Source organism: Diadema setosum, chromosome 6, assembly GCF_964275005.1.
Source record: "Diadema setosum chromosome 6, eeDiaSeto1, whole genome shotgun sequence".
NCBI lineage: Eukaryota > Metazoa > Echinodermata > Echinoidea > Diadematoida > Diadematidae > Diadema > Diadema setosum.
In genome coordinates this window covers 26,390,869-26,462,957 of record NC_092690.1, presented here as the reverse complement: position 1 = coordinate 26,462,957, position 72,089 = coordinate 26,390,869, and the positions used below count along the sequence as shown (strand labels likewise).

The 72,089-nt window shown below is 36.5% G+C and overlaps 1 protein-coding gene across 1 annotated transcript; it reads left to right on the top strand.

The window, feature by feature from the left end:
• The first annotated feature begins 39,759 nt into the window (after nucleotides 1-39,759).
• LOC140230048 (calpain-5-like) lies at nucleotides 39,760-68,407 on the top strand. The gene is made up of 12 exons (XM_072310255.1): nucleotides 39,760-39,933; nucleotides 41,963-42,094; nucleotides 46,117-46,328; nucleotides 47,775-47,967; nucleotides 50,521-50,717; nucleotides 51,225-51,302; nucleotides 60,561-60,756; nucleotides 62,631-62,744; nucleotides 63,956-64,155; nucleotides 64,665-64,789; nucleotides 67,404-67,540; nucleotides 68,225-68,407. Exons 1-12 carry the CDS (start codon nucleotides 39,760-39,762, stop codon nucleotides 68,405-68,407), a joined length of 1,941 nt encoding a protein of 646 aa, XP_072166356.1.
• Nucleotides 68,408-72,089: the final 3,682 nt, after the last annotated feature.

The window sequence follows — 72,089 nt, the reverse complement described above, 5'->3', positions numbered from 1 at the left end:
TTCCCCTTTAAAGTTGAAAGTGAAGAGGGTGCAAAGGATTTTCAAGAAATGAAAGGGGCCTCTAAGGAAAACTTGATCACAATACTCTACCGAAAAAGGGGTTGTAGAAAACTGCTGATAACCCATTTTCCCATTCAATTTATGATCCCAAGCTCAAGAACAATGTAGAAGAAGAATAGCTCTTTCAGAAAATATGGAAAACTCAAAATTGGACAAAAAAGGACTTTGAGCTTTAAAATGTTGTATAATTCAACTTAAATATACTTTCCTTACCTTCTAAATGTGAAAAGAAAACACAATATTCTGGAAAATTGTTCCCTGAGTATTGACACTCTAAAGTATAGGGTCTATTCAAGCGCTTAATCTTTAATACCAAACCGTGCTAGCTGTGCAGTAATAAGATCGTAAGATCAAAGTTGACTTAACTTTATTTTGTGAGGTTGTAGTCCTGTCAGGCAAGACTTAAAGAAAATTTATACATAAAATCTATTGCATATGAACTACCAGTGTGATGATTTTTTTTTCCTATTTTTTCATATCCCGAATAAGGTTGCATTTTGGCACTTCACGATGAACCCGAGTATGCTGGACTTTCATACGAGTCGACGCTAGAAATCCTGCACAGCTTTGGTAAGTCACCTGCAACCATACGGCAGCAATTTAAAGTTAATACTCGTGTGAAGTCGTAAAGAATCGTATGGTGATTATATCGCCTGCTTTATTTTCTGTCGTTTCGTTGCAGGTCACCCAGTGCCCCGTCTTCCGAACAATGTGAATTATGATCAGAACATTATGCAAACGTTGGACATATACCGTAAGTATCATATAAGGCAAAAAAGTGAAGTACACATAGGCCTAGACCATGGACTCGACACTTACTTTTTTTGAATGCTGTCCCGTTCGGAATACTTTGATTTTCGTTTGTGTTTTTTTTTTTTCTGGTTTTTTTTTTTTTTTTTTTTTTTTTTTTTTTTTTTTTTTTTTTTTTTTTTTTTTTTAAGGCCCGACAAAAAGGAAAATAACAATCCAGTATAATTCTTGGTTGCTCGTTTGGGTCACCAGAAGGGTGGTCCAGCACATGATTTTTAATGGCGTGTTGAAAATATTTTCTAAAAAAAAAAAAAAAAACACACACAGCAAAAAAAAAAAAGAAAAATAAATAAATAAATAAATAAAAACTTGGGTACCTTAATATGGATGCTATTCCTAGGAAAATCATCTTTACTCAAAAAATAATAAATTTATTCTGAAACATCCATGTCAAGAACTTTGTGAAATTTATGATTAACCCGTTCCTTACGGGAACTGCTATACGAGGTTCCCGTGGCGTCAACTGATATACGGAAACAGGTATACCAGGTAAATCGTTTGTACGGCGTACGTAGCACTTCTCAATGGTATTTGTGGCCGAGCCATTGCGCATGAGTGAACACACACGTTTCCTCTTCTAAAGCTTGAAAGCAAAAATTGCAAAAAATGACACGCTGTTATTCATGCCTAGATGCTTTTCCATAATTATCAATGAAAAAAAAATCAATTTAACATGATAAAAAACAATATTTGCAAAAATGAAGTGTTCGGTTTCAAAAGGTACTACATTCGTAATCTGAAGTACAGGATTTTCCAAACAGGGTGCAGGGACAGTTGAACATACGGTACCCACTATGTTTCCCGAGCTCTCTCTCTTTCCCAAATGGTTCATTTCTCCTTTTCCTTCTACACCAGCAGATTTTTTCTTGTTTTCTTCTATGTTTTATGTTCCTTTCATTCTCATCATGTGATTTTCTTTTCCCTTTTCCTTCTTTTTTCTCACGGGCTTTTCCTCGTGATTTTTGGGTGTGTTTCTTCTTTATGTTGTTGTTTTGTTTTTGTTTTGTTTTGTTTTTTTGCTTTTGTTGTTGTTTTTTTTTGTTTTTATTTTTGGTTTGGTTGTTGTTGTTGGTTGTTTTGTTTTTTTTGTTGTTTTTTTTTTTGGTTTGGTTGTTGTTGTTGTTGTTGTTGGTTGTTTTGTTTTTGTTTTTTGTTTTTGTTTTGTTTTTGTTTTTTTTTTGGGGGGGGCTATTTTGCTTCTGTGAATTCTCCCTTCCCGTGTCTCTAGAATGATCTGCCATTCATTATATGTTTCCTTTTCTTCATTTTCTTGACTGGGCGTTCGAAAGGAAAAGAGGTAATGTGCTGTATTTTTTTTTTCGATGTAATTATTTGTGACCCGCTGCAACAAAATGATCCGAAAGTAGGGGGAGGACAATTTTCTGAAAATGACATGACATTATTTCCTTACTCGTCCACTTTAATGTCATATATAACATGACTCATAAAAGTTCTCGGTTGCGGAGATATCGATGATTTTTATTAGCGCATGTCAAGTGGTTTAAGAAATCAGTGTTTCGAGAAATCCGCCTTCAAAGTTTTCCTTCCGATGCTATCATGATCAAGGGGAAGCAAGACAGTTTTCACTGTTTGACAATAGAAGGTACGCTCCTAGCAACCTCCGCGATGTTCATTCAAGCTTAGCACCAGCTAGCCCGACCAGACGCCGTGCGCTAGCGCTAGCACAGCGTCTGACGGTGTGTGATACACATATCTACTAAACCCCTCGAACACGGCCACACAACAAAACTGTTGAAAATTTCTACATTGTTATCACAAATTTTACGAATCACTCACGTGAATCAGAGATGCTTGGACTATGAGCATGGTATTTCAGTCCATGGTGAGCCCTCACGCAATATACACTCAGCAAAAAGTCCAGTCTTAACCCGGAATGCTGTGATCATCGCTGGGCCATTCAAAATAAACCTTTCCCAGCTTTGAACGATGCACTGCTAGAGTTTGTACGCCCGCGAAGTCGACAGCGCCCTCTTTGCCCAGTGCTGCGCCGACATTTCGAATCATTTACGCGAGTTCTACGATTTCTGCGGCGTACAGGATTTAAAAAGGTGCAATTTTGGGTAAGTTTTAAAATGAGTATATCAATATCAATAGCGGGAAACCGTAGCTAAATAGATAAAGTTTTCACCGTATGTAGTCCTAATAACAAATATGGTGTAGTAAATTCAAAATCGAGTCGGCGCCCCGGAATCCTGAGATTACGTAGTGTCCACACCGTACAGCCCTGCCGCGACTTACACTTGTGTACAGCGACAGGGCTGTCTATAGTTAAGCACCAGCGGTCTACGCACGACCAATCAGTAACCAGGATGCCACGCACAGAACAATGACATCACTCCCTCATTGCTAGGGGCGGAGTCTAGTTGCGGCGCTAACTCCAAATCTTCAGACACGTTTCTGTTCCGTTGAAAGTCGGAAAATCATGGCCCAGAAAAATGCTATTTTCTTGCCGTTCCTTTCATCATTTAGCTTCAAAATTTCGGCAGATGATAAAAGATACATGAGACTACAAAATTATGTCAAAAACAGAAATCCGAACGTTTTGACGGATTTTGATGATCTTCAAACTCGATTTTCTCAGCTCAACCGTCAGCGACTTTAGGATCCTTTTGTTGAAGCGGGTCACATTCTTAGGTGATACGCTAACGGCGTATCACCTATTTTGTTTACTCGAAATTCCGATTTCTTTCTGACGAATTTTGTGAACAAAATATTTCAATAATGACTTGACAAATTCACATGAAATTTTCAGTCATCATATCTCGTGACAATATCTCAGCACAGCAACATTTTCATGACGATTACTTATCTGTGACGTCATCTAGGCGCCATTTTGTGATTTTCAATGATCGATCATAACTTCATAACTAAATGTCATTTCTTTACCATTTTCGGTAGACATAAAGTTCAAGTCACGTCTGATCATCCTGTACTATGCTGATTACCCAGGTCACCATGACGTGCGCGCACGCGCAAAAAAAAAAAAATGAAATGCTCAAAACGACTTCCCAACCGGTTTTCTCCACTTTATAAACAATTTTAAGCGTTTCGAAAAATTCCGCGTGTGCGCGTCCTTCCGCACGTTTTCGCGCGTACAGCGCGTAAGCAGCATGAAAATGCACTTTTTTTTGACTGATTTGGATTTCTGATACATTAAGTAACAATATCCATTGATTTTCGATCGATTTTGACCAATAACAAAGGAATGCACTGGCGTCAAAGTTAAAAATCCGCGCGCGCGTCTATGTGCAAACATAGTGAAAAACATGTCTTTATTTATTTCGCCATAGCTCTTTAAAACGTCCGGTAACCCCATGTTTTTATTGCATATTACAAAAGCATATGAATTGCAAATAGCATTTCAAGTATCAATATTTCCATTCATAGTCTATGACGTCATCATATCGTCATCTGAAATCAAAAAAGTGGAATTGATTTTTTTTTTTTTTTTAGGTGGGTGGTATCTCTATTGTTTTAACTTAATATCCCAAATTCGGATATGTTGTACTTTGAACATTTCCCATTCAAGACCATGTCATTGTTTTGCAATTTGATACGTCATCATACTGGAAATTGTGATTAAAGGCAAAGGCTCAAAATCAGCCAAGGTCACGTGTTATGTTTATGGAAGATGATTTTTTTTTAAACCATGCATTGACTTGATAATGTCAAATCTCCTCGTCAGGCTGATAATTTTGCAGCTTAAAACTGAAAATGAGAATGGAATGTGGACGAAACGATTCCTGATTCATTTTTCACATATAAGCTTACGTTTCTCATATTTCCTCGTCGTGACGTATAGCTGAGTGGTTAAAGGCGACGTCTCTGGCGCCAGAGACGTGAGATTGCACACGTGCGGGTTCGAACCCAACAAGAAAACGAAACAAAATACTTCTATCTTTTACTTTTTTTTCTTCAATGGAGTAATTACACCTTCGTCCATGTAGAAATCACGTTTCCATGTAAACGCACCCATACGCACCCACCCACCCACACACACACACACACACACAATATCCCTTTGTTTTGTGTTGGAGACAACATTGCTTCGACTGCTGCAAAATTTTGCAGGCTTATAGGGTTTGTCAAACTTATCATATTATATAATGACGACGAGATGAGACATAGCCCTCTTGGTTATGTAAATAATGGTCAAAGTTCATATTTGAAAATACAAATGTTAAAGTGAAGGTGACCCTCAAAAGACTTTATCGCCATGTTTGATTTCTGTTTTCTTTTTCTACATTTTGAAGACCTATTGGTAAATATTCAGTTACATAGCCTGTCTAATCGACTTACTTGCACACGCCCACACTTGCATGAAATTTCCACTTGGTTGCATGACAGAAACAATTTTATCTAAATTATGTAGGACTGTATAAAAAAAAAATGGACTTTGCGAATGTTTCTCAATATGACTTCAAGTCGCTATTTAATATCATTTTCGTTGTCGATCACCCGTGACCGATATCTGATGAGCGTATCACCTAACTCGTCTTCAGTGTGACGAGTTTCATATCTCGTTTTTTGGTTATTCTGGAAGTCAGCCTTGCCAGGCTGATAAAATCAAGACACTAGTAGTATGAGTAATATGACCAACTATACTAAACATGCTAAAAACCTGTTCCTCTCGGAAGATCCTGGTATAATTGGGTTCAAATTATAGCTTGAATTATACTCTTTCTGGTAAGATGAAGGATTTTGAGAAATTCCTCCTTTTTAAATTTGGTGCTGTTTTGGCTCAATTGTAAATCGTTCAAACTTCTGACCAATTATGATGTATGTGTGTGTGTGTGTGTGTGTGTACATGCGCATGCGTGTATGTCTATATCTTAAAAGGATAGGCTGAGATAGTCTGTCTTCATTTAAGTGTTTGTACAGATTATCATCGCCTACCCCCCTCCCCCCTTGAAAAAAAAAAACACAGGTGAAATTAAGTATTTGGTTTTTATCGTCATGCACTGCCCTACATTATATGAATTATCTGGCATGGAAGCAATTAGTAACCGTTGGGGAAAAGCACGCAGCATTATTCATTTTTAGATTATTACATCAGTTATTGCCACCATTAAATGTCAAAAATATAGTTATCAAAACAGATATTATTTACGTAATTCACGCAATATTATTACATTTCCAAAACCTAAAACAAATTTCATGAAATTTCGATGCATTTATGCCAATGTTGAAATATCCAATAACCTTCCTGAAAGTATCAGAATAATAAGAATTTTGAAAGCTTTTGAAAGAATGTTAAGGTATGTGTGTTAGTGTGGATATTATAGCAATGTTTGAGCTAATTTGTCTCAATTTACATGCACCGGTTTGTGTCACCTTTTGTGTAGAGTTTGTGTTTAATGGTTATGTCTATATTCCTTTTCTTTCTTTCCTTGGTAATGTATTTTATCATGTTATGCTTGTTTTTATTAATTTGCTTTGATTGATTTTTTATTGCTGTGTTGTTTTTGTTGTTGTTGTAACACTGTATTCATGTCACCTCTGAAAAACAGCCTTACCTGGCTGATCAAGGGCATTAATTATCCCGTGATGAAATCAAATAAAACAAACAAACAAACAAACAAACAAACATATTTTATCTGTTTACCTGCACCCAGAGAAACATTACATTCACATGGATGAATTTCAACAAGTCGTCAAATATCTAAAGCATGAGGACAAACTTCAGCTCTTGAGTAAACTAGGCGTCCAACCCCCTCAGAAAATGACCGACGAGAAAGTAGTTGCGACGTTGTGTCAATGGAGAGACGACACATTGTCTTCGTCCGACGTAACTTCCTTGAAGCTATTCCACGACATTGGTAAAGAGCTCCAATATCAAGGCAAGTATATTTTTGCATGTTCCTAGAAATAAGGTTCCATTGACGTCACGGGGTGTTGTGGCATTAAAGTTGATAAGACTCCCAACTCCCAATCGGAAAACCCGAATTCGAGCCCCGTCCAGTGATTTCACGTTAGACAAGAGTCTTTTTACCCACCCTCGACCTTGGTGTATAAATGGGTACCTGGCAATGATAGGATGATAAAAATGACGGTGCCCTCTGGTAGTGGCAACACTGAAGAGGCTACCCTGGAACAAAGAAGACATTGTTATTATTATTATCATCATCATCACCATCATCATCAAGCCATGCTAAGGGCAAAGACTGCGTATGGGAGCATCCATACGCGTGGGAAAGCGCTTAAACGTTACATCCCCCGTCCATCATAATGAGGACTTTAGTTGCCCCTCATGCAACCCGTTATTTTTCGCTGCGGAACCTCGTCTATAGATATGCAATTAAACCTATGGCACTGGCAGTGAAAATTATGATTCGGAACCTCGGAATTCTTTCTGCTTTTTACACTCAGTAGAGTATATGTTCTATGGTATACAGTCCTATTAAGGGAAATATTAATTGTGAAAACAAAATCAGAGATCGAAAAGAGGAATAACAGATATGAATGCTACCTTCCTAATAGATTCCCAATATAGGACAATTATATGGAAATAGAAACCCACCTGTTTCACCAATATCCAATGAAACAAGACTTGTACTCAGTCGTGTCCCATGATGTAATATAGTAGAATTCAAATAAGTATAAGGTCGGCAGTTCAATTTCTATGTATGTATGTATGTGTGTATGTTTATTTGTATGTATTTATATACTATCTATATAAATATGTTTGTGTGTGTTTGAGTTTGTATATGAATCTTCAAATATGTAGACAATACAAATTTTGTGTGTACACATTAAGTGATGGTCTCGTAATTACGAATATTGCAAATTGTACGGAAGACAATTACACACAAACAAAAATGTTTTTAGTTTCGTTTCCTTGCATTTGAAGAGATATAATATTGGAAGATTTAGTTTTGCGACATTGTTCTCTGAAGCAGGCAGGAAAAAAAAAACAACAACGAGAAAGGTAAAGTGTCATGACAGTTACAGTAGTACAGCGTCCATTACGATCTGGTACCAAGCAGTCTTGTAATTGATTATATATTTTTTTATATTTATCCCTACAGTTACGGACATAACTAAGGATGATTTGTGGGTTGTGGTTGGCCATGTTAAGAGAGAGGAGCGGGCACATCTTATGTCAACGTTGGATCCCTCTGTAGACATTTCATCGGCAGAATCGCTATCCGATGACTATGTGCATTCATTTCTGCAAAATTGGAAGTCATCGGTGTGCGAACTGACCTATGAGAAGCGCAAGACTCTATACGGACAGTTAGGAGGCTGTGCTTCATGTTTAGGTATAAGATATGAATATGCCTTTGTTAACAACCGATAGTCATGTAGGCTTACATCTTATCAGAGACGTAGACTGAAGGGGAGAGACGAATATCAGTACCCCCCCCCCCCGGCTTTATATGGAGGTAACAGCTTGCAGTTTTCAGGGAATAAAAAAAAAATAAAGATATAATCTCTTTATTAGGCGTGTCCATTCAAGTTGATCCAACTGTAGAGGTTTAGTGTTTCAGTGACGGATCAAGATTGGGGTGGGGGGCGCACCGGGCATGCTACCAACTTTATTTTTTTTTAACAAATAGAAATAAAAAGAAAAGATGGGCACGCGTGTCCAAACCCCCTCCCTTTAATTTTGCAAAATCGCCTCCCCTTTACGGAATTCCTGGATCCGTCCCTTTCATAATAATTGAGTATCTGAATATAGGAACGACCTAAGTCCATGGAAGACCATTTCGAGTAAACTTAAAAAAAAAAAATCGTATCTTTTTAATTTGTCCAACAATATTCTATTTAACTGTGATGGGAAGGCAACATTGTATATACAAACTAGAACATATATTATATATTATATATTATATTATATACATATATTATGACAATTAACATATACATTAATTGTGGCGAGGCCATTTTGTGTGATGGACTTGGGTCGTTCTTTGAATCATATGGACTTGGGTCGTTTTTTTAATCATGCACATGATATTCTGCTATAAAGATGAGAGAAGGATGAGAGAGGGCGCTATAATATGAATGTAAGAATGACCCAAGTCCTTCATTCTTACATTCATATAAGATTTAACTCATTTATTTTAGGCACTTCCGGGGGTAATTAGGATTTATCATTTATACACAAGATGAGTCCATGCATAAGCTACAATTTCCCATGTCAAACTGAATTTGGCCAAAAATTGGACTTGGGTCGTTCTGATATTCAGGTCTTCAATTCAACTACTGAGAGTGATATTTTAGTTGTGAGGAAAGGAGAATACAGCAACGATCAAGCGTGGATGAGCACGTGGCACTTTTTCCAAGCAATACCAAGTCTGAGTGATGGAGAGTGCGTGGGTTGTCCTTTGTTAGTGAGGTGACCATGTTGAAGGTTATGCATCATAAAAAGAAAGCCAACACCCGAATCACAAACCTGCAGTTGTGCCGGCTTCCTTGTTTACTTGACCACTTTCATCGACATATTTCATGCATTTTAGTGAGACATTCAATGCTCCTTGGTGATACTACTTAAACTTGAAAAAAAAAAGATCAACTTATCGTTGTCCTCGTTAGATCTAAGGTGTTCAGTAATGCATGATATTTGTCAGTACAATTAGACATCACTGGAAAAAAGAAACAATCCCCAATCCTCACAACCAACATTCCGTTTTCTATAGTGGACAGTAATGAACAGTAGCCCGCTAAAGTTTAATTTTCTCTTCCTTTTCTTTTTTTTTTTATTTTACGCACTGTATAATGATAAAACCACTGATATAAAAATGGTTTTATTCTGGACGTGTCAACTGAAGTAGTAAAACATTCAGATCGAACGAAGAACGGCCTACTAGTCCTTTTAAAAAAGAACAACAAAACAAAGACAAAATACTCAAGCTTTCATTCATTTTTCCCTTTCAACTACAAAGGTACAAAGAAGAAATTTAGTTGTTGTCGGAAATGATGAGTGTAGGATAGAATAATGGTTAATGATACATAAATCATTTGGGCCACACGTTTAACTGCCATGTACGTATGTCCGTACGTACGTCCGTATATGCGTCCACATTTCTTTATGACTTGATTAATATTGAGTGAATTTTACCAAACTTGGTCCAAATATGAAGTATGATAGTTAAATTACCTGATTAGATTTTGCTTGAAATCGGCCAGGTCAAGGTCAGGGTTAAATCATCAAATTGTATCGGTTAACGATATTACTCAAGACTGGATTATTCAAAATTCACCAAACTTTGTCCAAGGATGACGTAAAATGCAACATTTTCTTGAGTACTCATATAGTAGGGTTTTTTTTTTTTAGTGAAGGTCAAGGTCAAATCCTAAAATTGTATCCGTTTACGCAATAACTCAAGACTGGATAAAGAAAAATGCACCAAACTTGGTCTAAGAATGACGTATGATAGGACGATTAATCAAGTAGTTTTTGAGTGAAATTGGAAAGAGGTCAAAGGTCAAAAGGTCAAGGTCAAATGTTCAGAATTTCACTATTTCCCCTATGTCTTTGCAACGCCTGTTGGTATCCTCTTGAAACTTAGTGTATAGCTACCAAATAAAAATTCCCTAGAAAGAGATTCGGGTCATGAGGTCAAAGGTAAAAAGTCAGGTGAAAATGTTTAAATTTCACTTTTTTCTTCATATCTCGCAAATGGTTCAATATATCTTCATGGGACTTGATATAATGCCTGTAATGACTGATAGGGATTTTCTTCGGAATCTGAGGATCATGGGTCAAAGGTCAGTAGGTCAAAGGTCAAGGTCGCTTCCTCAAAATTGCACCAATTCATTCATAATTTTCCAATGCTTGCGTAGTAGTCCGTTGTGTTTCATCGTTGTGTTTCATCGTCAGAGATCAAAAAGTCTTTTTCCTCACACTTTGAAAATTATTCAACTCATGAAAGGGTCAAAAGTCATGTCAAAATCCTCAAATCTTCAAATACAAGTAAATGTATTCCTAGACAATATATCAAACCGAGTTCAAGGAAAGTGAACATTCAACACATTTTTGACAAACGTGTAATTTCAATATTCATTCAACAGTTATGTGAAACTGTCATCAAACATTGTCAAGACATTGTACTATAGACCTATTAGGAGATAACCATGTATTATGGCGAAGACATAGAAATGTCGTCAAAGCGACATTTCTATTTTCTTTTTAAAATAAAAATTGTGTAAATTCTTATGCCTCTCAGTGATCAGATTATTCAAATTGTCGATGAAAAAATGTGAGTTGAAAGGACACATAATTTTCTTTGTTTTTCTTTGTTTTTAATCGTAACACTTGTACTATTCTACCTTTTTATTTTTCTGTTTTTATCCTATATACCAAAGTCAGTGTGAATTATAAAAAAATTTACATACTACAGCGGACCGGTCACTACGAAGAGAACGGAATGGCTTTAACTCTGACATATTGCGTGTAATTCGTACCCATAGGATGCATCCCTGAGCTTAAAGGAGAACATGTCTCGGACGCCGAACTTGCCAGTATTGAGTTTGCAATGCTGTTGGAAGACATTCTACCGTTTTCAGAGGCTCTTGGTCTAGATACAGGTGGTCTCAACAAGTACAGGAAAACACCAACTGTGCTACCAGACGTTCGCAAACTTCTTGAACAACCTAAGAAAGGGACAATGAAATCTCGATCCACCCTTTGCGGAGGTCTAGTGAAGGCGGGATTCCTGGATATCGCTCGCATGACATTTTTAAGTAAGGTTTGACAAGGACTAGATAGCTTTGTGTCTATTTCAGCATAGAACAAACACATTTGTCAATGTACTAAATCTTGAAAGAAAAAAGTGCTTATGTATACTTACCAATTAGAATGGTTCTCGACGTTGTCTCGTCATTAAGCAACTGCTTACTATGTCGACCAGTGGAACGTACCATGCTATGAATCCAATTGCAGCGAGTGATTTTTCAAGTAGCAATAGTATCTTTGTCATTTGAGAAAAACGAGCTGAATTTTCCTGACTGGCATAGGCATAAGTGACAGTGTGCATTGTGTAATTTTTCCTACATACAGAAATCCATTTTTTTCTTCTACGTTTCAGATCATGAACAAAGCCTCAGCGAGATGTATGGGATCACTTCGAATCTCGATGATAAACAAATGGTATCTATTATGGAAAAGGTAGGGCTGACAATGGAAGACATTGGCTCGTGCAAAAACTCCCCTGGAAATATGAAACTATCGGAGGTGATTGAAAAATGGAGGAGAAAGAAGCATCCATCCAGTTACTACTTCTGGGAAGAACTTGCAAAGGCTATTGAATCTGTTAACAGGCTACAGAACTTTGCCAAGAAAATATTTGCAGGTGTGGTATTGATTTTATAGTGCCAGATATCATTATGCGCTTTAATAGGCTACAAATAACTATTTTCTTCACATGAATGTCGTTCTATGTGCAACGTTTGGCCTTGATAAACAGCTGTTAATTCAACAACGTCATATATTTGGACTCCACAGAGGATAGAATGCTGCGTATCGGAGCATCGACCGTAAGTAGGAGTAAACACCATATCTCTATTAATGCTCTCTATCCACAATAAAAGGTAAAGATCCACGAAGACACAAACAATGACCAAATTGTTGCTGTTGTTGGTTTTTGTTTATTCAATTTGGAAAACCCATTCAGTAACAAAACCACCTGTAAATAAGTATGTTTAATGAACAGTGATGATACTGCTAAACCTTAATTCAATGTATATATGTTCTTATATGAACGCTCATTTTTTCCTTTCATCTTTTTTTTTCATAGTTATTTCTACCATTTCTCGATCAGTACAGGCCTGTATGTCCATTTTGATGAGTATGCGCCAACTTGTGAGCTTGTTGTGAAAATGTTGCTTGTTAAAATCTCTGATAAAATAATGTGCTGTATATTACAAAGCATGGAAAACATGTATTTTAGTGTTTGCTCTGTTTTATTTTATTTTTTGAACAGATATTGAGAATGATGTTACAGCAATGCTCACACTAGTGGGCAATCTCAATGACAAGCAAGTGAGGAAACTCGCATTAAAACTTGGTCTAAGCGAGACAGAACATGACGCTTTCAGGAACAGATTGACAGCCAATGACAAAAGTGGCCTCCTCAAACTTTGGCGAAACAAACTTCATCCTGCGTCGTACAACTACAAGAAAATGTTTGGTGATGCTCTGGTCTCTGTGATGGGCCCCAAGACTGTGTCCGTTGGAAATAATATGTCAGGTAAGGAAAAATTGACAAGCATCCACTATCAGGGGCAAAGAATAGACTGAAATGTTATGCAGGAAACTTGCATGTATAATTGATGCGTTTCGTTCAAAACGGTGACTTTAGCGTAATATATTACTGACATGTTTATTCAATCTTACATCTAAACCTAACATTCCCTTTCCTTTCTTACCAGATGGTAGGATGGAAAGATGGATATATGCTGAAAGAAAATAATAGGAGGACAAACAAAAAAGGACCACTTGAATGGTAACAATACAATGTATCTTCAAATAACACAAATGTTCGAAAAGAAATTGATTGGGAATCAGCATGAAGATTTCAATCGGAAGCCATAAATTTCTACATACATGGATTTAATTTTTTGAATGATCATAAGGGTTAATTCGAAAGCTCAGATAACACTAAAAACGCGACGAAAGCTTGGGACCGAAAATAATATTTGGTCAAAATGATACGTTGTCTCCATCTTCTTGAAGGTTCTTTCAAATGTCAACGTGTTCTGACTAAAAGTATTGAGTAAAAGCCAAAGCGGTTACGTATCGAACGGTGATGGTCAAAATTATTGTAATGACTGCAGTATTAGCGATGCAAATACAATGAATATTTTTTGCGCAAAGGTAGATTGCAGAAGCAGCAAAAGTAAATACAATTAATGCTTTGCAAATAAAATTGCTAAACAAATGTAATTCAGTAGCGTTATTTTTTTTTTAATCCGTTGACTGGAGTATCAATCAGACAAATATAAACGAAACAATGAGGAGCAGAAAAACTAACATTTGTTTTCAATGGATGTTTCGACTGGATTGCTTCGGTTACTTGAGGGGAAGGGAATGCGAAATGAGACGCAAATAACACTACTGTGCCACTGTACAGCCATGGAATGGATGTCGGGTTTTAAGCGGTGAGTTGGCTCAGTCAGTAGCGCGTCTACCTCAAGATCCTAAGGACGTCGGTTCGAACCCGAGTCTGGACTGAGCAATGTTGTGTGTAATCATACCGTCCCCTCTAGCAAGAGGCAAACACTCTGTCCCTCGGATAGGACATAAAATGGCGGTCCCGTATATGAGAGAGTCACAACTCATGCACGTAAAAGATCCCGCTTCATTCATTCATGACAAAGAGCAGGTTGTTTAACCCGGTGAAGTGGTCCTGCGTCACATCCAACTGGACCCCATGGAAGACCAGTGTAGTTTAGCTGAATATGGGATACCCAGCCATTTTCTCAGATGGAAATGAACAAACAATTGATTGACACGCTCTTCAGCAACTGCTCACCCCTACAGAGTCAAACACATATCCCCACCAGTCTTCCTACAAACCAAGGACGACTCGGCTGTGAAACTGACTTCCCATCAACATTATTATTTCCTCTAGCTTCAAACATGGACAGATTTGAGAATTGTGAATTTACGGCGCGGGTTCACACGCATACCTAAACTTTAAGTTACAACTTACAAGCAAATCCCACCCGATGATTACACCAGTGATGATTGCACCAGAATAATGGAGTAATGATTACACCACTCGATGATTACACTAGAGCCTTATTGCTAGAGGACCTTATACCCGTACAAAATAGCGCCGCTGCAGATTGACCTGGATGCGAACGAGAAGCGAGGTTCACGCTAACTTACGAGCTCGTTGATTATTTTGTCCATACAGAGCGAAACCAACAATGAAAATTACATATAAGAATTCGCATTCCAGTGAACAAAATTCAAAATGAAACTAAACAGAACTTGTGGTTCGTCTCATTTGTATTGTTCATTTCTATGGTACGGAATATGGACAGCTGCACTGCTTTCTCGTTTGGAGAAAATATAAAGTTACATGATACACTGCATTGAGATCTTGATTCGGAGCAATAATGTACGTGTGCACCAAGAAGAAATGGAAATAAAGTTTCCTCCAAAATACTTTATCTTTCTTAAAATTCTAGGGTCTGGATGGTTACACATCATGAGGTTAAAACCACTGAACGTGGTTGAAATCCTGTAACCATTCGTTCATATATGCTGCAGAGATGAATGGATCTCTGTAAAATTTCATCTTGATCGGATAAAACCTAACAACCACACTTTCATAACCATCGCGGAGGAATTGCTACCTAGTTAATCGCATCCTGATTGGTTACAACCGTACAGGTGTTCCCTAATAATGCATATAAATGTGACTCTGTACCACAAAACACACAAAAAGTCGCCAGACATAGATTTTTAATTAAGGGCAGATTCTGAAAGAGTAGACATTAAGCTTTAGAATTATGTTTAACTCAATTCAAATGAGTTCTCCTATCCTTTATAAATATTGGAAAGAAGGCGCACACTGTGGAAAAGTTTGAACTGAGAAAAGAGGCTGTGAAGTACAGGGCCTATTCAAGTGACTAATCTTTACTATAAGTCGTGCAGCCCGTGCCATGAATGGGACAAAAAAAAAATAATGTAAACCACTGTAGCAACAACAATGAAAGGATTATCAGATTAAGCTTAAATTGAGCATGTTCTGTTAACACATTCTGTTCATAATAAAAACCATCCAAAGTTATTGAGTTAAAGGGTAGAAAGTGAAGAATGTGCAAAGGACTTTTAAGAAATGAAAAGGCCTCTAAGAAAAACCTGATCACACTACTTTACTAAAAAAGGGGGTTGTTGAACTGTTGAAAACCTACTTTCCTATTCATTCTATGATCCCAATTTTGGGGGTAATTTAGAAGAAAAATGGCTCTTTCAGAAAATATGAAAAACTCAATATGGACTTAGTTGACCCGTTTCACCTTTTTGAGTCCTCACGTAAAATCAAGGGGTGCGACTTTTGGTTTGTTTTGTGATGCACCGTCACATATGGATGTTTGTCTAGTTGATCACATTCTGATTGGTTAAAACACGACAGGCGTTCCATTATACATGCATATATTTACATTTATATTTCTAGTTAATCGTATCATGATTGGCTAAAACGTGACAGCCTTCCGTAATACATACATAGGGATAAGACTGTCTAGTTAATCACATTCTGACGGTTAAAACCAGACAGCCGTTCCGTAATGTATTCATGGATGTATAGTTTTGGCCCTTACAAGTCACAACCATGCAGACATTCTAGAGCTATACAGTTGCAAAGTTGCACAGTTGCATAATTGCGCACACAGTTGCATTATCGTACGGGGGGTTTTTCGATTTTTTTATTTTTTTTTATTTTATTTTTTTTTTTTTTTGCTTTTTGATTGCTTAAAGGGTGTGTACAGTTCTGGTTGAGGTGATGATTTTGCTTTTAACATTTTGCGAGATATTCAGAAACCACTCTATGAGATGTCAACGAGCATGCAACTCTAAGGGGTATCAACATTTTATTTGATTGAAATTGGTTTTGAAATGGCTGAGATATCCAAAAACAAGGTGAAACAAAGAGATCCTAATAAAAGGCATGGCCTGTAGTCTTTCATTATTATCACTTTTTTGGATATCTCAGCCATTTGAAAACCAATTTTCATTAAATGAACGTTGAATCCTTCTTAGAATTACGTGCTCAATCATATTTCATAAGAGGTTTCTCATTATCTCACTTAGGAATGTAAAAAAAAAAAAAACATGAATCCCCACCTCAACCAGTACTGTACAGTTCCTTTAAACCCTGGCATCCATTCAGTGGCTGTATGCATGGTTGTATTCATTTTCGTCTCTTCTCGCCCGCCATAGAGGGGTTACGAGTTACATGAATCAGATCAATTCCCTAGTGCACCAGAGGCCCACATTAAAATACACAAAAGGTCTTTGAGTTGTTCAGAACTGGCGTTCACAAGACCCCGACAAAATAAGGAGAGGGTGCGGAGGCAACCAATGTCACTTCGGTATTCTTTCGTTGTCAGACGCGGAAAAGGAGTTCGAATCATCATCATTTCCTAGGATATCAATATACTCCGCGTACTGACTGGAAACATTATTATCTTGGGGTGACGTAGTAATCGATTGGGGAGAGGGCAATTTTGATCGTACTAGGACAGCACGGACACGTCTAGAACCACAACAGGAGTAGAATCCTGGCCAAGCAATACTTTCCGACAACTGTGTAATACGCGGACAGTATGAGGAAACAAATTCAAATTCAAATTCAAACTTTATTTTCACTTTCTTTTTTCAACAGAATGTACAAGAAACAATATTATGAATTTGTGAAACAAATTTGTGAAACAAATTTGTGAAACAATGTTATGAATGGAACGCCAACTTAAGGTACTCTCTTCTTTCTCTTTCTCTCTCTCTCTCTCTCTCTCCCTTCAGGCGTCCTGTTTGACTCCTCCCTAGTCCTATACTCCTCTTTATTGTTAAGGAATAATAATGCCAATGAACGAATCTTTCAAAAATATGCAGAAAGGTAGCCAAATCAATGCAGATTTCCTCTTTTTTTTTTTTTTTTTTTTAGTCTTGAGCGTTTTGAGTCTTGTCCGCGTCCTATAGTGGATGCAAAATTTAACCTATTAATGTTTATTGTTAAGGAGATGGAGTCACATAATATTATGAAGCATAATGTTTGGTGAAGATGCACCTTTCATATTCAAGATGCGATATCACTTACAATGCATATTCTATTACATGAACCATGTGAAAATAACGAGCATTGATAGAGTACAAATCCAACCACGATATAGCGTCCCTGTATCGTGTCTTAATTGGTAATCGGTTATCCATCTTTTCTTGTATTCCATATACTTTCGGGGCCTTACAAACATTCACAATATATCGATTTAGTAATCGATTTAGTAATCGCATTAGTAATTGAACAGCCCGAAACCACCCCTCTTATTACTCTCTATTAAACGCCCGAAACAGCCTGTCCGTTTTTGATAGCTTTATTCTTTACATTTTCATTGTTTTCATGTAGAATATATAATTACCCACTTTGAAAGAGGTCAAGGGTCAGTAGAAGTATGTCAGAATTTTCTGTGACACACAAGTCTATGGGTATAGTCTTTACGTTACAGCTTTCAAATAAATGCAAATAACAATAGACAAAAATGATATTTTGAGAGCTGTTTTGCATAATTAAGAAGGTTACAGTTTACATTGCAGTCATTAGTGGCACTGCTCGTAGAACACAATTAATGAGACATTCTCTAAATCTCTTCGCGATGACTCTGATTCCTAAATTCGATAATCGTTTGCTTTTGAAATAGGGTGTCAATCATCACCAGTACTATTTTGTTAGTTCACATATAAGATTGCAATGGGGTTCCACAAATACTCCCTTCGTCCAAAGACATAATAAATGCCTTATTTTGCAGGTGTTGTTTTTACAATTTATCAATCGCAGATGCTGAGGAAAGCTCAAAAGAATTGCTGGCACGATTACCGGAACTGAATCAAGTGGAAATTACAATTATTGGATTAAAACTTGGGTTGACGCAAGACGAAATGGACATTGTTCATTTCGGACAGGACGCCAAACTTGAGATGCTTAAACTGTGGAAGAGCAAGCTCCATCCTCCGCTCTACCATTACCGTTTGGAGCTGGCCGATGCGTTGGAGCTCATGAACATGCCAGAACTTGCACGCGACGCTCTGTCAGGTATAAAGTGATCATCTCTTGGAAGTAGTAATAAATATTATCAAGTATTTATGGGACGCTCCCAAACAGTTGTGCATTCTTTTGATTCAGTTGTCGCACCTTGCAATGTAAAGTGAAATCATCAACAAATCTCTGAACATACTGAATGTTTACCGAGCTTTTCATGTATCCCCTGCTACATGAGAAAAAAAAAATCTGGTGCACGGCCTCATGGGCTTGAGCGATACGTGACATAGTATTCCACACCAGATCAGTTACAGCAGATTATTATCTGAGAAAGGCCTAATAATTGTTTGTTTTTAAAGGAGTTGATATGTTGCCTCCACAACAATAATCGCATGTCTCCCTCTATTTCGCGGGGTCATGACAAATTGTTCGATAATGTATCCCCCTTATATATATATGATATATATATATATATATATATATATATATATATATATATATATTATGATGTTTGTAGTCCGCGTGTTGGCACCTACAAAAAAAAGATGACGTATAGGGTAGAAATGCCTTTCAGTCCAACAGTGCTTTTTATTTAAAACAAATTTTTGACGCATACACACGTCTTTTTCACGGTCGAATATTTGATTTGAATATATAACACTGTTGGACTGAAATACATTACTACACTACTTCGTTATATATAAATATATAAATATATATATATATATATATATATATATATATATTCATTGATATGTATATTTATATAACAAATGTGTGGTTTATATGTGATTTACCCCAAACAGGGAAGTTCAACCCGGAAAAGCCTGATGTAATCGTTATTGCCGATATTTGCAGCCGCATGACAGAGAGTAACAGAGAGAGAATAAGCGATGTAATGAAAATAAACCCCAAGGGGCTAAGTGAATTAGAATTAGCCATGAAAATAGCAGAATTCAGCTTAAAGAAGGGATTGCTGTTCGGAATCAAACATATCATGGATAAAGCTGAGGAAAAGGACGAAGAAATGGTTCAGAGGAGGAGGAAGATGGAGGATAAACTATTTCAAGAAGGATTCTCGGAACTGGCGAAAGAGCTCAGCCTTCTGACGACGTGAATCACTTCCGGGGTTTTTGGCTCGGATGAGACGAGTCAACGTTATCTGTTTTATGTATCTAAAGTATCTATTTCCGAAATTACTTGACTTTGCACTTTACAAATATCAGAACAAAACTAACGAAAAATGCATTTGAGGTTGATCGGCTGATTGCGTGTTGGCTCAACTTGAGTACTTTGAAGGTACTGTTGTTTGGTATGATTGTATCACAACGTCTACAGCGTGTTTAGAGTTGCGTTACAACCATAACGTTTGACTGATCACTGGTGTTGTAATACAAACGCTATTACACTTGAAAAAAACTTAGAAAGATTTACTCGTCTTATCATGCTCTAATTTTCTAAAAACACTGAAAAAGATAATCGCACAAGCACCATAGATAGCACAAAGAAAGTTGGTCCAATACGGACACGCAGCGGTAGGTGAGTGAAGCAACCCTTTTTTTTTTTTTATTAAAATTGTAATATTCTTCTATTTACATGTAGATTGTCTGTGTATCTTTTCATTTTACCTATGTTTGTATTCCTATATACACTATATCATCTTCTGTATCTTTTGTGTCGTTATGTGTTATCTACAAGAATTGTATTCACTGGTTTGTCATATCGTTATTTATATTCTTTGTTTGTGCTCTCATACCCCGAGAGGGGGTCGAAAGAGTCAATGAAATTCATTAAATTCACTTAAAATAACTAAAATTCACACTTTCCACAGATAATCATTCGGGCTGTGTATACAGCCTGGATCTCTAAATGAATGTAACACCTACTTTACATAATATTCCGGCCATTGATGGTTAGACGGCAGGATGTCTTGCTTCCCTAATTGAGCGGCGCCGAGCGGCGTCATCTTCGCCGTGGCACCCGTTCATCTCGGTGCTCATTTAACAACTCAGTTTTTGGATATGGAGACCGGGCATATTTTTCTATTGCTCCTAACATAAGGAACTCCAATCATTTTACCGTAAAATTGATAGGTTGATAAATTGATAGGTCACCCTCATTTTTCACCAGACATTAAATTCAGAGTCTTGGAGGAGTCAGCGCCATTGAAAGTTCTTTTAAACAAATGTCTGGTGCCATATAAATGCTTTGAACCATCATCATTTCATTGTACTAGAATAAGTCTTTTAGGATTGACGTTTCACGTACTGTTGGAATTGAAACATATGAAGAGTTCGCAAAAACCGATAAGTCCATTTTTGAAGATTTTGAACTACGGTCTCTGTCATAAAGTACTAAATAATACCTTTTATATTGGTCACTACATGATAAAGGCACATTTTTTTAAGTTATGGTCAAAAGAAGCAAAAAAAAAATTATTGTCTTTATTTTTCTTGGCCTTTAATCGCAAATATCTCCATTTGGCAAATATGGACTTATTGTTTTTTGCGAACAAGCTCTTCATATACATATATATATTAGTGTTGTTGTTGTTGTTGTTTCCAAACCAATGTATCACCTCAACCCAGGAAATATCGTCTGTTCAAGGGGAAAACATTTGAAAAAAATAGTGTAGAGGTATTACTTGTATCGGTAATAACATCTGAAAGTATGTAGTATATTCGTATGGTATTGTGTTCAGTTATTTTCATAGAGCAATAGCACATATATCCTTGCTGGAAGTTCCATAGGAGGATCAGTATGTAAAATATTTCATGATATTACCATTTAAATGTATTTCAAATGAATTCTGAACAGATGGGCAAGTAAGCCATGTAATCATTTGAAGTACACAATATACATAATACAATATATATGTATATATATATATATATATATATATATATATATATATATATACACATTAAAAAAAAATGTGGTCCCTATGAGGGCTTGGGGTCCGACACTGATGATGGAGGCTATAAACTGAAATCATCATTTCCTAAATAACACAAAACACGTGTGACGAGTAGGGCCTGAGTAGTATATTGTATGGATAGTAGACACATAAAAATGGTTGGCTCTTTTTGGTACTGAGCATCGAAAAGAGGTAGCCATAATTCTGGTAACCCAGTTTTGATCCAAACATAAGCCATATTTGCTATGTCGCATATCGATGCTGCACACTTTCATCGGCTTTTTGCAGGCTCTAGCGCTGCAGACTCGTATTATTTTGAAATCACAAGTCAGCTTTTATTACTTCTACGGCGTCACTGTTACGGGTCACATTATCTTAACTCTCAAATATGAATGTCATCTATACTGCTACAAAAGTATGCGTTTAACACTCACTGGGCTGTGGTATGTTCCCATACAATGTGTTTATACAGTTTATTTGATCTAAATTTGATTTTGATTGAATCACACGCACAAAAAAACTGCAACTTTTTGAGCCTCTACTTTATAATCTTAAGCTGCGAAATGCAACAATGTGTAAGCTTTGATGAGTATAGACGAGTTTTCTGTTGTTGTCTCTGTTGTTATAATGCTGGTCAAACTATCCGGAGGAGCGTCTCACATTTAATTGATAATGGATCCCGAAAGTATGTAACAATAAACCAACCAAACTTGACTTATTGTCACACAGTAAGTTAAAAGTAATACTGGTATACAGACTGCGAAATATTCGTATTAATGGAGCTACGAGCTTGTGGCACTTTTAGAAAATGAAATAAAACAAAAATAGAAATTAAGCAATCCCGCATAATGTACTTAAGTGACTAATATATAATCAACATCACTGAGTACAATGGTCTGATCTTGGCCCAGTATTGTTCACAATCTATATAAACTCTATGATTTGACTTATCTACCTTAATACAGCGTTCAACGATACATTGCATGCTCGGCCGTGATAAGGCAAAGGAACGTAACTCAAAATTTGGGCATTTTGAGTTATGAGCATATGGCTCCTAAATAAAATGCGCTCTTTTTAATGGTGAAAGTCTCAATTCTCAAATGTTTACCATTTCAGAGATAAAAAGCGTATCTTACACACCTTTTTCACAACTTTGCCGTTTCCAGCTAGGCAAAACAACGTAACCTGAGATACGTATAGAAATGACAAAGAAAGCATTTTCGCTGTTACGGCAAATGAACGTATCTTTACATACACTGTTTTTTCATGGTGGTTTCTCAAGAAAAAAGAAGGAGATTGCGACGCCAACAGAACGTATGTCATCATACAGCGCTTTGCTGTGTAAAATCAGGGCCATGCGCGCTACAGTCAGCACGGCAAAACAACGTATCAACATCGTGGCCATCACAACACACGCTGCACCGCATAACTCTATGTGTAAGACCTACGGCTACGTGCTGCAGATCCATTTCAGCCGCGGCAGTGAGTGTATTGTAGTGCCGCCGCTGCTGCCGCACCTCTTTCTCGCTTGCGACAACAGCTTAAGCAGAGTTACACCGACTGGTTGGCTGGCAGGCAAGCTTTGCTGCAGTGTGAACCATGAAGTCATGCCCATTGTTCTGTTTTGCAGTCATGGAATGGATATTCTCCTGAACAGCTAATGCTACCACAAAGAAAATCAGCGGATCACCGGTAAGTTTTATGGGTTTTTTGTCAGGTCTATGTTTGATCTAGCCCGACCAGACGCCGTGCGAAGTACGGCGATTGGGCTGTACAGACTGGACGACAGTACGCTTTGCTAGTAGGGTCCACTACCTTCGATAATAGTTTTCACTAAGATTTAAGAACTCGATGAGTAAAAAAAAAATAAACAAAAAACACAGCAAGCTATGAAAATAAAGAGCAACCTTAGAGCTATGAGTATGACAGCCTTTCCTTTCGGTGGGCTTGCCAAAACGTGGCTCATTGGTGTGGTTGTGGTTGTGGTTCTACTAATGTAATAATGACTATGTAAATGTAGGATACTTGTAGTAGTACTACTACTAGTGGTCTAGTAGAAGTAGTGACTCTCAAAAGAAATTTACCTATGCGCAAATACATAGAGTGGACCCTAATATACTGTTATGATCATCGACTTGACGTCTTCTACCTCAAATTCAGTTTTCGTCTAAAAGTCTAAAAAAGTAACAGCTTTATAGTAAACAGTAGTTTCGACTTCAAGCTAATGACAATAAAGCTTGATACTGATGAATTCCATTTAGTCTTCAGTGGCAACATGAACTGATGGAAGACGATATGTTCTAATAATGACATGAACATCATTACTTCAGCAAGAAAAGTAAGGACAACAAAATTTTTGTCAGTACTTGTGTTTAACCAAAGATGTAGCCAAACATTATTTAATAATGTTTGGGCTACATCTTTGGTTAAACACAAGGCCTGAAGTAGTCTTACATCTTGTTTGTTATTTCTTGAAAGAATGAAGAATGTGATTGTGGTGTTTTCATACATACAGGAATTTATCCACTTAAAATAAGCCTTAAAAAATAAAGTCATATTAAATGGTACTCTGTACCTGCTAACTATGGAAGCCTGATTTATCTTTTTTCTTTTTTCTTTTGTATTCTTGGTGCAATTTTAGTCAGCTGTACATATTTTTTAAAACATTTATTTTTTTTTTTTCATTTCGATAAAAAAAAAATGCATTGTAGCCATGGTAGATCCTATACATGTTATACGTTCCACCCCTCCCCATAACAATGTTGAGGGCAAAAGCTCATGGAATTCAAATATCTATTCTTAAGTTACGTGGTTTTAAATACTATGGAAAGTTCAAATATTCAGACCCAATCGTCTACTTCAGATGATATTAACATTCGTGTTGAAATACATATTTGCATGTCTCTCTTTTCAGTGTCCACACCAACCGCCAGCCTAGACCAGCACAGAAAAGGAATGCAGTGTATCAAGTACAATAAAAGGTACAAGTTGAATAATCACCTATTAATTCATACAACAAAAGTAGAAGAAGGGGGAAGAAATGAATCCCACCTTTGTCATTATCACTGGCGACACAAGCCGGCATTTGGAAAAATCATAAAAGAAAAAAAATAAAAGACGTCAAAATCCTTGATGATGACTCTCTGATAATTTGAGAATACCACATTTCACAGTTCATTCCTTAGCAATGAAAAAAAAAAGTAATATGAAATGAAAACTGACGAAATAGTCACCATTCTCTCTCAAAAATAAACACACAGCCTTGTATATCCTCAAGGGGTATTTGTATGATGTTGAATAATATTGTGAGTGTATTTCGATATTAAATACTCATTCTCATTCCCTTTGCTTTTTTTTTTTGAGGGGAAGGGGGTCTGTGAGAGAGGATTTGTTACACACAATCATGTCTAATGAAGAATTTAATCACATGATATAACTAAAGCAGAGTTGAAATTCACTGTCCTTTACGGAAAGAGTGCCTTATTTTGTGTTGATTATTCTCTTCCATTTCTTTTACATTTTCCTGCAGTGGTCTACCGAGCAGTTCGAAAGCAGAGAAAAGAGCAACTATACAGATTTCAGAACAGCTGTGCACGCCCGTCAGAATCTCATGAAAGATGGAGTGGATTGTGCACTAGATCAGTCAACTCTAGAAGAAAAATAATAACACTCGGATTGTTTATATAGGATCAGGTAAATCTTTCACAGTTAGATTAAGAACTCGCAAAACTCAACTGTGAAGTGTTATTGACTATTCTCACGTTATGAAGGCACAAGAAAGAGTTTTTTTCTTTATATTGATATGAAACTAAAGGTTCTATTTCGAAAAAAAAATATGATGAGGGCTTATTGCCCTTTGAAATGATGACTATCAACTTTAGGTAAAACTATCACTTGTTCATATCAAATATTGTTGTAAATGCTTGGCCTCAAAATCAATATCATGTCGATTGAAACATGTCAACTTATTTCAGAAAACCAGGGAAATAGTAACCTTATTTCCTGCAAAATGTTCATATCTTATTTTGAGCCTAATCCCTCCGGGAGCTTTCAGACAACGCAGATGTAAATTGCAGCACAGCAAATCGCTGTTGTGATGAGACGTTTATTGAAATGTGTTTAAAGTGAATACTGTTGCAAATTTTCCCTTCGTTTAAGCTGCCTAATAATTGTTCTTTACCCAAGTATTTACTTCTTACTACACTTGATCTTCAACAACAGTAAGGATTAAAAATGTTATGTGTGCTATTCACAATTTGTAATTTGTAGATGTTCTTATCTTCAAAGGTAAAAATTGATGCGAAGGTCTGATATGGTAATAGTATAACTAATCTCCAGAAAAAAAAAAAACAACAACAATTATGTTCTGTTGAAAATTTTGTTCCCAGGGTTTTGTTCAACTGTGGTACGTATGTAAGCTAATAACTTTACTCGGGAAGTAAATGACATTTTTTTTCTATTTCTAATTAACCATCATGATAATGTTTAGTTACTGCTGATTTGCTTTCAATGTGATAAAAGCATAATGGCATACCAAACTCTCTCTTAAATCTTAAGAAGAAAGCGAAGATATCTATGTCATATTTTTAGAACTTGCAAATAATCGAATGATTTTTGTAATGCTGTTATCTTTGAGAAACAGATGTACACACATTTTTCCCTATAAACCTTTCAGAAGATGTAAATCAGTCTCTGCATCTACATTTCTGTCATGTCTTTCTCAAAGTTATTCTACTGAGAGAATGTTTGCAACTCTGACAAGTCTGAGGTGTGTGTGTGTGTGTGTGTGTGTGTGTGTTTTGTGTGTTTTTGTACTTGCTTGGTTGTGTGTGTGCGTGTGTGTGTGTGTGTGTGTGGTCAAGTTACACCTAAAAACATTAAAACCTGGATTCATGCATTGTTATTATTGTTGTTGTTCAAAGAATTGAGGCATATTATCATTAGAAGTTTGAACCTTACGGATACAATTCATGCTATCAACCAAACATTAACAACTTATAACGATAAACAAAATACACAATATCATTCTTTCTGTTCAAATCCTTTCATCTCAATGGAACGTGTATGAATAAATAAATCAAAGAAAAGATAGAAATTAAAATAGGAGTCTCAATATTAACACATTAAATGCGTGTATGTCTCTTTGAAACGAAGTGTATGTACAGATGTCTATACAATTTTTTTTTTAATACCCATTTTATTTTATTTTTTTGCCAGTTCTCAAACAGTCCATTTTACAGACTTTACCCAAACTCGTACTTTAGTTGTCGATATTAATCCAAATCCATGTTTTTGTTAAAGCAACATGAATGATAAACCAAATATAATTATGTTCCCAATGAAAAATCTTACATCAAGGGATAAAAAAACATACACTTAAAGATAATAAAAAAGAATGGACATCTCAATAAACTATAAACTGTATATGCAAATGAAGTAAAACAAAAATGAAAGGTAATTGGTAGATAACAACTAATTACATTTTAGCACATACTCGGTAAGTTTTCAGAAAAAAAAAACATGAATGTTCTCTTGCATCGATAATTTTGCAAGCTACTGTGTTTTACTATTCTTAATATATATTTAAACACATATAACGGGACTTTTATTATCCAGTTAACAAAATTGTCAAATAAACAAATGATAGAGATTGTTGCCATTGAGTCGGGATACGTCATTCTGCCTAATTACATTGATGAAAGGGTTAAGGCGCAGATATTTGTAAGTCGAGATACGTTCTTTTGGCATACTAAAGTGGCTTCGCGGGAGAATGCTTACGCGCCGTAAGTCAGGATACGTTCTTTTGCCTAATTGATATGTTGCCGCGTGAGGATTCTCGCACAACGTAAGTAAAGATACGCTCTTTTGGCAAACTAGAATTACTCATAAGCACAGTGCTGTGATTCGCTAAAATGCTGTATCTATTCTAAACATGGCAATTACTCTAAAACGGGAAGTCCTATTTTACTGAAATTTTATCGAGATATTCTTTATTAATGCCTAAGAAACTTCGCTGCTTCAAAAGTGTTTTACTCTTATGACGGAAAAATGGGAACCAATTGAATTTTCAAACTCGTTTTTCTCAGAACGTGATATTCTGAGTTACGTTGTTTTGCCTTATTACGGCCGTGCTGACAACAGATGCAGTTGGAGTTTGAAACATTTTTTTTTAATCTAAACCATGATCTTGCCCGATTTCCAGACTGGTTATCGTATAATTGATTAGCCATAAATTTAGAGAAATGTAAGACTATGATGATACCATCTAAAAATGTTAAACGCAAAATGTGAATTTGAATATGACTGTATGTAAAACAATGTCAAATTAATAATGCTTACTATCTCTATAGTTTCAAATTAAAAGAGGTGTAGATTGATTGGACACTCGACTGGAGGTATCATTAATTTTGGAACATGATGTGTAAGTGACTTCGTTAAAACAAAGACGGCACTTTATATCATTTGGAATGACACTTTTCCAATTTTTTGTATCTAAAGGCAATCATTGAAAGTAGCCTTAATTATTGTGATGTCACAATGGTCAACAATATAGATTGTTCTTATTCAGCATCTTCAAAATCTCCATAAGACCTCTAAGAACCCTATCAAAATCAGAATGTGATTTAGAGATATTCAATATTATATATTTTGATTTTTTTTATACCTACAATTCGGTACGGAAACATTTGGGATGAGAAAAAATGAACATAATTATTTGAAACCTGCATCACAAAACCAACCAAAATGTTGCCAGATATGGAGTTTTAGTGAAAATGAGATTTCGAAAGAGTAGATTATAAGGTTTAAAACGATGTTTAACTCCGTATGACTTTCTTAAAATATCAAAATGATGGAAAGAATGTACACACTCTGGAGAAGAGTTAACGGAGGCCGTGAAGTTTAGCGTCTACTAAGTATTCAATTTTGTGATATCGCATCACGTTGTGCTCTGTGCAGTAACTAGGACAAAATGAAAATTAAGTTAAGCTCTATAGCAACCACAATGAAAGGACTATCAAATGAAGCTGAACTTGTGCTCTCTATTATCACATTCTATTCATGACTATCACACGCTCTCAATGCAGGCAAATCCTCATCCATTTATTACCTTAGAGTTTCCAACAAAGGGGTTTTACAACCAAGGTCCGAAATTAAGAAATACAAAGCGTACATACCATGCGAACAAAATAAGACCGGAGAAATTGTCGCAGATACAAAGATCGTGTTGCCATTTTTAGAAGCTTTATGAAGGTAATTTAAATTTGTACTTTACACCACAGTGATTTTCGGCCCTTTCCCCTTTTGAGTAATTTCATTCTAAAATTGTGTCTCTCTTTTCTGTTTTGTTTTAGATTTTGCTTTATATTGTTCCACTTAATTCTATGTTATATTATGTGTTCTTTATACTTCCATGTGGGTTCATATGCATATTTTTGTACTACATGTGCGTCTTAGAAATTTTACCTTGTGATGCACAGATATGAGGAAGAACAGCAGTGTCATTCAAATTTCAATTGAACTACTACAAAGCATGTTCAAAGACAATTTGGTCATCTTCACATAGTTAAAGAGCATAGATAAAAAGAGATAAGAGAAGCGATTGTGTATTGCCCATTCTGCCATTTAGACATAACATTTTGTATTTCTTTTTTTTTTTTTGATTGGCGGACGGAGAAAATTGTCAGCACTTTTTATGTAAAATCGATGTCACGTAGAACACCGTCTCTGTGTCGTCATATAATAGCCTCTTTATTGGAAATCACGCATTTTCATGTATATAAACAGTCACAACGACCTTCTTAACTGGCAGTGGTGTTGTTAGTGCATTCAACAAGAGGGGCACATGATTCAAAATCCCTTCATATTATAGCAAAATAGAAGTAGTAATTATAGTAGGAGATGAACATTAACTGCCACATAATAAAATAAGCTAAGAATTATGACTTCACATTACTCAGGAGGCGGTCATTCCCATAACCTTGAGCAACTGTGATTTCGATTGCATTGGAACGGGTAACTGTAAGTCACTTTTAAGTCACTTTTGTTACATTTGATATGAAATAGTTTAATGAGAAATATGTATAATTTTCGAAATATCTTGTTACCCTGACAACGAGAGAAGAGGACAAAGAATGACTAGGACTGAAAGTGCATTGGAATGAGTTATTAAAACTCTAAACATTATGATAGTATTATTAGTTTGATATGCTTGGAATTGAATTATTTTTAAATAATTTGTTACCATCGCAATGGAACAAATTTCAGAATTCTGAAGAGCTCAATGAATGGAATTTTATGTTATTTTTCACAAATGATTAGTTACCATAGCAATTGGATAAGAAAAGAAAAAAAATGAATAGTAATGTTTCTTCCAATATAGTACGGTATATGGTATTAAACATATGTTAGCTTTTAAAAAAATAAATCATTCGTTACCTTGGAAAATGGAGAGAATATCAGAATTCTGAAAACGTCAATATCGTTTATCTGTTTAGAATGTAGAATGTATTTTAGTTTTCATGTGTGCCGACTCTGATGCCTTTAGACAACTTAAATAAGATATTTCACTTTAAGACTTGACTAACTAGCTTAATAGTTACGGGTTTTTTTTTTTTTTCTTTCTTTCTTTTGGGATGACAGAGAGTGCGCTTTTCCCTGTGAAAGTTTACCGCAGATACTGCTTTTGAAGTTGTCAAAAAAAAAAAACACCTACATCTTTAAAAATTATCTATCACATTAAAAGGTCTGATCGTTGACTCTCTTGTGTAAAAAAAAAAAAAAAAAAAAAAAAAAAGGTTGTTAAAAATGAATAAAACATCAGAAGCTGCGTTTTCCCCCAGGGAAAATTGCATGGATTTTTGCTTTTGTCATTACTGGTCAATTGCGATGATTGTAATTTCAAATGGAAAAGAGACTAGCAACAAGAAAGAAAACTTAGATTATATTTCATGTCCTGAATCATTGATCAAACGTCTTTCTAAAAATAAAGTTTTTGTTCGCAATTGGGCATGGAAGAGACATAAAAAGAAGTGCTAGTACGGATTTTCGTAAATTTCATATAAGAGTTATAAAAAAGAAACACTATTCCAAAAACGCTGACTAGACTTTTTACTCACATTTGCCTTTCACGTGTCTAATGGAATATTTGTCCTACAAGACACTTCTACTTCAAGTTTTATCTACTCCTGTATGCGTGTCTCTGTCAGAAATTCTGCGGTGTCAATGGGGTGTTGATGGTGTACCTTTTTTGGCGTGTTAGTTTGTGTATTTGCGTGTGTGTGTGTGTGTGTGCGCGCGCGCGTGTGTCTTTGTGTTACCTCTGAGTTGATACGGCATATTACATATTGAAATTTTCATTGTGATGAGAATCAGTAATACAGATTAGGAAATCTATACTGGAGGAAGATCAGCATGACGCACTACAAAATGATGCAATATTATGGCCGCCTTTAATTTGCTAATGGGAAAGAATTGTTTACGTGTAAGTGCCAAATTCTGAAAAAGTACCTTTTCTACTGGTAGTTGACCATCGATTCAGCGCATCTTTGCATTTTGCATGGTTGGAGTACTATAGGAAGACAGAAAAACATGGGCTAACAGGTCTGTCAAGGTGTATTATGATATAGACCAGTCTTACGTTGGACAAAAGTGGAAAAGAATGATTTGGCTTCGCGCAAAATATCCATTTCCACATGAAGGCATGCAGGAAAGCAGATATTCAACTGCATGTGACTCAACGGCGACGAAGAGATGTAAAAACATAGTAAATGTTTTTTTCTTAGACATCCAGACCTCATCAAATTCTGCATAAACATAAATCTAATCATGCGGCTGCCGTCAACACCAAATGCTGGTGTTTGGGTGTGTGTGTGTGTGTGTGTGTGTCTGTGTCTGTGTGTGCTTTCATTCCATTTGATTTCAAGAGAGAAGAGCAGCACAAAGCAAAAACCAATACAGGAGCAATGATGAATAAGCAGAAGCTTGTATAATAATATAGGCACCAAATAGTAATCATACTAATTTTAATGTATTATTGAGTAAAATCGACGATATAATCTACCCAGCGCACAAAGCATCGATATAATGTAATGAAATTACGTGATACTCCCAAAATATAAGGATACAATAGATAGTGTTCTCAAATTCTCAAAAGAGGAAAGTATGATAAGTGTATAATTCATTACAACAGTTGCATTTAGAAGACGTTTAGTAGAATCGAAATGAATCTGAACTTCTGCTAATTATCCATTTGCATTGAATATAATCAAGAATACCCAACTGAATTTCATACATTTTACAGCTAGCTGTGTATGTCTCTCTCATTCCTGAAATCCACACGCTTTTTCTACAGTCAATTCGATGCAGGCTATCGCATGATTATATTACTGCAAGCAACTTAGTTTGTCATGATCTGCTTACGTATACAGTTTTGACTTAGACGTGATATAAAATTATATTTGGCATTGATTTCACGATCGCGTTTCATGCATTTGTGTCCCATACCACTTTATTACTTTTCACCGTTGCATATCATTGCAAAGACGTTTCCTATTTCTGAAAGCATTTCCACTCACTCTTAAAGAGTAAGATATACTCTACGAAAATTCATATCCGATACGATGTGTCAGATACACATAAATAATCACTTATATACATCATAAAGTCGACACAATTAAAGTAGACAGTACAAACTATGACTATCTCGCTAAAAGTACTTTGATAAAAATAATCTTCAAATAATACTGCATGAAGTCAATTCACTTTAGGTTCGAGATATATCATTCCAGTCCAAGTGCAAACTTGATATGCAGTATTACACGTATCTGTTGCCTCGTGTTGTATTGATTTGAAGCCACAAGGTAAACATTTACATGTACTTTATTGTCCAGCTGCTGGAAAACATGTCATATCCTTTATGATATTGAGATCTGCTGTCTATACCAGCAGAATGCCTAAAATGTAGTTTTGCTTCCTTTTTCCTTTAATATCCTTGCAAACCCATGCTTCATTTGGCCTTTGGGGAAAACACTATGATAACACACGTACTCTGAGAACATTAAAAGCGACAAGCATGACCAAAGTATGCTTGCGTATCATTAATGCATAACTGTACCGACAGCGTTACCTTTGAAAAAGAAAGCATGCAGGTTAGAAGGCACAAACTCCATGACTGCCTTCTTACGTTGCTTGCATGCATTCAATGATACATTGACTCTCACACCACCACTCCTTGTTAACTTGATTCATGATGGCTGACCTGCATTTCATCTTCATGACACTCATTGTTTCATTAGTCACACCTCTACCATGTCTATGCTGTAAGTATAATTTGCTACATAGAAATTTTACGAATTTTACCATTCCGTGAACTAATGAATGTTAATAGCTGGTTTTACAGGTATGAATAAAACTAAACATCATATCGTACATTGCATTGTCATCGTTTCACATTTATACATTATTTACTAAGGCCAGGTGGACAAGAGACACCAAACTACTTGTTACGCCGACACAATGATGCAAAAAGATGCAGTAATCTTGCTGCTGCATAACTCTAGATTTTATCCCTGGTGCAATTAAAACTCCTCGGGGCTTTACTCTATTAAATTAAGTGAGTGCTATGTAAGACTGTATTCTAAAGCCTCTGTGATTTTTTTTTTCCAACGCACAGGTGAAGCGCAGCAGGTCATCAACATGCCGAGCATTACTCTTCTTGTCGGAACATCCACGTCTATTCCGTGTGGATATGATGGCAGAGTGTCTTCCGTGGAATGGCAGAAAGGGGAACTAGGGACATGGGAAGCGGAAGGGTACGTGGTGATGTTGGATGCACGATCTAACCCTGGCAAGCGAACCTATTTCATGGATCGTCTCAATGTCACAGATAATTTCGCGCTGACTATAGAAGGGGTTAGCTTACAGGACAAGGGAAGATACTTCTGTACAGCATCCGACGAGTCCACGTTTGTTGAAAACTGTCATAGGGCCTTCATGATAAGGCTGATAATGTAAAATTTACACCCCATCCCACCCCCACCCCCTCCTTCCCCGGCTACGTGCAGGGCTCCCCCAAATCCGTCAGATGAACAAGAATACGTTTGCGTAGCAGAAACTTCGCCCTATCTGTTCCGGTTCTCTCTTTTTCTTTTTTCTTTTTTTTTTTCTAATCCTTCTTTCTCCTCCGCTCCTCCCTTCTCCGTATTTCTTGTCGTGATGTAATGTCATTGTGTTCTTTGTTGTTGCCATAATATTGCGCCTTTTCTTTACGAATATTATACATTTTTTGTTTCCCGTGCTGTATGAATGTATTGTTTCTTACAACATGGCTCAAGGGATATTGTCTGCCCAGCAGTATGACATATCTTATTTTACACTTGTACATTTGCTGAAGTAGGCCTACTGTTAACAATTGCTATGCTTTTTCATAACAACAAAGAACTGCTTTTATTCAACAATGAACATTTGGGGAAAGTACGTCACTTGCAAAACAACTTTTACAAGTTCTGTTTTGTGTGTGTGTGTGTGTGTGTGTGTGTGTGTGTGTGTTACGCTTTTCCATCATTGATTCGAGGAAAAAATACAAGGCATTCTAGAGCACTGAAGTACATTGTAGAATTTTTGAGTTGGCTTGAAAGAAACGCTAACCAGAAGATTTTAATGCTCCTGCCAAATTTAATGAAAATCTGTCGAGGAGTTTTCATAAAAAAACGACAATGGTAAATGATTCACGGTCAGCTTTGACACAAACTTTATTTATTATCTATACGTAATATTGTTGCCCCCACCAGTATTTTTTTTTTTTTTTTTGCATAATACATAGGAATATATAGGGTCTAACAACTTGGGCACCACCCCCCCCCTTTTTTTTTATACCCCCGCCAAACGAAGTTTGAAGGGGGTATATAGGAATCAGCGGGCGGGCGGTCGGGCGGTCGGTCGGGCGGTCGGTCGGGCGGTCGGTCCGTTGCAAATCTTGCGTCGCGAACTGCTTCCTCAGTTTTCAACCGATTCCCATAAAACTTGGCACAGATGTGTGCCTTGGGTTGTAGATGTGCAAGACGTATTTTTTGACAGTACCCAAAAGTACGTTGCCATGGTAACGGCATATTATGGGCAAAAATGGGTACAAATCTTGCGTCGCGAACTCCTCCCACAGTTTTTGATCAATTTTTATGAAATTAGGTACAGATGTTCATCTGAATATGTTAATGTGCAAGACACATATTTCCGCAGTGGCAAAAAGTGCGTTGCCATGGTAACGGTATGTTATTGGTAAAATATAGGGCAAAATACTTCATGGCAAAACTGCTTCATTAGTGTTCTTCCAATTCTCATGGAATTCATATTGAATGTTTGTCTTAGGATATAGGTCAGCATGACACATTTCTTGACAGTGACAAAAAGTATGTTGCCATGGTAACAGCTCACATATTATGAGCCAAAATGATGGAAAATTTTGTGTTGCAAACTACTTCCTCAGTTTTTGCCCAATTTCCATGAAACTTGGTACAGATGTGTGCCTTTGGTTGTAGATGTGCAAGACGCATTTTTCGACAGTACCCGAAAGTACGTTGCCATGGTAACGGCATATTAATGGCAGAAGATCAAGGAAAGATCTTGCGGATTTAACTACTTCCTCAGTTTTTTGACCAAAGCTTATGAAATGTTGTTTTGACCAAAGCTTATGAAATGTTGTTTGGCGGGGGTATAACCAGTCGCTGTAGCGACATTTCTAGTTTTCCCGGAAGTGGCATCGAGGAAAAAAAAGAAGATGTAGTTAACCTTTCTTGTTTTCTTCAACAGTTATGAAGTGAACGATTTGAAGATACGTTAGCACATTTCCCATCGACACCGAACGCTTTAACACAATCCAATACATTTTACCGTTGATGCAATTTTTGTTGTGTTGCACATTTCCTGGAAAGACGTTTGCACATTTTCCGGTTTTTGCACACTTCCAAGCTCTACGCTGGTCTTACTGAAAGTGTTTTGGTGATTCACTTTTTTTTTTCTTTTCTTTTTTTACGTACAGCTGTAGCTGAGCAGATCACCATCATGCCTGAAACCACTCTTCCTGCTGGAACATCATTGTCTAATTCATGTGGATATAATGGTACCGTATCTGCCGTTGACTGGCAGAAGGGGGAACTAGGAACTTGGGAAGCAGACGGGTACCTGGAGTTGTAGTAGTTGGATGAACGATCTGCTCCTGGCAAGATTACTTATTTCCTGGACTGTTTCAACGTCACAGATGATTACGCGCTGACTATAGACTAGATGATGTTAGCTTGAAGGACGAGGGACGATACTTCTACAGTTTCCAGTGATGCCAGCGGAAAGTCTAGTACCAGTATTAAAACAGATGTCCTTACAGGAAGTAAGTGTTTTGGCTGTTTAATTACCAGGTAAACAGTGTTTAAGGCTTATTATCATCGAAGGTAACCTAAAATCAGGAGAAATTCGCTGTGCACGTTTCTTGAAAAATAATGCATCAAAATATATGAAACGATCAATTTTATCTTTCTTGTATTAAACTTTCAAAATGTTATAGGAGTCATCCCACAGGCCCGAGACCTACGAGTCATACGGCCCACGACTTCGACATTGTGTCGGACTGATGAGATTTTTTTTTTTTATTATTATTATTATTGTCGAGCTCATGGGCCATATGGCTCATGGGCTGTATGACTCGTGGATGGCGAAATCGTGGCGTGCACCGAGTAATCAATTTGCTGTAGATGTAAAATAATGTGAATCCGGCGTGTGCATGGATTGACTTGGACTTGCCCTCTAGTATTTCATGGTATAAGGCCTCCTGTAGCATTGGTACTCAACACACACACACACACACACACACACACACACACACACACAAATTGTAAGAACAAAGCACTGAGACACAAAATGTTGGGCATGTTGATTGGTGCCCAAAAACCCTGGGTCCCAACTTTTTGAACAGACCCATAAACAAAAAATAATGTCAAATTTTGTCTCAATAATGTGCCAGTGCTATGCTGCATCCACACGTAAAGCAGTACATACTGTATGTACTGTAGGCCTGCAGCCATATTTGATGTCTTCTTTGTGATACAACATGTTTTTATTGAATCTGCAAAATCAAGCAGTGATGGTCTGTGTGCCAGTTTATTCTAGATTCCGGTACTGTATTCCGGTACTGGGAAGCTACATTGTACACAACTCAAATGTACGGCTGCTGAACAAACTATTAAAATCAATATGTCTGGAGAATGAAGACTATAGATTTTAATAGGTATGCTGTGTCCTGTACACACATATACAATGTATACAAACACCCACATGTCGCACACACACATGAAGAACTCCAGATAATTAATTTTTCAATCTTTGCGATGGAACATTATTATTTGGTCATACTGGGTACTGGGTTACAGAATTAGTGACTGTGATAGGGCATAAAAACACAGTGGTCACTGCTTCGGGAAGGGTCAGGAGACAATTCTTCTCCCACTTTTAAGTGGTGGCTGGTATAGGCTTCTGCAAACCACACAACATGAAACCTAGTCTATAGGGTATTACGTGTACACTACTAGTGTATACACGTAATGCCCACATACTAGGTTTTAAGCACAGTTATTGAAACCCAATGGGGAAGGGGGTGTTAAATTTGGAGTACCAGTCAAGGGCACCGGAAGCGGGGAGGCAGAGGGGGCACTTGCCCCCCCCCCATAAAATGTTGGGGGGGGGGCAAAACGAGGTTTTACCCCCCCCCCCCATAAAAAAAAAATGCCCCCTGTAACAAATAATTAATCAATTATTCAAAGACCAAATGTGTAAAAGTTGTCAATTTCATAACTGAATATGCAAAATTTTCATTAATCAAAAATTAAACAACTAAAATTCACTAACAATATACAATATCATATCTATACACTAATATTTACTTATGAGTAAATTTAGTGTATACATGGCAGCCTCACGTCCTCGAGTGTGCCCGCTGAAACATAAATTTAGGAAACCTTACATTTTTCCTTTTCTTCTCTGCTTTCTAGCAGTATGAGAATATTTTTTTTATTGCTCGAACAACGCGATCACGTTTAAGCTTTTAATGAATACATTTCAAACGAATGGCAGAGTGAAAGTTGCTCGCTCGCTGCCTGTACTTATCGTAAAATGAATAGTTTTGATGTAAATGAATAGTTATGATCATAGTCCTTCGCAGTGATTTCTTTTACTATGTTTAATTCCCTAGAAAATTAATTCAAATTGCTCTATAAACGCGATTTTTATACTCTGTTTTTACAAAAAGTCCCTACGAAACCCCCTCCCACACCCTCGCCGAGAATCTCACACCGTCACATAAATATACCCCTGTATGTTATAATCATAGTCCTTCGCACTGAATTTTCCCCCTACACGTGTATGTTAATTCCCTAGAAATTTGCTTTTAAATGCTCTATAAACGCGACTTTTGTACTCTGTTTTTACAAAAAGTCCCTCCCGTGGGAGGGGGTATCCCCCTCCCACACCCTCACCCCGCTCGGTCGCTTCGCTCCCTCGCCGAGGACCTCACACCGTCCCAAAATGTACCCCCGTACGTAATAATCACAGTCCTTCGCACTGACTTTTTTCACACTTTAATTCCTTACAAATTTGCTTTTAGATGCTCTACAAACGCGACTTCTGTACTCTGTTTTACAAAACGCCCCCACCGTGGGAGGAAGTCCCTACCGTGAGGCAAATCGGATGGGGTATCCTGCAAGATTGGGGTATTAATTTATAGTTTCAGACCCTGAAATTGCATTTGGAGTGATTCACTATTTCAAAACTTATTATCGCAGAGGCTCCCTCTCCGAGGATCTAACATCGTCACATGTGCCCCCGTCGAGATTTTGCCCCCCAAAACCAGAAGTGTTCCGGCGTGCTTGGTCCCAGTACATGTAGTGTTTCCAAAATTCCGATAAGATACTGTTACAACATACAGTTGTACATAATTATAAGCTGAGGACATGCTACGTTACACTTTATTACTGATGATGTACAGTTGTGTCATTGCAGTTGGTACACATTAATGGAGATCTATTCTTATCCTCTGCCAGTCTAAAAATGTTTTAAAAGGACTAGAAATTGCAATGAAAACATCTCGACGGAAGAATTTCATAAATTTGAAGGACTAGAAGTTGTTTAGATTAAACTCTACTTTTGTTAAAGTGGACATTTCTGTAGTGTTGATATTCATAATGCATTTCTGCAACTACGTACGTAGAAACTGGCGAGAAAATACAAAAGCTTTCAAATGTTTTTACTTTTAATATTTCACCATCTAAAATTGTGATTGTAATGTACGTATCCACATGAAGAGTTTGTTTGCAAAAACCGATAAGTCCATATTTGTCAAATGGAGATATTTGCGATTAAGGGTCAAGAAAAACAAAGAGAATAATAAGAAAATTTTTGCTTCTTTTGACCATAACTTCAAAATTATACCTTTATATGTTGTGATCAATATATCATTTAAAAGGTATTATTTTGTACTTTATGACAGAGACCCTATTTCAAAATCTTCAAAAATGGACTTATCGGTTTTTGCAAACAAACTCTTCACATGTTCTCAAACATTTTTGTTTATAACAAACATCACCGGAAAGATCTGTGATATCGCGTGTGGCATTCCAACAAAAATAATTATCAGAAGTGTGTGTATACAGGTGTCTATACAGGTACAATGTCATAATCGTACTTAGGAAATCATAGGAATTTTGATGCACAATACCTGATGGGACATCTTATGAAATTCGATATAAAACGATCTTTAGATTTGTTCACTCTGTTCAAATTTTCAAATTAGGTTTACAACGTGGAAGTATTTCATGTACTTTATGAGAAGTAATTTCCATTTTGTGTCAACTGCATTAAACCCTGATTACAGTGTACCTATGTCACCCATTTAGAAATCCTGACTTGTCTACATGTACATGGACTTCCGTCCAAATTTGTCATACACCCTTACCTTTGTAGTTGGGAGGAAAGGAGCATGCTCATATAGATTATGTGCGATGATAACAATTTATACAGGATATGCTTTGTCCTTGCTCTGCTTCTGAATGGTGCATACAATGTGCTTTTCTATCGCCTTCTTTTACCGTTACTTTTTTTTCAAAATTAGCCAAATAATTTTTGTTTTCATTGAATAGTTTTCTCTCATTTTTCCTTGAAATGTCTATTTTTATCATTGTCCACTATACAGTTTATCACTGAATCATGGATCTCTTCGGCAACAATGATGTGGCTTTCAAGGGCCAGAACTATGATCAGCTGCGAAAGACTGCCCAGTCTAGCGGGACCTTGTTTGAGGACCCAGAATTCCTTGCTGCTGACTCGTCCCTCTCCCACAAGCAAATGTCACATCGCCGCATCAAGTGGAAGCGACCTGGGGTAGGAAATCCTGTTTTGCAGTGCAAGACTTAAAATGACAAATAGGCACATCCTTGCTCATTTATGCAAAGTTGACAATCAGGTCTGTATGAAATACAATCTGTACCTCTCGTTGAGCCATGAAGAATGAATAAAAAAACAGATAGGAAAGTATGGTAGTTTATCTTTCACATTCTTGTGGATGAATATTGAAAATGAAGACACTGTTATCATGGAAGGATAGTACCTGCCCCATTCGTATGTACCGTATGCCCCCCCCCCCTCAAAAAAAAAAAATGGGACCCTCTGCAATGATAACTTTGAAAATAGTGAATCAATCCAAATACAATTTCAGGGTATGAAACTATAAATTATTACCCACTTCCTACAGAAAACCGCATCCGATTTGCCTCAGTGGTCAAAGAGAAATGAGAAGTTTTGTAGAGCATGTCAGGAATCCCTTCCGTCCAAGTTCTGTCCATTGTGTTCACACATTATGCAGTTCCAAGAGCATCCAAGTACTAAACTTGGAAGAATCAGACTCATGACATGCTTTACATTTCTCTGTGACCACAACCAAATTGAATCCCAGGGTTTCTGCAAAATAGAGCTCAGATGTTTATATTCTACGCCCCTGAAGTAGCATTCAGACAGTTTAATCACAATGGAAGATATCAATATGATACATAATATATGATTTACATGTATCATATATTGCTATTTTGCTCATAAATTGGTTTGTTCAGGGCAAATGTCTCTCTAGTCTGGCTTCCAGACCCTCTGCTCGTACTATTTCCTTATTCAGGATATTGACGCCCTCAACGTCGAAAACTGGTATAGTTTAAGGTGGTTTTCCCGCCTTTGCCGAAGGCAAAGGGTCTAGAAACCAGACTAATGTCTCTCTTCCTGAATTGTGGATGTCACATCTCATCTCTTGGCTGTGAGAGATTTGTTCGTTGGTTTGTTCTTTCACTTTTTCTTGTAACAATATGCTCACGTTCACATTACCAAATTCTTTCATCTGCAATATCAGAATATTTGCGCAAGGTTTCATTACTTGGAGCATTTTGATATTATGCAGCTGTAATATTTCAGATCTTCTTCAAGAAATTACAACACTATTCATCAACAGAAAAAAAAAAAGACAGACAGAAAGAAGAAGATCGGTAATCATGTATACATGGTACATTCCTAGCATGTACCATGAGTTACAGTGATATCAGTCTAGATTTGCTCATTGAAGCTTGCATCAGTGTATGTGTATGTGTTTGTTTTAAAAGGATCAGACACATACATGTACAAGTGTAGTACATTTTTGTATAAAACAGTAGGGTACGATGTACTTTTAATTGTGAGACCTCTATACATGTACAGTGTACGTGTATGACTGCATTTGTTTCGCTTTGCATGAGTTAAATAAAACACTTTATGAAGAATTTTACCAGTACTTAAAAAAAAAAAAAAAAAATTGGCTAAGTGTTGCTTCAAGCATTTTTTTTTTAAGTACAGTGTATAGGCCCTACAGCTAAAGTCCCCCACTTTTTTTTTTACCCCTCAAGTGCGTAAGTTGCCCCAGAAAGAAATAGAAACCTTGAAGTGTGAGCACGGTATTAAAGGTTATAGTTACGTTATGAAGACTTTTTTTTTTTTTTTGCTTGTCAGCTGAAGAAACCCGGAAGTTGAACGGAAGTGGCACCAGAAGTTGCGCTGAAGACCGTATATATATATATATATATTTTGCTTGTTAGCTCATGAAACCCGGAAGTTCCCCCGGCCACTACTTTCGAAAACGTTCCGCCGGCGGTGAGGTGTACTGTACATTGTATGTGTGGCAGATTTTAACATTATTTTGTTTTAACAATGTTTTTTTTTTAACAATGTTTGTTTTAATACCAGATTGACATTTGTAGATCATGTACACTACATTGCAGGTGTTGATTCCACACTTTGTTATTTGTTGTATTTAGTAATGTGTACACCCTTCTTTTGCATACTCTCATTTCATCTTGCTTGCATCTTATTGTGGCAAACTGAACTTTCATCCCTGCAGGAATTGTGTGCCAACCCCCATCTCGTGGTGGATGGTACAAAGAGAGGAGATGTAACCCAGGGTCAACTGGGAAACTGCTGGTTTGTTGCCGCAACTGCCGATCTTGCTCAGGAGAAAGAGCTGTGGGAGAAGGTATATGTATGGCTTTAATGTTGCAAAGATCTACTTGTAGGTTTTCTTGTGACTACGCTATATATATCCATGGGCCATTTATAAACCTCTTAGGCAGACCACGGTGAAGAAGATGAATTCAAATATACAGTATGTGTACGCCTACTTGTACAATAATTTTGTGTGCACATGATATTGAAAAAGTATGTAATAATCTAATAAATATTTGTGTTTTCCATAGGGGTTATAGCCTTGATACTGCAACCAAAGACTGATCATCATTCTTGCTTTCTTCCTAATAAGATGACACATATGATTTGTTAATGCAAATTGCATTGCTTTAAAAATTGGAAATTCTAATTTTACATCGAAGAAGAACAAAAAAAAAATCTCGTGGATTTGAACTGACAAAGAACAGTAGGGCCCAGAGTCCTTCGGTAACAATTACAGCTACACGGAGTGGTTTTTAATTTCTCTATGGCTGAAGAATGAGTTTTAATGTGAATGTGCAACTTTTAATAGCCTTGATATAAAAGCTGCACCCTCACTCATAAGGGTGAACATCCCCTTCCGGCAGGGTCGAAGGAAGTGACTCAGACGTGTGCCGAGCGTTTCAGTCTGCTCTAAAAACTGTTGGTCAGTCGGACCACTATCATCCGCTAACAAATTACTGTTCAAAATCATATTTAGAGTAGACACATTTAACCTATTTATTTACCAAGGACTCTGACCCTCCTTTGCCAAACACTTAGTACTCATAAAAAATAAATAAAAACAAGAAAGACACATACAACACACACTTTTTTTTTTGTTTTTCAGTAATCTTTACTTAGTTTCTATAATTTCACAAAACAACAACATTCATCTCGATGTAAACACAATATGCAATCGGTTTAAATATTTGGTTGAAGAGAATTTAAAAAATCAAATAAAATACACACACACACACACACACACACACACGATATTGATCAATGAAATATATTGATTATGTAGGTCGTAGAAAAAGTGACATACAGCTGTACACACTTTTTTTAGCATATTTCCTTGTAGTGCTTTCTTTCAGTAATGTTGTTAGGTTTATAGACAGCATTATCAGTATCAAAAAAAAAAAAACAGAATTCTTTCCTGACATCCCCTCCTCTTCTTAAAGGCTGAATTACAAACGTGGATCTATGAATCGTGTGGCAAGTATTTCTTTTCCTTTTTCACCCTTTGCATTTTTTAAGCAGATCAGATTATGTATTTAGGTGACTGTATCAAATGCCTTGAATATTGCAACGTCTCTGCAGTTGGTGTAATAAAATGATATAGTATTTTACATACAGTGGTATTTACACACAAGTTTTAGTTTTATAGCCTCATAGAGCGTTATTGTCAGAGCTCTGTTAGTGTAAAAAATGTCAAGCCTTTAAAGTGATATAAGGATTCAAAACGACCTGCACATCAGGAAAAAGAAAAGAGTCCCCATTCCACAATATTTGACAGTCGACAGTTGCTACAAACTTTGCCCCAGCAATCAGTTTGCTGCACTTTGTATTTTCTTTGAGAGTCCAGCTGAACCGAAATGTTCATCTCTCTGCGATGCACTGCCATCATGAATTGGAATGATAATAATAAGTCTTTGGATCCTTTCACATACAGTACAACTATACAGTGGATGATTTTTGTTGACTTAACCCAAATTTTACATGACAATATTGTTCCATGTTATGAAGACCAGTGGGCCTAAAAAGAAGGTATGAAATGTGACCCTGCATCTCAAAATCAACAAAAAGTTGCGAGATATGGATTTTTAGGTAAGGGCAGATTCTGAAAGAGCAGACTCTAAACTTTAAAGTGATGTATAGCTCAATTGAAATAGACTCTCCTAACCTATCTAAATATTGGAAAGAAAAACACACACTCTGGTAAAGTGTGAATCAAGAAAAGAGGCTCTGAAGTTCAGGGTCTATTCAAGCACTTAATTCTTTACCAAACCGTGTTAGCCTCGCGATGAATGGGACAAAAAAAAAGCAGGATATAAACCATTGGAGCAAAAACAATGAGGAGATTATCGGATTAGGCTGAAATTGAATATTCTCCATTTACACATTCTGTCCATGATTAATGCTAACTTTCAAAGCAGTAGCGTTATCCCTTGAAAAGTTATTAGACTTGAAAGTAAAGCTTGTTGAATTAGGGTTATCAAGAAATGAAATGGGGCCTCTAAGACATACCTGATCTCACTACTCTACAAATATATATATATATATATATATATATATATATATATAATATATATATATATATATACATATGATGCCAAACTTGAAAATAATATAGAAGAAGGGTGCATTTAGCTCTTTCTGAAAATATGAAAAAGTCAGTATTGACTTGATTGACTCGTTTTATCTTTTTTGAGTCCTCACGTAAAATCAAGTGGTGCGACTTTTTGTTTGTTTTGTGGTGTACGGTCAGAAATGAACAAAATATCTTTCTTAAGTTTCTCATGAAAGCTGTCTGTGTACATGCAAATAGCATTACGAAGTTGGGGGTAGGTGGGAAGACCAGCAAGGAATAATACAAAGGATCAGTGCTCAAAGTCAAGTTGCCATACCATTAGTGCTCAGTTTGAGAACATTTTCATAAGACCAGTCATTACCACACTCTGGCAATGAGTTGCATTTTAACAGTGTATTGATGACTCAGTGAAAGAACTATACATTGTGAGTGGTTCAGTTGAAATATTCTTCTTTCTTGTTTTTTTATAGTGGCTAGCATTGCTTCATTGATTCTTTTTGCAAACAGAGTCTTCTGTATACATTCATGTATTCCAGCCTTCACTTTCTTACTTCCTACTTTTGTTGCATTTGTTGTCATTGTATTATCTTACCTCTTTATGCCTCCGCCCGAAGGGTGTCGGAAACATTGTTTTCGGGTTGTCCGTCCTCATTCGTTTAAGCGATAACTTGAGTAATGTTGAGTGGAATTTTACTAAACTTGGTCCAAATATAAAGTATGAGGGAACAATTAGGCCTACTTGAGTAGATTTTTGGTGAAATTGGCCAGAGGTCAAAGGTCAAGGTCAAATCATGAAATTGTATCCCTTTACGCGATAACTCAAGATGGATCAAGCAAATTTCACCAAACTTTGTCCGAGGATGACGTATGATGGGGCAATTAAGTAAGTAGTTTTTAGGTGAAATTGGCAAAAGGTCAAAGGTCAAAATCAAATGCTAAAAAAATGTTGCTATTTCCCCCCCCCCCCATATCCACATATGCAATGCCTGAAGGTATTTTCTTGAAACTTATTGTACATATGTACTACTGAATAAAGATTCTCCAGAGAGAGTTTCATGTCACGAGGTCAAAGGTCAACAGGTCAAAGGTCATGTGACAATGTTAAAATTTCCTATTTTTCCATGTCAAATGGTTCAAGGTATCTTCATGGAACTCGGTACATCAGTATGTACTGACTGGCAGGAATTATCTAGGGAATTTGCTGGTCATGGGTCAAAAGTCAAGGGCAACCCCTCAAAATTTCACTATTTGCCCAATATACATGTAATGCTTGCGGGATTTTTCTTGAAACTTAAAAATACATGTATTACCTAATAGAGATTCTCTGGGAAATTTCCTGCCGGAAGGTCAAAGGTCAAAAGGTCAAGGGTTAAGGGTCAAAAGCCACGCTAAAATGCAAATATATATACATATATATATGTTATACTGAAATTACACTTTTTCTTCATATCTTGAAAATTACTCAATGCATAAACTTGTAAAAGGGTCAAAAGTCAAGTAAAATCCTCAAATCCCCAAATACATGTACCTGCACTCTTAGACAATATATAGCAAACCTAGTTCAAGTGAACATTCAACACATTCGTGACAAACCTGTCTTTTCAATATTTTGCCAATTATGTGAAACTGTCATCACAAACTGTGAAGACATTGTACTATACACCTATTAGGAGAACCATGCATTATGGCGGAGGCATACCAGTCGCCATAGCGACATTTTTAGTTTATTCAAACTTCATGCTCTCATGGCTTACATGTAGGTTGTCCCCAATGCCAAGGATCAGGACTGGGATGAGGAGAACAAGGAGAAATATGCCGGCATCTTTCACTTCCGGTTTTGGCGCTTTGGGAAGTGGCAGGATGTGGTCATTGATGACCGCTTACCCTGCAACAACAACAACAAACTCATCTACACACATTCCGAGAAGGGCAACGAGTTCTGGAGTGCGCTGCTGGAAAAAGCGTATGCAAAGTAAGCCATGAAACGGGAAATTGCTCGTCATATAAATTTATAGGTTTTGTTTTTGTTTTGTTTTGTTTTGTTTTTTGTTAAAGAAGTTTAGAGAAGGATTTTTTAGATTTCTGATGGCGGTGACATCATAACCTATATCTGATAGATTATGATGCAGTTATGATAAAAATTCTTAAAATATGTCATGAAAAGCTGCCAAATTCTGATATTCCTTAAGTTTCTTAAAAGTCTATGTGAATAAAACTTTTACTGTTCTTTTTGCTTGAGTCAGCGCTGTGAGTGTTGTCTTCTCATAAAGTCAACTACGGTATGAAGTGGTTTTCTATCGAAGGGGTTAAGATGTATCACATGACTTGTGCAGTGCTTGCCTTCCAGAGATTATGGTGATCAGACATCAAGACTCTCTACCAGCATGTGCTCGAATAGCTATAGTTGAGACTTGAAATCCCTTTGTGGGATGTTCTATTTCCAAGATATTAAAGCATCTCTGAGTCACATGAACACATGGATGCCTTTGTCAGTTGATTACACTTTTGACATATTGATGAGATACTTTGAACACTCATGAAATGAATCACTGCTTCAAGGTGCACTGGGCCCATGTTGAAGTGGCCATTACGATCCGCATATAATGTGACCGTGCATCTCAAAACCAATAAAAAGTCTCACCCCTTGATTTTACGTGAGGACTCAAAGAAGGTAAACTGCGTCAACCAAGTCAGTTTTTAGTTTTCCATATTTTCTGACAGAGCTACTCTTCTCCTACATTGTTCTTCAGTTTGGGATCATAAAAATAGAAAATGAACGGAAAAGTGGGTTTTCAGTAGTTTTTCTACAACCCCTTTTTGGTAGTGTATATAGTGTGATCAAGTTTGTCTTGAAGAGGCTCCTTTCCATTTTTTGAAAATCCTTTGCACTCTCTTCACTTTCAACTCTCATAACTTTTGAAAGGTCAATGCTACTGCTTCGAAAGCTGACGCTAATCATGGACAGAATGTATTGATGGAGTGTCTTAAATTTTAGCATAATATGACCATTCCTTCATTGTTGTTGCAATGGTGGTTTACATCCTATTTTTGTTCCATTCATCGCACAGCTAGCACAGCTTAGTATAGATTAAGCGCTTGAATAGACACTGTACTTCAGAGCCTCTTTTTTCAGTTCACACCTTTCCAGAGTGTCTGTTTTCTTTCCAATATGTAGGTAGGTTAGGAGAGTCCATTTGAACTGAATTATAGGTACACCATTTTAAAGCTCATAGTCTGTTCTTTCAGGATCTGCCCTTAATTAAACATTCATGTCCGGCGACTTTTTGTTGGTTTTGTGGTGCAGGGTCACATATGAAGCCTACGTCCTCATCGTTGTATTTCTATTGATTGTCATGGTTTGGACGTAATCACCATACATGTATTTGGTGAATGTTCTCCTCTCATATGCATGTTGCAGGATCTCTGGTTGCTATGAGAACCTCGAAAGCGGCAACACGGCCGATGCCCTGGTGGACTTCACAGGGGGCGTGGCCGAGCAGATCAGTCTCCAGGAGGAGAGCTTTGTGGATAATTTGGAGAAACATAAAGAGCTTCACGCACAAATGAAGAAGTACAGAGATAGAGGGTTTCTCATGAGTGCCTCTATCAAGGTATGTCTTCGTGCCCGTTTGTTTTGACTGCCATTTTTCAGGCCTGGTGAGACAATGTGAATTTCTCTCCAATACATATATTATCTGCCAATAAGAATTTTGAATTTGATGCTAAAAGAATATAATAATCTCCCATTGCAGATACATGTTGAAAGAAAATCATATTTCCTTTGCATTTTGAGGTGAAACAAAAGAACATCTCAAAATAATGTCAGAATTGTACCATTTTATGCAGCCACTAATTTAGGGGGTCTCGTTTGAGACCATACAGTTGAATAAAGCTCATGATGAACTAGACATAAATATGTTGCAAGCCTCTCAAAGTCCCATAAAATATCTAATGGTGGGGGGGGGGAGGGGGAGGAGAAGGAAATTATTGTAAAATATAATGATTTGAGATTCCACATGACATATTTTTATGTATTATTTAGCCCACCATATTGGATTATTTGTTATTGTCTGTATGTATTACATAATATATTTATATATTTTGTATTATTTTCTATGTTGGATGTATATTTATTACTCATAGGCCTCATTAGGCCGTCCGTGTGACGGGTGTGATTTTTTGATAAAGAATAATCTAAACTAAACTACTTTCCAAATATAAAGTGAAACTGAAAACTTACCAGCAACTTTGCTGATTTATCATTGTGACAGAATTGTTTGCTCTGAGCTGCTTCAAACGTCGAGCAAGCATGTACATAATGTATAAGCTGGGGGGGGGGGGGTTTCGCGAGAGTTTAATTTTCGCAAATTTCGCGAATCGCAGTTGGACCGCGAATTCAACAACACGCGCTAGGGTAATAGTGCATTTACAATAGCCTCGACGTCAATTTGCGAAAATAACATCTCGCGAAATGTCTGCCACAATGTTCGCGAAAATAACAGCTCAAACAGTAATCATGAATGACCTCTCCTGGCATAGGGCAGACTTTCAAACTCTTTCTTAAATACTCACAGAAGGCATCTCAAATATCCAACTACATTGTACCTTCTTGCACTGGGCAACCAAAAAGCTGTTATCATGCCGGTAACATGTATAGACATAATTGTATTGTATCCAGCCATAGACTGATTGGCATATACTGATTGATTGATTGATTGATTGATTGATTGATTGATTGATTGATTGATTGATTGATTGATTGAAATGGTTATGATAATAATGTCATTGCAGCCATATGCCAAATTGGGATAGTTTACATCAAATTAATTGAAACAAAATTAAGAAAAAACAAAAAATACACAAAAACAACAAAATATCAATATGTACATGTACAAGAACATTATTAATGAAATAAAGTAGATGATATGAATTCCTTTGTTAGATATGAAATGTCGGCTAGGAAATTATGTTTGTTTTTTGTTGTTTTTTGTGTGTACCACTCTCCAAACATATGCAAGAAATAATAGCAATGAACTGCAGACAAGACAACGCATACACTACATCTGTTCATGACTTACTCTTCCTGCAGACCAAATCTGGGCATGGGCTGCCCAGTTTCTCTGTCTTGATACCTTTAAACCGTCTGAAAATGATATTTCTTATCGCAGATTGGGCCAAATATTTGCCCATCACTCCAAGTTATCCTAGCAATACAGGATAGTCAACATAATTGTAAACATTGGGAACACTAAGTAGTGCAAGTTGTCATGCATCACACGAAGCATGGAGCAAAATTGACAAATTTTCACATAAGGTATAATATGCAAGCAGCATGTGAGGAGTAAAACTCTATGCCCAAGCAAAATTGATAGTGAGTAGCAGTTTCATTTCCATGTCTGCGTGGCCATTAAATTGTGAAAGAGAAAGTGAATAATGAGCAAATTGTAAAAATGCAAGTAGTAATAATGTATCAATGTTTTCAAAACAAATAGGAAACAAAGTAAAAGTTTTCAAATATCAAGTACAGTCCAAACCTAAATCTAAACCTTTTCAAGGGAAGCAGAAAAAAAAAAAGTGGCCTTTGTGGCTGCTGTAGAAAGTTTGGCAGCAATTGAGTGTGGTGGATGCATGTACACAGTAGTGAATGTGAACAAATACATTGTAACTATGTATATGTCAGGATGTATGTATTAGTTTGCAGATGAACCCTTATAGTAACTATAAAAAGACAGATACAAACACGGTTTTCAGTCAACCAAAAGAGTTGATTATGAAACCAAGCAGTTTCTGTTGGTGACATGATTTTTCTCACCTGACTGGCCCTGAATTAATACTATTGGCCTCTTTTAATGCTGTTTCAAATTAACCATGGGTTGCAAATTGTGTGGCTACTGTCCGCTTTAGACCAATGACTGCCATATGCAGGACCTTTTTATACCATATACAAATGTACTTCTTGGGGGGGGGGAGATTTTTGGTGACTGCATAAATTAGATGGCAAGTAAGGACCGGTGGCAGCTATAAAGACAGGTTTGACGGTAGATAGCATGTGAGTTCTTTCAAACTTTTACGTGCAACTTGATTTCATCTATGTGTATTTTGCCTAAATGCATTCTTTTTGCAGTATGCTATCAAATCCTCCGTCATGTCTGTCATTTCAACAGCAGACCAGTGCAGAGGATATGGAGGCCAGAACTGATGTAGGCCTGGTCAAGGGCCATGCCTACAGTGTGACAGCGGTCAAGACTGTCAAGCTGGGTGAGTCCGGCTTGCTGAACCTTTTCAACAAAGAGAAGGTGTATCTGGTGAGGCTGAGGAATCCATGGGGCAAAAAGGAGTGGACCGGCCCCTGGAGTGATGGGTAAGTTTAGACAATGCTGGTCCTAGAATGAAAATACAGTACGTGCTACACATTGTACATTCTTGTCAGACTTTAGTCCAGAAACCTGCTTTTGCCATCATTTTGTGCCTTCACATGTAGTAGGCGTCCACACTTTTCTGTAAAGTTGCATACACTTATTGTCGGATGCATAGTGTGGCAAGAGTACAGTAGAATTGCACATTTATTGATAGGCATTGCAGTGAAGCTGTGAGAAAGGGATTTTTTGATTGCTCAAGATATTGTTTAGTCTGTGTAGGACATCTAGCAGGCATCAGATGAAAACTTTCTAGAGATCTGCATTGGCATCAGTTGATTTGTAACATACATGTACATATGTGCATACATACACGTAGTTGTGAATGAAGCAGCAGAGTGAAAAGCTACTTGTATCATCTCGTAATAATTACTTATTTTTCTTTTTTCTTCTGTATTTGCGATGTTTTGTTTTTTGTTTTGTTTTGTTTTGTTTTGTTTTGTTTTGTTTAGGTCTCTTGAGTGGCAAAAGGTCAGTGAATGTGAGCGCAAGAGCCTTGGCATCGTTAATGAAGACGATGGAGAATTCTGGTAAGCCACTTGCCGGTATTTCCAACCTGGCCTTCATTGCCTTGTGCCATCTCAGAGAAGAAAATACTTCTCTCCCAATATATAATCGTAGTGTACTTCAATATTTTCATCATGCTGGCATGACCTAATGGAGAATTAGGATCTATATTAAAGTCAATATCATACCATAATTCAGTAGAAAGGTATTTGTAACATACAAAACCTGTCTTCAATTTCAATTATAATGATTACTCCTTGTCTTTTGCTGAAGATCATTATTCTTATTAATACGCAGTGTTCTCACTAGTCCCCACATCATGGGGAAAGTCCCAGGCCACAGAACCTTCCCGTCCAACACCATAATGTGGATGCTTACGGGGACCTGAAAATTGGAGGGAGAGTGACCTTGGCCTGTGATTGATAGCACCCAGTTGTATTCATCAAATGTGCGCATGCGCAAAGTCCAGTCTCAAGTGGCAGGGCTCGCCCCAAGCAGTGAGGTAAAGCTATGTTCAGACGCATGATTTTCTAGTCGGAGTAAAATTTATGGCACAGCAATCGAAATTCCAATGATACTTTTCTTACCACGACCCTGTGTCCACACGACTGTCGTGGGAAGAAATTCCCACCAATTTACCACGGCCTTCATGGGGATCACCGTAGAGGGCCGGTGTAACTTCCGGAAGTGGTAGCGCCGCGCACGTTGCGACCATACGATTTTTTTTTTAAACCAGTGGCATTTGTCTTCTCTATTCTTGTTCATGAGAATTTCTGAGCGCTAGCTCCTTCGTCACAATCGGTTATGTTAGAATGTACTGCCCGCGCACGTGCACTCGCAAAATGTCAACATTGCGATTTGACCCCGGAAGTTTTACCTTTTAAAGTCGTAAGGTATGAACGGTCGTGCTTGTCCGCACGGGCAATTTACTCCGATCGCCTAGTCGTGGTAGCGAGATACTCCTGAAAAAACTCAAGAGTATCTTGGTCGGAGGAGGAGGTCGTGGTAAGTTCCCCCGACCGGAGGAAGTTACTACGACCTTGTTCAGACGGGCACTACTCCGACCTTTCCTCCGACCTTCCTCCAACCAAGCTTCAGTCCAGTCCCTTCCTCCTAAGTTACTCCGACCAAAACTGCCTTCGTCTGAACGCAGCTAGTGGTATTTCCTATTCAATTCAATTCAATTCAATTCAATTTATTTCCATTTCCATTGAATAAACAGAAAAAATATATACATTTACAGAACAAATTTATAACAATTTCAAAGAAAACGTACAAGTGGTGACGAGTAACAACAGAATTTCGTTTCTAAGGTATATACCTAATACAAAGATTAGAATGGAAATGGAGGGTCCCACTTAAAAAGCAAAGCTTGTAGGGTATGGGACCCTCTAAAAATACGTACACAAAGTCAAAGAAACCAATGTCAACTGACATGAAATTAACTTGGGAAGGGGAAAAAAGAAGAAGAAGAAAAAAAAAGAACAAAAAAAAGGGGGGAAATGAGACTATGGTACAACACGCGCCATCGTGGACACAAGCATACTGTACTATATTATGAAAATGCAATAACAAAACAATACAACGCTCCCTGGTTTGAAATTGCGATTGATTGGGTGCATATGCCGGTATGAATGCATAGGAACGGATATAAAAAAAGAGAAAGAGAATAGACTCACTGTTACTGGTACACTAAAAGAAATATCTGAGGTAAACTTATGTTAGACAGATTGTTTTCCTTAAAAGATGATTTCTGTGTGATAACTTAATACTTGTAAAAACAAACAAACAAACAAACAAACGACTTGATTGAGAGAATGAAACCGAACCTAATTTGGTTGTATATCATAAGATTTCAACAGAAAAAATTTTAATTTGTTTTTAAAAGAATTCAAAGTTTGTGCTGTTATTATGTCGTTGAGAAGTGAGTTCCAATACTTAGGTCCCTCGTAGATGAAGGTTTGCTGAGCCAGCAAGGTCCTAAAAAATGGTAAATGAAATTCGTTCGATTGCCTTGTAGGATAATTATGAACAGATTGATTTTTTGAAAACATTGATTCAAATATATATGGAAGATTATTTTTATTGTAATTATACATAAATTGTCCTAAATTAAACAAATACAAATCTTTAATTTTAAATATTTTATTTTCAAAAAATAACGGATCAGTATGAGACAAATATGCAGTGTGACATATAATGCGCAGTGACTTCTTTTGTAGCAGAAGTAATTTATCCAAAAGAGTTTGATATGTATTTCCCCATACAAGAATACCGTAATTTAAATAAGGCAATATGAGGGATGAATATAATGTAAGCAGGGACGACAAAGGAAGACAAAATTTAATCTTGTTGATTATACCGATGTTTCGAGAAATAATCTTACATATACTATCAATATGAAATTTCCATGAAAGCTTATTATCAACTGTTATTCCCAGAAATTTGATATAAGAAACATTTTCCAGCGGTGTGCCATCAAAAATAATATCAGCAGGTAGTGCCTCAATGGAGTTGCTGAAAAGCATATATTTTGTTTTTTGAAGATTGAGAGATAATTTATTAGCTTTTATCCATTGAGCAACTTTTTCTAATTCAAAATTTAATGTCTTTATTAGGGTAAAAGGATTATTATGCGAAAAAAACAAATTTGAATCATCCGCAAAGAGAATGAAAGAAAGAATATCTGATGATTTACAGAAATCATTTATATAAATAAGAAACAGAAGCGGACCTAATAAACTTCCCTGTGGGACCCCACATTTAACATTTAACATTTGTGAATTGCAACCATTTAAAGAGACATATTGCTTCCTGTTCAAGAGGTAGCTCCTGAACCACTCCAAGGCCTTCCCACGGACTCCGTAATGTTGCAATTTATTAAGTAAAATATCATGATTAATGGTGTCGAAGGCCTTGGAGAAGTCCAGGAACAAACCTATGAGATGTGAGGATTTGTCCATAGCATGTGCTACTTTTTCTACAAAACTCAATAATGCATGTGAGGTGCTATGTTTTTCTCTAAAACCAAACTGAGTATTTGAGAGTATATTATTGAATTTCAAAAAAGTAAGAGTTCTTTTGTAAACAATTTTTTCAAGAATTTTGGACAGTGTACATAACAAAGAAATTGGTCTATAATTATTAACATCTAATTTGTCACCTTTTTTAAACAAAGGAATAACTTTTGCTATTTTCATACTTTCAGGAACAATACCATAAAAAAGAGATAAATTGAATATATGAGATAAAGGATCCGCAATTGAAGATATTACTCCCTTCAGCAGAAAATTACTGATGTCATCGTGTCCAGCACTTTTTTTGGAACGAAAATCAGAAACAATATTGATTATCTCCTGACTATATGTTGGGCTAAAAAACATTGAGTTTAAATTTGGTGGACCTAAAAATTCAGAAAAATGTTTATTTGAAGATGGAATTTTGCTTGCAAGATTTTCCCCAATGGAAGAAAAATGATTATTTAGAATATTACATATATAATGAGGATCTTCATGAATCTTATCATCAGATCTAATTTTGGTAATATTCGACTTGTTATTTGATATATTCATTACTTGCTTTAAAACTTTCCATGTGTTTGCATATCATGCTTATAAAATTGTAACTGCTTAGTATAATATTTTTTCCTTTCAATACGTATAATTTTCGTCAAAGTATTTTTATAACTAGTATATTTCAGTTTTGATTGCTCAGTAGGTTTCATTTTAAATTTATAATATAAATTGTTCTTTCTATTTATTGAACGCAAAAGTGACTTAGAAATCCAAGGTAACCTGGGTACCTTTTTATAGTTGGATGACTTTTCTCTTCGTTTTGGAATATGAATGTCCAAGAGTTGAGTAAAAATATGCATAAAATATTCAAATGACAAATTCACATCATTTGAGTCAAAAATAGACGACCAGTCTGTCCTATCTAAACTAGCACCCAGACTGGCTACGTTTTCATGTGTAATTCTTCGTCTAGATAAAGAACTAGATTTATTATCAATAATATCATTTAAAAAGAAACTAGTCAAAATGGGGAAGTGATCTGTAATATCTGAAAGTAATATAAGAGAATCAGGAGAAGGCAGAATATTAGAAAAAATATTATCAATAAGGGAGGCGGATTCATTAACTATACGCGTGGGCTTAGATATCAAAGGTAAGAAAGAAGCAGATAGAAATATTTCCATAAAATCTTGTGAGATTGTATTTTGTTTCAATAAATCTATATTAAAATCTCCCATTATGAAACATTTTTTATGAATAAAAACTGGATCCTTCATTAAATTCGCAAAATATTCCAAAAATGATTTCATATTCGCACTGGGTGGTCTATACATTACACCTATGATTATATTTCTACTGCCAGGGACTGTAATTTCAATAAAAAGAGATTCAATAACTTCAGTCATACAGTTGAGCTCATCACGAACTATATAATCATACTTTTGTGAAACATATAAAGCAACGCCCCCACCCGCCCTAATTTGCCTGTTATTAACTACAAAATCATATCCGTCGAGGGCAAAAGGAAGACTTAAATCATTGGAAAGCCAGGTTTCGGTTAAACCTATTATCGAAAATTTTTTCCTGATGGGATCATCTAAAAGTAACCTCAGTTCTTCAAAATGTTTATTAATACTCCTAATATTAAAATGTATGAGTGAAAAAATGGTGTCATCATATTCCTTGACAACATTATTAAACTGGTTGAGAGTAAGATATTCCGAAGATGGGCTTTGCAATTGGTTTTCTATATCAAAGTCATAATGAAATTCTTTCGACGATGTATTAAAACTATCTGAAACACAATTATCGAAAAACATATTATTTTGATCAATATCTACTTCTCTTTCTGCCAAAGAAGGTCCTACCGTATCGAAAAAATCATCATCAGTAATTGAATTGAATGCAGTGTCTATTGGATTGTGTAGTACGGGGTGAGCGTAATTGCCATTGCTTGTATCCACGAGGGCACCTGTCGAGTGCAGCACAGGGGATTTTGACATCTTGAATGTCTGTGATGTACGAGACTAAAAAGAAAGAAAATGCTACATCTTAGTTGGAAACAGAGTCAATGTAACATTAATCCCATACACGAGGTACCATATATATTACATATATATTACAGAATAACGTATTATCCTACATACATTCCCAACCGCCGTAAAAGAAATTGTGAATTAGGTGCTCGAAACAGATGTAAAAAGAAACACTAACAACAGCCATAATAGTATTAAATGTACATAATGCCACATCAACTAATCACATCATAGAAAATCTGTGTATACTGTTGTAGATGTTGAGAGCCAAAAGTTGCCTACATTTCAGTCTGTGACTAACATGGTTTGACGCTACCCGAGTCTACAATGTAAGTGAAGCATGTACTATGTAAGATGTATACTACATTGTATACAACTGAACATGAACACAAGATGAGCTGTTTGTTTTGGCAACCTGGGAAGACGTATTGTCATGTGTGTGATTTGTATAGCTTATGTTGTGGTTTATGAGGCCAATCCTTATAAGCACCCAGCCATGTGGCAGGAGATTCCAATGATTTCCTGTACCGGTACGCAAAGTGTGCAATGCCCTGAAGGGAGAAAGACCCCGTTTACAGTGCGAGGCGAGGCCGCGGCCGAGCCGCGGCCGAGCCCGCCTTCATTTCAGTGTTAAAGGGACATTCCACATGATTTTCATAATTTCACATCATGTAGTACATAAATTAACAACTCCATGTATAGGTTTGTGGAATTTATTGTGGTTCTTGAGCAGAGAAACAATACTTCGAAAAATCTTAAACAAATTACACTGAACAAGGATGATGACATAGGAGGTTCACATATTTCATAAATGTAGCAGTGTAATTTCATTACAATACCGCTTGCCTTTGAGTTCACCTGTGTATAATCTATGCATGCCTTCTTCTTTTGTTCTGCTTCCTTGAGCCCCAACTCATTTATTCTTATGGTGACTCTGCCATGTAATCATCCTTGTTCATTGCAATTTGCTCTAAATTTTGAAAATATTCTTATTCTTCATCCCAATCATCACAAATTCTGAAACACTGTCATCAGTATAAGTAATTTATAGTTGTTCAAATATAAAAATCTAAAAAATTACCCGGAGGTCTCCTTTAACGCGCAAAAGGCCAAATGCGGGGCCAAAATTGGCCGCGCATTTGACCACGCTCTGGAGGTGGTCTCGGCCGCGGCCGAGCCACGGCCGAGCGTGGCCTTTTCTCAGTGTAAACGCAAACTGGGCCAAATGCGCGGCCAATTTTAGTCTGGCTTCCAAACCCTCTGCCCATACTATTTCTCTATTCAGGATATTAACCCCTCAACGTCGAAAACTAATATAGTTTAAGGTGGTTTTGTCCAGCAAAGGATTTTTCCTTCGGCAAAGGCCTTTGCCCGAACGACGACTTAGTCGCCACGGAATCCAAATGGCAAAGGGTCTGAAAACCAGACTATACCAAATTGCGTTTGTTTACAAGCAGAGCGCCACTACGACAAAATTTTGAAAGGTTTAAATTCCCCTATCCTCCGGATCTCGGCCGTCGACCCCGCGATCTCGACGAAAATTGGCACACTTTGCCTGTGACGTAATCTAAAATTCTGTGAACATGGTGAAGGTGATTTTTCCAAAAAAAAAAATTATCAGTTATGCTATTATGCTAATTTATGCATATTAGACGGATGAAATCAGACTATTTGGTATAAATCACTAAATAAAGCTCAAAACAGGCACATTTTTGTGTAAATATTCTTTTTAGTGTCCTTAAAAAAAGTTTAAAAAGTATTTTATTGTTTTAGGAATTTCTTTTGTATTTCTTTGTTTTTTCGCTGGAATTTGTCCACGACATTGTTCCGAACACATCAAGAATATGTTGTTGATTGACTTAAATCAATAAAACCCCAAAATAATCATGCTTTTATAAATTTGTCTGTAAACACAGTTTGCATTGAAATTGTATTCATGAATTCACGTTTTTTTAGCAATTTTTGGTCTGACATGCATGTACATAAGTAACTTCAGAACCGCATGCTCGGGCAAAAGATGTCAAAAGATGCGGGAGACTCGAAAGAAAAAAGTCATGAAACATCGCGGCGATAGCTTTTTGCAAAGGCGATACATCGCACGGAACGTCGGGGATGGGGGGCTTGTAGCCCCCCTCCGGCCTAGTTAGGGTTAATGGGCCTGCATGGTGCCCCTTGAGCTCACACAAAGTGCATGTATGCATACCTCAAATAATAACTAATTATGTATATCTTGGACTGCCTCTAAGTTGGCCCTATTTGCCAATGATCATCTTAAAAAAAAAATAAAAAATCCTGGATCTGGGCAGTGATCCGGATAACTACGAAAATCTTTTTCTTGTGTCACTAACAGCTTTTCCTATAAGTTTCATCCAAATCCGTCACAACTTTTTGGGTTACTTGCAAACAGACTGACAAGCCAATGCTAGCAACAACCTTGACAGAAGCAACAATGGCACAAAAGAACAAAAACAACAACAGCAACAATAGTAGTGCCCTGCATCAACAGAAACAAAGCTACAAGTACGACTTGTTTCAGTATCACAACTACCAGCTATACATATTATCATGGAAAACTTTGTGGATAGGTTTATATGGTACTTGTTACATTGTAGATATTTTTGTCTCTCTTCGGATGTGTGATATCCTGGAGACTAGCAATTGTTATCATTATTATCATCATCAGTGTGTAATTATTTATTTGGTATTTCAGTTTCACTAGTTGTTGACAATTTTTGCTGTGGCTAAGTAAGAAGAACCAGGAAGAATTATGATGTATTATGAAAACGCCTTTTTCTTCATCCAATGTGAAAGAGTTGCATAAACAAGTAAGTACATGTACTCTGTTTTATTTTCCAGTTGTTAAGTGTAGCATTTCTCCATTTTATGTTTTGATCATTTTTTTTTTTTCTGGTATAGATGAAATCTGATAACCATGTGTCAAAGCTGGATCCCACAATAATGTCACTCTTTAAAATATCATTTGAGTTTGCAGTTTCATCAGTGGAGATTTTTTTTTTTGCCATTTAAGAAAATACTATTCACTCTTCATACTATTACGGTTTAATATAACAGTGTATAATGTGATTACTAGCATTCAGTGTGTTTCTTGTCTTGTATTAATAGATTCAGTGACAGTAGCATTAATTGTGATAGATTTTATGACAGTACGATGCATGCACTGAGAGAACTTTTGTGAGAAACGACTAAAGCACTAAAGAGAAAGGGTTGATACAACTAAGTGCTATCGAATTCTTACCCAAGTAGGAATAAGTAGATTTCTGTAAAAGTGAAATTTGACGTGGCCGTTAGTTTTGATCCCCTTGTAAATGTGCTTTTAAAAATGTGCTTTAGTGCAAGAAAAATTTCAGATGAACCATGACCCCTGTATATGGTAATATAAGATTGCTTTGTACTATTTCTGTTTGTGTGCATGTAATGCATGTGCGTATTTCTAAATCTCTGCAAAACAGTGTTTGCATTGAAAGGACATGTACAGTAGTGTAGGTCATCCTTCAAGATACAGTGTACTCTCGTTATACACACTAAAAAATAAAGGTTCAAATTTTCACCCTATTTGTCCCTATACCAGCACCATGGGGTGCACATTTGTACCTTTTATTATGCAAGTAGAAAATTAAATCTCTTGATATATATATTCGTACCTACAAAGATGCGGACATATCCATTAGAGTGTAAGTTTGATCTTACGAGTAAAACCTTGGTACTCGTGGTCCTAATGTTTAATTGATAATATATTAATGTTTCTGGTGCGTGTTTGCACCCTTGATTAGCTCAAAACTCAGGGTGCAAATGCGCACCCCTGCAGGTTCAAAATTCGGCATAAATGCACCTCTTAGGGTGCACATTGCTTATTGCGGTGCAAAGTTGCACCCATTAGGGTGGTTCTATAGGGACAATTTTGGGGTTCAATTTTGAACCCGTATTTCTTAGTGTGTAACGAAGTCCTCGGAACCGGCACTTTTCTTCATTACCAAACAAAGTAAAAAAGAAATAAAACTGATAATGTTACGGTCCTAATTTTTACTTCGTTGTAACCGGAATTTTGTTATAAACGTGTTCGTTATAACAGGGGTGCACTGTATAAGTGTGCCGAGAGATAACCATCAATTAAAGATCTCCAGGTCAAATAAGGTGGAAATTATCAATATGAACAAGCAACAGCAAACCTTAACCGACAGTATGATGCTCCAACTTGTTCTGCTCACTCCAGGATGCCCTTTGAGGAGTTCTGCTTCCACTTCACAACTCTGGTCATCTGCCGCATGCCCAACCAAGCTTTCTTCAGCCTCGACCGCACCTGGCACGAGACGCTGCTCCTCAGCCAGTGGAGGTTCAATTCCAACGCTGTCCAGAACCGTGCTGGTGGCTGCATCAGGAACAAGGACACTTTCCTGCAGAACCCACAGGTATGCTCTCATCTCCATACTTCTCATTTTATTTCCCCTTCTTCTTCTTTGATTATTAAATTTTCTAATTTATTCATTTAATACCTATTCTCTTCTTTGAGTTTTGCAGTTTGTGTCAACAGCTCATTTTTCTGTCTTCTATAATACGCTACAGGATCATATTGATAAAGGCACAGCCAGGGCTGTCAGGTAGTTTGTTTTGGTAGTCATTATTTAAAAGTATGATTTTTCTTTATCAAAATGGAATCCCATTTTCTTTGCTCATTTTTCCACTAATAAAAAATATTAATAGGAAATATCCTTTTTTTCTGCAGGAAAAATATCTCCTTTTTAAAGTTTTTTGTGTTGTGCTCATTATGTACAAGTTTCCTATTCATTATCTTTCACCAAGTATCTCAGTTTCCATTTTTTTTTTGTCTGTGCAACAGGTTTTTTTTTTTCCTTTTTTTTTTTAAACCTGCAGAGGTTGACAGTACTGTGCATCATAAAGAAATCTATGTTACTTTTTCCATTACTTTGATCATTCTGGTAATCGTGATTCTAGAGAGTGTACTCTTTTGCATGGTTTTGAAGGAAATTACAATAAAAGTCTGAGTAGATAGAAATGATAGGAATTGGTGGATCCCTTAGTGCAAACTGTGACATGATAGGACCACCTGTAAAATGTCTAGAGAAGTTAAATAGAAATGACATTGTACAATTGATTTATTGATTTATTCATTCTCCGTATGCCATCATTTACATTTTTTTCAACATAATCAAACATAATGATATGCAAATATGAAACTCATTAAAGCTAGTTTCAACAATTTCAACAATTTGGTTTTGATTACAAATATATTTAAGACAAAATTACAATACATGTGTTATGAATTACCATACAGAGCGGTCGCCAATAATAAGCTATAAGATTGACCTTTTGGCAACCGATGATACAATACGTCAATGCAATAAAAGAAGGGGGTCCAGGTTACTGTTAGAGAGACGTTAGAGAAAAAGCAACAAAGATCTATATGTGGCCGTGCATCACAAAACCAACAAAAAGTTGCACCGTTGATTTTACGCGAGGACTCAAAAAAAAAAAAAGGTGAAATGGGTCAACCAAGTCAATCTTGAGTTTTTCATATTTTCTGAAAGAGCTATTCTTCTACATTATTCCCAAGTTTGGGATCAAAAAATGAATGGGAAAATGTTTTCAGCGGTTTTTCTACAACCCTTTATTTTTTTGTAGAGTAGTGTGATCAGGCAGTCAGGTATGTCATAGAGGCCTCTTTTCATTTCTTTAAAATCCTTTGCACACTCTTCACTTTCTACTCTAATAACTTTTGAACAGATAATGCTACTGCCTTGAAAGTTGGTGTTAGTTACAGCCAGAATGTATTGATGGAGCATGCTTGATTTCGGCTTAATCTGAATTCCTTCATTGCTGTTGCTCAGGTGGTTTACATCCTATTTTTGTCCCATTCGTCACGCAGCTAGCACGGCTTAGTATAAATGATAAGATGCTGGAATGACCATGTACTTCAGAGCCTGTTTTCTCAGTTAACATTTTTCCAGAGTGTGTGCTCTCTTTCCAATAGTTATTTGGGTTAGGACAGTCCATTTCAATTGAGTAGTACATCATTAATTTAAAGCTTAGAGTCTGCTCTTTCAGAATCTGCCCTTTAAAGTAAAATTCCATGTCTGGTGACATTTTGTTGGTTTTGTGATGCAGAGTCGCATACAGTTACAGATAATTTCTATAGGCAGATACAAGGAAGATGGTTTGACACCCTTAACATCGCAAACTTTGTAAATGAGGTAAATGTAGGAGTTTGAAATCCCCCCCCCCCCTTTCAAGCCCTGATTGTGAATCCCATCTTCCTCCCTTATAGTTTCTCCTGAGTGTGGATACAGACAAAGATGACATCATTGTGTCACTGTCACAACAGGACACCAGAGCTGACCATAACGAACAGGCAAAGACCATCGGCTTCTACGTCATTGAGGTGAGTCGGTGATTGTGCTCATGTGAATGCATACAGCTCGTCTGATCTTACGACCACCAGCTGTAGAACTTATGTTTGTCATCTGATTTGCTGGAAACAAAGTGATACTGTATGAAAGAGACATTGAAAAGAGAAGCAAATTCCTAGAGCTACAGAGAGCGTGTACAATCCATGCAGATGCCTATCAAACTGTACTATAGTCTGGCTTCTGCAGTGCTGGATGTTCATTCTGTAATAATACCTTCGTATATCTATGCAGGGCCACATTGCTGAACCACTTTCAATATCTATACTTCACCTGTTGAGGTCTAGTCACGAGTACAATGCATACTCGGGCAGGTGTCTATGGGAAACAAATGTTATAAGAAAATCAGCCCGTCCTCAACGGGTTAAGTGGGAAAATTGAAGTCATATGTCTTGTCACCGAGTTGAGCCAAAGGACGTAGACATATTAATGGTACAGGGCGCTCCAGCAAACACAGTTGTAATGAAACTTTGTTACAATGAAGAATAAATTCAGACCCCAAATTTGGTAACACAAACTTCTCTCTTCCAAATTCCCTTTCAGTTATAACAAGAAAAAAAAATGTTTTTTTATAACACTGCTGGTCCCAAGGATGTCATTATAACTTGAGTTGCCTGTATTCTTTTACGTTTCGATTGAGAATTTTGACTTTGCTGAAGGAAAAGTTTCATTCTTCTTTTGGGATAAGTTCTTCTGTAGACTGTCATTCCAGTACAAACTTTGTCAAAGATATTTATCTTATGTAAAGCAAACTAGTACAATGCTTACATCTGAAGGATAATTTTACGGGCATCTTCATACAGTTACACTGTTAGATTTTGATGTGACAAAAATAACAGAATAAAAAAGAAAAAGAAAAAAAAAACAATTATTTTCTTGTTTCATGGCATGAACTTGGTAATTGGATGGTCCAGATTTCAATGGCTTTGACAGGGAAAACCAAAGCTGTAAACGAATAAAGAGACAAACAGATACATGTATAATTGGGAAATACATGTAATATTTAACGCACAATGTGACAATATATACCTGTGTTCAGCAACAATGCATGATGTTTGAGTTCTCATAATTTTATGAAAGAATAAAGTAGGCTTCTCTACTTTATCCTGTCTGGAGAAGAGAATGTTTTCCTTATCTTTAAGTGTGCTACACATTTGGTCGTATTGTTATTGTTTTTTCTTGGCAGGTTGAGAGCAATAGAAAGTACAGGGCACACTCGATCAAGCAAGAGCCCCTCGTGTCTACTACATACATCAATTCCCGGAGTGTGTTCGCCGAGCAGACCCTCCTGAGAGGGCGCTACATCATTGTGCCAACGACCTATGAACCCCAGATCGAATCACCTCTAATGCTGAGGGTTTTCTCAGACAATGGGGCCGGAGTGAGGTAAGTTTAGCACTTTCTTCATTCCAGCTAGTTCGCTCCTGTTTTATAGTGTTCATTGTTTCTGTTTTACTCTGATGTGATGTTTACATTTCACCATTAGTGCTTTGTAAGTTTTACAAACTCCCAGTCTGTATTAGGTGGCATTTGAAGACACCCAGCAAGCAGCATCAGTACTGTAGTCATTGTATTATCTTTTTTATCATGCATATTCTTTTTATTATCTCTATCAACATTATAATCATCATCATCCTTATAACCATCACTTTAATTGTCATTTTACTTTCATTTTCATTTTAAATAGTGGGAATGTTTGTGGTAATGCGTGCAGTACAACTTTGTTCCCATTGTTGCATTTTCATAGTCTTTTTTTTTTCTTGGTAGTTTTCATAACACTGTTGTTGTTTATATTCATATACTTGTCATAACTTGTATTTATCTCCAAATGTATTTTGCTGTGTTTTCATGTGAATTGTGACTGCATTTCTTGTCCTTTATTGTTTTTGTTTCAGAGAACTGAAAGAAGACTTCCCTTCCCCCGGAGCAACGGAATGTTTTCATGGTGGAAACATCCAAGTTGTGTCACAAGTCACTGTTCTTGGGGCAACCAACCTTCCCAGGCAGGACCATAGAGGAGGTATAGAGGGGGAGGACTATAGGAAGAAACACAAGATAGATAGATAGATAGATACGTACATATATAGATAGATACATACGTACATAGATAGATACATACATACATACATGCATGCATGCATACATACAAACATACATAATACATACATACAATATATAATATATATTATACATACATACTTGTACATGCATACATACATACATACAACATAGATACATACATGCATACGTAAATACATACATATACATACCACACAGAGATAGATAGATAGATAGATAGATAGAGGCTGTAGATAGATACACGTAGGTAGGTATTTGAACAGGGAGATATCTTGTAAGTTTTGTTTATGATGAGGCATACAGGGAAAGGGTGGGGGAAGTGAATGCAGTAGGTGCATCAAAGTAGATATTTCATGTGCATACATATAACACATAGAGTTATAATATGTATAAATGTAATATCTCTAGATATTGAATTGAATTGAAGTGAAGTGAATTGAATTGAATTGAATTGAATTGAATTGAATTGAATTGAAAAGCTATTTTATTGATTAATATCCATCGCAGCCCGCAGGCTGAATTGCAGACATTTTACAGAAGTAAGCACGATTACTATAGAATATGTACAAGATTGTATAAATACAAAGAATGAAAGAAAAAAAAGATATCAAACATATTCATTATATAATATTAACATTTACAGCAAAGCAAACACATACATTGTATTATACATTTACAATTTTTAACATCACTATTCTCATTATTACAAATAATCACAATTACTTTAAATATACCCTGTAAATTCAACTTCTTTCTCATCTTCCTCTTTTTCCTTTTTCTTTTTTTAACTTACATTCTTCATCTTCCACTTTTTCTACGTCAACCTCATTTTATTCACTGACAATATCCAAAATTAATTATCATTATCATAACCACACATTTTATATTATTACAACAAAACCGCCGTTTACACTATTACTATAACAACAATCACATTCACCCAAAACAAAATCCTTATATATTATTATTCTTACTTAAAACATTCAGCTTACATATCAAAATAATTGTTCAAACATAAAAAAGGGGAAAAAACTTCGTATATCACATTAAACAGAACATAAGAAGACGAGTTTTGCACTATTGTGTATGGCAGTATTGCACTGACTGAATCAGAAACGCTTGACCGAGACTAAAAAAAAAAAAAAAAATGACATATGAGGAGAAAAAAAGATTAAGAATTGGAGATAAAATCAGTAATGAACATTAAAAAAAAGCATATTCTGTACTTAAGTTGTATATCCTGGTTACTTGCACTTGTTCATGCAGATAGTGTTATAAACATTTCTCAGTTACTATATGGCAATAATTTGTATTGCATTCATTTCATTCAGCAGAAAAAAAAAATTCTATAGATTCAAACGTAAAACAGAAAAAAATACCACAAAAAATACAAAACTTCGCGTATCACATGCATCAAAGCATTAAAAAAACAATAAACAAACAAACGTGCATTGCAATAAGACTAGAATAAAAATAACAAAATTGCTTCTCTAACACTGTAAAAAAAAATAAGAAACGGCAGATGAGAGGGAAAGAACATCCAAACAAACCATATATTTGGAGATCAGAAATGGACATAAAATGCATATTCTGTACATGAGGTTCTGATAGATATATGAATAGGTAATAGGCTGGTAGAAAGAAAGATTGGTCAATAGATAGCTAGATGTGAAGAAAATGAATAATTAGGATTGAAAAACAATTTGGGTAAATTAAGAATTAGATCTTTAATTTCCTTCTGCATTGCAAAATCAAAGCTAATGTGCTATACGGCCAGAGTAATCCATGAAAAATTCTTGGTTGTTGTTTTTTTGTTTTGTTTGTTTGTTTGTTTTTTAGTGTATGGTAAACACATAAATACATGTACATGAAATTTCTAATGAAGCTCTGAAACCCTTATGAATTAGTACTTCAAGATCAATGCACCAAAAAAGGTTTTGACAGAACTGCAAAAAGAAATCAAATTCTACTCATGTTTATTGCAAGCAATGACGTGTTAAATTGGACTTCCTGGTTGTAGTAATAATACAGTATGTCCCCCAAAAAAACTACAATCGGATTTTCGCATTGATAACTCCCAATATTATGATTAAACTGTCTAAATGCTGCTTCAGGGTCTTAAAATACAACATCTTAGCTCTATTTTGCAGAAAACCCCATTAAATTTGGTTAAGTGGTCACAGAGACATATTAATTAATGCAAAACGTGTCATGAGTCTGATTCTTCCAAGTTTAGCACTTGGATGCTCTTAATGTGTGAACACAGTGGGCATAACTTGGAGGGAAGGGATTCCTGAAATGCTCTACAAAACTCGTCATTTCTCTTTGACCACTGAAGCAAATCGGATGGGGCTTTCTGTAAGATGTGGGCAGTGAGTTATAGTTTCATACCCTGAAATTGTATTTGGATTGATTCATTATTTTTAAAGTCATCATTGTGGAGGGTCCCGTTGTAATTTTTTGGGGGACATTGTTGGTTCAAGCAATACAAACACAAAAAAGACGAGAGATTAGAGATTGAATTTTGATGTCATCCATACCTGTCTTCCATGCAGGAGCTGACCCTTATGTGTACATCAGGTGTGAGGGGAATACGGCCAAATCACGCGTACAAGAGAATACTCTCAACCCAGAGTTCAAGTACAGCGCCATCTTCTACCGGCGAAAACCACAGCAGCCCATCATCATTGAGGTGAGTGGTCTGCTTCGGCACTTGTCCTCTTTGTTCAAACTTTGCAGCAGATTTTTGGAAAGGCTGCCACAGCACTGGGAACAGGGTCAGTGTGTTCAAATAAAAGGAAAAAATAATCATAGTGGATGATGATTTAGCATCACATACCTCTGTTGTCTGTGATTCTTGAACAGATTCTAGCTGCATTAAAGGGATGGTTTAGTTTTGGCAGAGATGCGGATTCAGGTGTAAACTGTTTGCAAAATAATTTTAACCACTTTGAAAAAAAAAATAAAGAGCATACGATTCAAGGAGGAATTAAAAGTTTACTTGATAAAAGTTGTTTTTAAAATAAATGGCTGAAATGGCCAAACACAAAGTAAAACTGAGTGGTCCTAATAAAAGGTGGGACCTGCAAAATAAAAAGATGTGAAGGTAACTGTTGGGGAATAGCATCTAATCAGCTGTATAGCTGTGTTGCAACAATAATAACTGTTATTTGCGAAAGAAGAGAGGAACTCTGACATTCAGTCAGTGCTGAGCTCTGTACATGTAACGCGATCAGAGTAGCAGTCCTGTAGCATCTAGTCAGTAGTGATCTCTACACTTTCAGGGGCTTCGTATCGGTTGTGACTGTACGATGACTGCAGTTAGAACAATGATCACTAACAGCGTATGCCTGCCTTCGTCCATCTCTGCTGATAGGTGTGGAACCATAACGTTGTCAAGGACACCTTCATGGGCCAGGCCATCTTCATGGCTCAGAACAAGAGACAGCCCGAGAACATCGTGGAGGTCCTCAAGAAGAGAGACTGCGACTCGGAGGAGGCCGCAGGAGGCAACATCTCTGTTGTCATAACAACCACAGATGACCTGAGAGCTCTGTAGAGAGTATCCATCTTTTTTTTGAGAAGAAAATTGCGGTAACACAAAGAGGACTATTTTGGCCAAATAGCTTTCTCGTAATGGAGAGTACAGATTCAGGAATCAGAATACTTGCCTTGGTAAAGAGAGAGAGAGAGAGGAGGGATTGACATGATATGAGTGATTTTGATAAATATTTTGTTCATTCGAAGGTTTATGTCATGTGCAGTAACACTTGAATTTTGTGGCAATAAAAAAAGGCAAAACAAAATGGATATCCATCAATTGTGTGCAAGTACTTTTAAACTGCTACCCCTTGCAAAAGATGCATATGTTGTATGTTTCATGTAAGTCTCGATACTGGTTTTTGAAAGTTGATGAGGGATTTGCCAACAGAAAACAACAAGTGGCAGTTTTAAAATAAATCAGGTTTTTATAACCATCCAGTGCAAGTGCCACACGGCTCAATGTAGTTAGTACAAGTAAATTGTTGTGCAACCCATACCATAAAAGATGATGACATAGAACTGAATGCCTCTTTGATAAAATATAATGAGTGTCATGTAAATGTATAGGCACCATGATGCATCGTAATTCAAACATACTGTAAAAACGGCCAAAATGATTTTAATACAAATCTTGTTTTGTGTGTGTGTTTTTGATTTGTTTTGGGTTTGTTGTTGCTGGTGGTGGTGTTGTTGTTGTTGTTTTTAATGTAGGAAAAGTAGTGGGAACCAGCAAAATATCTTTGTGCTTTGGAGTTAAATGCATGTTTTGTTAATTTCTATTTTTCCCTGACTTTTCCAAAATATGATATTTCATGTGTAGACTTTGTAAATGCATTGAATATATTTATTATTAAAATGCATTAACAATGTATTTTGCAGGTCAGGGTTTAATGAAAACAAACATTTTTGTCTTTCCGTTTTGTATTCTTTCTTCTTAATAGGTGGGAATTTGATTACATTACTCAATTCAGCATCGTTTTTTTTTTAACTTTGTCACCTGAAATATATATATTTTTCACATTGTGCATACTCTTCATTCCAGGGAACTGCTTACCTCCTTTCTCTCTCTCTCTCTCTCTCTCTCTCTCTCTTTCTCTCTCCCTTTCCCTTTGTGCAGCTAAATATCTTTTTTATATGTGAAATAGACGTCAACATTTGTACATACAGTAGTTATTTTCAGAATTTACTGTAAATACAGTAGTAGATATTTGCCAAGGAAACCGCATGGTAGAATGTAGATGTATATTTTAGTTGGGCCATGACCAAGCTGTACTGAAAAAAGAAAAAATTTGTTATGGAAGCTTCTTTTACAGAATTAATTTGAGAGAAGGGGGATTACTATGATGATTGTGAGCACTGGTATGATTCATCGTGGTTGATATCGTGTAGGGTTTTAGGTCTTGGCATTTGGTTTTATTCGTGACCGTGCATTACAAAAGCAACAAAAAGTCGCACCCCACGATTTTACGTGAAGACTCAACAAAGGTGGCACGGGTCAACCTAGTCAATCTTGGGTTTTCTCATATTTCCTAAAAGAGATATTCTTCTTCTACATTATTTCTAAATTTGGGATTGTAAAATGAATGGGAAAGTCTGTTTTCAGCAGTTTTTCTACAACCCTTTTTTGGTAGAGTAGTGAGATCAGGTATGTCGTAGAGGCCCCATTTCATTTCTTTAAAAGCCTTTGCACACTCTTCATTTTCAACTCTAATAACTTTTGAAGGTATAAAACTACTGCTTTGAACGTTGGCATTTATCATGAACAGAATGTGTTAATAGGGCATGCTTAATTTGATAATCCCTTCATTGTTATTGCTCCGGTTGCTTACATCCTTTTTTTTTCTTTTTTTTTTTTGTTCCATTCATCGTACAGCTAGCATAGTTTCGTCAAGATTAAGCACTTGAATAAACCCTGTTCTTCAGAGCCTCTTTTCCTTGTTCATACTTTTCCAAAGTGTGTGTTTCTTTCCCAAATTTAGATAGGAGAGTCCATTTGAATTGGGTTTTTACATCATTTTAAAGCTTAGAAATGCGTGTTGTAGCAAAATCAGCCCATCCTCAACGGGTTAAAGGTTATGAAATTCCAGAGGAGGCCATGGTTAATGTGTATCATGATGAAGTAGCACTCATATCAAGGTTCCTTTACTGACATGTAGGTTTTTGGTTTGCTTCATTTAGTTTGTTTTTTGTTTAAATTCTAATGGTCAGTGGGGCGTTTCTTTGGCGAGGTGTGGCTGTGATGCACTCTATTCAGATTCAGTATGTAGCTCTCTCCTACGCAATTATAGCTGCCTGCAATGATGTGAATTAATTTATAAGTTTATGGGATTTTATTTTTTTTTTTTTGTCTGTACACGAGGAAATGAAATTTTGAGCACAAAATTATGTATTCCCTGAATGGCATTGAGTTATGTTAGGTATGATCCTCATTACAAATGTTTAGGTTCCATGGATGGAACAGGGGGTGTGTGTGTGTGTGTGTGTGTGTTGATTTGTTGTGCATTGGTATTTGTGTGGCATGCTGGCAAGAGATTGTAAAGTATGCCTTGCACATTATCAGTTCTGTATTTCAGGTACTCGTGAAGAGTGGCTATGCGTAGTTATGCTTTCCAGTCAAGGACAACTGTTCTGTTTATGTTTATGCTACATACAGTGTAGGCCTATCATGTATGTGTTCTTTCTGTTAAAAGTCGGCATAATATTTCATGTTGCTTAGATCTGAGGTATAGCACAGTCCATTCTTCCTTCATGATGAGTTTGCATTACAGCGTTAGTCATTGTGTTTTTTTGTAGTCAATGCCATCATTTTTCAACACATCTCAGTGTATGATTTCTCTCACAGAGCGCAGGCCAATTTATCTATAGTCACATCATTAGCTTTGCAACGTCACACGTGGTATCTGTGAAGATTAGAAAGTATGGGGTAATTATATTTTTAATGCATATTAAAGTGTGAATTGGAAAATTCACAGGTATTAACATCAATATGGTACATGCAGGTACCTCGGGTGAGTATCTTCAACTTAATGACAAGAAAGAAAATCAAAGGGTATAATTTTACATTCCATGTTTGTTTTTGTTTTTTAAAGAAAGTTTGTTTGTGGTTCTCTCCCAGCTTCCAGTACACGGTTTTAATGGGAAATGGAAAAAAAAAAACAATGCAAGTTGATATTGAGAATCGGCGAAACTAATATCCGTGTCAAACTGATTATCGTGTCTGTGAATTTTGCCTAGTGTAGTGGACAACAAGGCATTGAATGTTGTGAATAACTAATATGAAAATATATGCTTGTTTGTTTGTTTGTTTGTTTGTTTGTTTGTTTGTTTGTTTGTTTGTTTTTTGTCTGACACACTTTGTTGCAATAGCGGTAGATAAAGTGACTGCAGATGAAGCACTGACCATAAATGAAGTCCATGTTTCATAGGGGTTACTTTTTGTAAGGCTTACTATGTGGATTGACTCTTGGTATTATGTTTTTGCCATCTTCTACACTTACAGAGCAATTAGTGTAGGATACATTGCATTTTTTTCTTCTGTGCGTTTTTTATTTAAAGAGAATGTCTTGATTAGATTAATATCTCGCATCTATGACTTGTGCCATTGTGCGTATTTTGTATCTTATTTTATCACACATCCAACATAGAGTGAGTGTTAATATCTGCTTGATAATAGACAAGCTGCAATTTGAATGTATAAC

What these genes read in the sequence shown, in the direction of transcription:
- LOC140230048 (XM_072310255.1), top strand. Translation starts at nt 39,760, where the DNA reads ATGGATCTCTTCGGCAACAATGATGTGGCTTTCAAGGGCCAGAACTAT. An exon ending in AGAAAGAGCTGTGGGAGAAG is followed by an intron (nt 42,095 to 46,116) that starts GTATATGTATGG and finishes GCTTACATGTAG; the next exon opens with GTTGTCCCCAATGCCAAGGA. An exon ending in CTTTCCTGCAGAACCCACAG is followed by an intron (nt 60,757 to 62,630) that starts GTATGCTCTCAT and finishes CCTCCCTTATAG; the next exon opens with TTTCTCCTGAGTGTGGATAC.